Source organism: Arabidopsis lyrata (genome assembly GCF_000004255.2).
Source record: "Arabidopsis lyrata subsp. lyrata unplaced genomic scaffold ARALYscaffold_4, whole genome shotgun sequence".
Taxonomy (NCBI): Eukaryota; Viridiplantae; Streptophyta; class Magnoliopsida; order Brassicales; family Brassicaceae; genus Arabidopsis; species Arabidopsis lyrata.
Window position 1 is genome coordinate 3,120,169 of NW_003302552.1, and position 67,967 is coordinate 3,188,135.

The window sequence follows — 67,967 nt, forward strand, 5'->3', positions numbered from 1 at the left end:
GCTTAAGGCAAAAGCGGCTCGGTATATTCTGATCGACGGAGAACTCTTTAAATGGCAATTTTCCGGTCCCCTCCTTATCTGTGTCGAAGGAAATGAAGCTCGGAGAGTCATGGAAGAAGTACACGGTGGATCTTGCGGAAACCATTCTAGCGGGAGAGCCCTAGCTATAAAGATCAAACGCCACAGATATTTTTGGCCGACAATGGTCAAAGACGGCGAGAAGTTTTCTCAACGGTGTGATAAATGCCAAAGGCACGCACCAACCATTCATCAACCCGCCGAGCTCTTCTCTTCCATCACTTCGCCTTATCCGTTCATGCGATGGTCCATGGACATCATTGGACCTCTACACAACTCCAAGCAGAAGAAACTCGTCCTTGTACTGACAGACTACTTCTCCAAATGGATCGAGGCGGACTCCTACGCCAGCATCAAAGACGCGCAGGTCGAGAGCTTTGTCTGGAAGAACATCATATGCCGCCACCGGATACCTTACGAGATCGTTACAGATAACGGATCGCAGTTTATTTCGGCTCGGTTCGAAGGATTCTGCGAGAAATGGGGAATTCGCCTCAGCAAGTCTACGCCTCGGTACCCTCAGGGAAATGGTCAAGCCGAAGCGGCAAATAAGACGATTCTCGACGGAATAAAAAAGCGCCTCGACGCGAAGAAAGGCCGCTGGGCCGACGAATTGGAAGGAGTACTATGGTCGCACAGAACCACGCCGCGGCGGGCCACGGGAGAAACGCCTTTTGCCCTTATCTACGGCATGGAGTGTGTGATTCCCACCGAAGCCGAGATCCCAGGACTAAGAAGACGTTTTCTCCCCGAGCAGGAAAATTCCAACACTCAGATGATGCTGGACGAGCTGGACTTAATTGACGAAAGAAGAGATTCGGCTTTGATCCGTATGCAGAACTATCAGAATGCAACGGCTCGGTACTACAATTCTCACGTTAAGCATCGCCGTTTCCACGAAGGAGATCTCGTACTGCGCAAAGTTTTCCAGAATACCGCCGAGCAGAACGCAGGTAAGCTCGGCGCGAATTGGGAGGGACCTTACACGATCGCAAAGGTAATCCGTCCCGGCGTCTACGAACTCATCAACATGAATGGCAAAACAGTACCTAGATCCTGGAACGAAATGCATCTAAGGAAATATTACCGCTAAAAACCTAAGGTACGCATGTACTCGAACTACGGGGTGGCTTGATCCCTGAAAAGGGTACGTAGGCAGCTCGTCCTCGGACGAGTTCAGCTACCCCCCTAATTAAAAAAGGGGGGAGTGGGTCCGTATACATATACTCCCACTAAATTTTTCAAATTTTCTAAGTTTTTACCCTTTGGATTTTCATTTTTATCCACCTCGACATCTATCCCAAAATTCATCTCGGGAACCTTTACGGTCTCCTTATCGACCCACAAAGCCAACAGTTCGTTCGGACGATGGCCACGCCCACGAACAGCGAGCTCATTTCACCGCTTCGGTTACAGCGCGCTATATAAGCATTCAAGACAATTTGGTCGGAGATATCTTGCCAAATAAATTGTCTTCAGAAAACCCAGTTAACTTCAACACTGGTACCCCAGTTCGCTTCTAAGCACTGGCATCGACTATATCAGCTCGGGTCGCAACCGATAAAGATTAGTCCCATATGACCAAAACCCAGTTACCTTAACACTGGTAAACGATCCATTTCACTTTCAGTTCGGAAGTTGAAACGGTTCAGGAGAATTTAACTTTTTCACGTCACACTTACAAAAACCCAGTTATCTTAACACTGGTTCGCTATTCCGAAAGTTAACTTCTACTGAACCGAAACTCATTTTTACCAAAACCCAATTACATTGACATTGGTGTATAATTCGGTTTGGAAGTTAAAACGACTCGGAAAGGATTAATTTATCGATGAACAATTATTAAACCCAGTTACTTAGCACTGGTATCGAATTTAGTTCAGAAATATTTCAAGATAAATAAGACTATTCAAGTACTTGAGAAAGAACATATATTATGTGGATAAAGCCATCCAGGCATAAGTCTTTACAAAAGAAACTCGAAACATGAAACAAAAGAAAGAAGAAACGCCTCGGACTTATTCGTCTCGCTCCTCGACATGCGCTACCACGGGCTGCAGAAATGTGCCCGCCTGATCCGTAATGCCAATCCCCGCGGCAACTCCCCGATTGATCTGTTTCTGAAATTATCTTCAACAGAATCTGGAGAAGCCGGAGGAAGCCTCAGATCCTCTCGCAGCTCGGTTCCAATCCGCACGAACTCTTCCTCGGCATCTCCGTACTCCGCTTTCCACTGGAGCACTTCCTCCTTCTCATCTTCGACGTTTTTGCCGCCTTCAAGATCGGCAATCAATTCGGCATTAGCCCTAGCCTGGACCAGGAACATGTAGTGCTCGGACGCCTTCCCGTACAGGTCCATCTTCGCCTCTATCGCCTCAATCTTCTTGGCGAACTCCTTCTTAGCCGCTTTCCTCTCCCGACCTACTTCCTTCTCCCGAAGAGACTTCTCCTCGGTGAATAGTCGGTTCAAGCGTTCGACTTCAGCCTCCAACTTCCGACGAAGGCGAAGACCATCCTCGGCCGTCTTTAATCGCTCGACCTCTTCTGCTTTGGCCAACGCTTCGGCTTTCCGCCTGGCCTCATCTGCCTCGGCAATCATGGTCGCCGCCTCGGCAATCTTGGCCTCAGCCTCGGTACTCTTGGCATCCGCCTTGACTATCCTGGCATCGGCCTCAGCAATCCTGACCTCCGCCTCGGCTCGGGAAGTCTCGTATTTCCGGTTCGAAGAGTCGTAGGCTCGAACCATGCTGTTCATCGAATGAAAAGCCTGGGACGCAAAAACTTAAGTTAGTACCAAGAATTCTAAATTTAAAAGACCGAGGATGCCTCGGAAATGAACCAATACCTTTAGGAATCCCGCAGCGGTTTCGCGGTAGTTTTGAGCCTCCAACAAGGCCTCGGGAGCAGGCAGTGGTGGACCCGAGCAAGAAGCGACAAAATTCGCCGACGCGATCTTTTCCTTGTACACTGGAGTTTCACTACGACTCCTCTTCTCCTTCCTGGAAACTCCCGAGCCGTCACCTCGGGGTCTTTTTCCCCTAGTTTTGGATTTCGCCTCGGCGGCTGGAGCAGCAATAACCAGAGCCCCTACCACCTCGGGGACATCGGTCGAAGGGGAGATATGCTCGGCCACCTCGGGCACGATTGAAGTCATATCCCGAGCTTCATCAGTCGCCTCGGCACCGACGACGACCTCAAGGCTGGCCTCGGGAGGAGTAGGAGGTCTGAAATTTGCCTCCAAAACAGCTCTTTCCTTAGCCGCCTTCTTTTCGGCAGCTTTCCTGGCTCTCGATAAGATGATCTAGGCGATGATCGGACGATTCGGAAGAGGATTGACAAGGAGCTCCGTGCAGTAGACGCAGGGCTCTCTCAATTCTTTCTTGGGAGAAGTGTTTCGTCCAATCGCACTTCCGAGCTATTAGTTCGTCGTGCAGATCTAAAAAGCCTTCGAGAACGTCTTCGAGAAATGACGGATTCCGATCTGCGAAAACAAGAAAACGTTCAGTGAAAAGTTTAAAGCAAAACAAAACAGCAAATACGGCTTCGGGCGTAGTACCGATTTTTCTCCACTTTCCAACAACTTTCCCTAAGAAGTCCTCGTGGACACTATACTCATTCAAGGCTACGTAGAAGAAATGGTCGGTGTACTTCTCATCCTTGCTCGAGAAACCACCGATAACCCTCCTATTTGGCCTCGGAGATATGTAAAATCTCTCAACAGGGCCTGGTATGCGCCGGATCTCTAGGAGATTCCTTAAGTGGCTAAGGTCGACAAGGTTGACCGTCTCAATACTCCGGACTAGAATCCCTATAAGATGGCGCAAGCCTCGGGTTGTGATCTGAGACAAAGCGATCTTGTACGACCATAGAAACGCCAATATAGGCCTCGGAATTGGAAGCCAGAGGTAGCAATGGTAGAAGAACCCCTCGTAAAGGGTGAAAAACCCCTCGGGTGGATCATCTGCTCGCTCATTCGGAGTTGGAAGTCTTAGTTCAATCCCCTCGCTAAAACCAAATCGAGCCTTGAGCTCCCGAAGGGAATCCTCCGTGCATAAAGTGGAACCCGGGGGATCAGGTTTCTTAGCTTTCTTGGCTCGTTTTCTCTTCTGTCGACCCTTGGCTGCTTGGACTTTAGCTTGGAGCAACCTAGCCGCCTCGTCAGAATCGTAGTGAACCTCCTCGGCCTTAATAGGAAGTAGAGGCGCCTCGGGGGCATTTCGCCAGCACGAGACTCCAGCTTCACCAGCTGCCGGTGGATGGATCCTCCTTCTACTCAAAATCGCCTCGGGGTCATCAGGCAAATCCTGATCCCGAGCCACATCCGCAATCGTGTCTTCCCGAGCAACGAAACGGCTCGGTCTTCCTCCCGTGAGGCCGACTCTGCATCACTACCGCGGTACAACTCGATCTGACGGCCCGTGGTTCCCGCCTCGGGGTCACTCGAAGAACTCCAGACCATCTTTCTCTTATAGACAGGGAGATGAGTGTCGCCTCGGGGCGAATCACTAGAATCAGAGAGAGACATTTTCCGGCTCGGGCAATTGAAGGAGTTGATCGGAAGAACAAAGCTTGACAGATCGGAGAAATCAACCTAGATCTAATAACGGTGGCGCTACGACGGAAGTATAACGGAAAAAGTATAAAATGCAAGAGCTCAAGATCAGAGAGAAGAGAACAAACCTTGAAAATTTTCCTTTGCAGTTGCGAAATGAAAAAATGAGTCGGAGACTTAACATTTATAGAGATTTAGGGCGCGTCGGGTACGAACGAGCCAAATAAAACACATCGTGTCCGCGTCTAAGGCGCGTCGGGCACGCACAAATTGAATAGGATTCTTCACATCCGCACAAATCTCGGGAATCAGTGAAAGGACCTTTCCACTTCTCGAGAAGGAATCCCAACCGTCACACGCCAAGAGAAGATGAAACGACAGAGGAATTAGAATCGCCAAAAACTTTGAAGGGACCGAACTGTCCGAAGTAAACGGCTCGACCCAATTATCATAAAGCTCGTCACGCTTGGTTCTCCAAACTAACAAGCTGGGGGGCTAACTGTTGGGGTCGGATTCCACCCGCGTTAAGACCGAGCCAAGACATGACACCTTGGGATCTACCACCAGAACGGCTCGGGGAACTATGACTAGGCCAGCTCGGGATCACTCGCCGAACTGGCTCGGTGAACGACGATCAAATCGGCTCGGGATCAATCACCGAATCGGCTCGGGTTAGGACATGATTAAACCGGTCCGGGTCATCCTGCGTCAGCTCGGAGACGAGACCCAGAACATCCTCACCCGAGCTGAATTCTCCCTTCGTCCCGAGCCGATTTGGCAAAATCACCCGAGACAAAGAACCAAGTCACCCGAGGCAAAAAGGACTTCGTTCACCGAGCAGAAATTCATAGAGTATCCCGAGGCAAAGACCTAGTAAAAGTACCATTTCCAAGCAAGGCTTCATTTCCGAACAAGAAGGATCATTTCCGGTAAACCCGGAAATGATAAAGAAGAATCACGAAGGATCAACTTAAATCAGGAAATCTTCCAAAAACTCCGAAGAATAAGGAAATTATCCTGATCCGCGATATTCTACACCGACTTCAAGATAAATGGAAATCTTCCGAGAATATCGCTGGAGAGGCGGTTTATCACCCCTATATAAAGAGACTCAAGGCTCTCGCAGAAGGCAAGCAATATCGCTCTAGAATTTACACTACGCAAAGCTCTCACAGCACAAACATCTTTTCTTTTACGATCAAACTCTTGTACGATCAAAACTACTCTTTTCATCAATAAGATCAAGAACACCATCTTTGGTTACAATTGTTTCTGTTGTTCTTTGAGAATTCACATTTATCATATCCCTAAATTAAAACCCTAGACAAATCTCGATTGTGTTAGTTTCGACTTCCACAAATACCTTAAAAATTTTAATTTAAAATTTTAATTTAAAATTTTTTAGATATCGAAGAATGCTTTTTCTTAAATAAGTATATAAAGAGAACAATCATACACCAATGGTGGAAAAGGGAGATAGATCATTTCAATTCGATTCACTTGTTATGTAAATATTAAAATAGTGAGCTTTTGAACTTCCATAGATTAATTGGAAAATAGATTAATATTATAGTAATTAAAGATGAAAGAAATTCATTCTTGTAATGCGGTAGGAACAAAATAAAATTGAATACAATATAAACTACATATGTACTATATAACCTCTAAAAATAAAATAAACAAAATAAAAAATCGAATACAATATAACTACATATCATATAATCTCTAAAATAAATTTTGAAATCAAACTCTTACCATCACTATGCCACAATTGTTTTTTAACTCATGCAAGAACATAAAAATAAAGTAAATTTACAGATATGAAAATATGGTGGAAGATGATAAGAGAATGAATATTTATAGATGAGAAGTAGTGAAACTCTTATAATTATTGAGTAAGAGTTACAAATTAGTATTGATTGGTAGGAGTTACAATTGAGTTTAAATGTAGAGTTTAAATTGTGGTCAATACAATTTTCAAAAAGTTAATGTATATTAGGTGGAGGAGTTATAAATGAATTTAAATGTGGAGTTATACATGAGTTTTAAAGTGACTTAATTAGATATTAGTATATTATAGATTTTTAGAAAGAAATGCCAAGTGGCCCAATAAAGAGAGAGTGAAACCCTACTTTTATATGTATGATTATGGCTAATAATATTGTTGTTTTATATAATTGTTTTTAATGTTTATTGTTTGTTAAGTAGTTGTATACTTTTAATGAACTAATTGAATGACATAAATGACCTTTGAATTAATCATCTCATGTAGGTACTCATTTTTGGAATTTGGTTGAAACTCTCATTTACTGTCGCAAAACTTATGCAAAAGCCATAAAACATAAAGCTTAGCAAATATGCCAAATCTCAGTTCTATGGACGACTTAAGAAGACTAATTTGTCCTTGCGCATTAGACACATGAGTTCACAAAATTTTGGAGCACGTGGATGTGATATAACGTGGACTCGACGCATAGGGGACTGGCATTTAATGATGTCATATATGCATGCACATGACATCTTTGTTTGTTATAAGGGAGAGATGAAGATTCGATATTTTTATTGGGTCTATAGACAAGTAGTTTTGTTGTAGACAACTTGTCTAAGTAGCTTTGTTAGCTGTTGTGGGTCTGTAGAAAAATAGCTTTGTTAGATCTGTAAATTAGATTTATGTTGCTTTTGTTAGTTCTGTAGACACATAATTTTGTAAATTCAGTATGTTTAAACTTGTCAACCATTTATCATTACATTTGTCCACCATTATCATTTATCGTTAAACTTGTCTACCATTTATTACTATTTTATGTCTGTAGACAAGTTGATTTATATTGTTTTTGTTGGTTATGTAAACAAGTAGTTTTGTAAACTCAATATATTTAAACTTTTCAACCATTTATTATTACACTTATCCACCATTCATAAACTTGTCCACCATTTAACTTTGATCATAAAATGTTGTCCACTCATATGAGTGTGCGAACTTGTCCATGTGTGAAATGGTCAAACATGTGGATGTATGAATCTTGTCTACGTCCATTATATTAGCGAAGCTCAAACTTGTCTATGTCGTCGTCTTCCATTGTCTATATCATTTATAGTTATGATCTAGCGAACTCTAATTACAAAGCTTGTGGAAGATGACGGGAAAAGACCATGAAGGGTTCTCTTAGTTTTTAAAATAAATGTGTAAAAAAAATGGTTGTGTAAAACGATGGTGATTATGTCCAGTGTCAGACTTTATATCAACTCATTTGACTCTATTTTCTAATTTGTCGTTTCAGATTGTATTATATTGGCAAGGTTACATTGGTTTTTTTGTCTTAGCTTTGTGGCACCCGCGGAAAGTTTTTACGAAATATAACATTTTTGCTAAGTTTTGTATGACATGTGGCCTAAATGTTAGATTTCTCATTTTATATATTTATGTAATAATTGATCTATGATATGTTTATTAATTTCATATATGAACGTAGAGTGTTTTTGAAGAATAGTAATTGTATAAACTCTCTTATACACCAACACTAATGGTGATGATAAAAAAAGATTATTAGTTAAGTGGATTTTAGAAGAAATAAAATAAAAATGATAATAAATAATTTATCAAAAACAATTTATGAAAATATATATGTAAATTTGTGGAGAGTTTTTAACTACTATGAGAAGAAGAAAAAAGAAAGTTTCTAATAAAGTAATAGTTTTTAAAGCTTGAACATCTATTACGTATGACTTAAAAATTTAGAGTCATAAATTATTGTGTTAAAAAAATGTAAGAAACTAGAAAACTAACAAATCGGACAACAATGATGATTAAATCCCAAATGCGGAAGGTTGGGATATTTCTGTTGAAAACGTCTGAATATTCTTTGTAGACCGAGATATGATTAAGATAAATATCTTGACTTTGTAAACGTTAGTAGGCACAAATCATGACTACTAGTCTACTACCATGTGATGGTTGATCAAATAAGAATCAAGTGCCTTAAAGATGTTTTTTAATGACTAAAAAGTTCTGAGCCCAGGTCCGTACATCTATTTAGACAATAGACCACAATATTTTATATGGTTCCCTCTCCAAGTACAACTCGAACCAACGACTTTTAAATTTTTGCTTGAGAGTCTTTACCCAATTGAGCTATTGACACTTAATGTCTTAGTTAAAAATGTTTAGCTTTAATTTGATCACATCATTTAGAATTTTGGATCATCTAAAGAAATTTCTATAGTCGATACAATATTTTTAGTTACCTACATAAGATTTCCTCAACCGTTCTCGACAAATAAACAAAAAATGATTTTACAAACAAAAATTTATTTTAAATCATTATATATTTCTAATTAGAAAATAAAATTGAAATAAATAATATACAAATTACAATTATTAACACGATGATGTATGATAAATCTTGTATAATTTAAAAATGAAAGTAGAAATCTAAACATGATGATATATAAATCTTCGATAGTTCGCAAAAAAAAAAAAAAATCTTCGATGGTTCGATACATGTCACCATCATGTGAAATACTAACATTGAAACGTCAATAACTATATAACTAGATTAGGACCCGTCCAATGGACGAATTTTTAAATTTTAAATAAATATTGTATATAGATGATTTTAAGTTATATATATATATTGTATATGTTTATTTTATGTTAATACACTAATTTGCAATTATATATTTTAAGTTTATTATAACATTTGTTAAAATAATCTAGTAAAATTAAATTTTCAAGCACCAAAACATTTGCCAAATATTCATCATTATTAGTAATGCCAATTCACAAAAAATGTGGTTTCAGAATCTTGGCTAAAATATAAATCTAAAACTTCTTTGAAAATTTGTTTACATGCAAACGACTGGTCAAACCTTCATCTTATTTATATCTTTTTAAAAATCTACTATCTACGTCAAAATAAAATTATTAAATTACTTAGGATATTGTGACCTAAGTAAAATATTTATATACTTAATTTCGACCATTAAACATAAGTAGTATTTATCGTCGTAATATATTGTTTTTATTTGTTAAATGAAAACATTAAATTTTTGAAAAAGTGACGTCTGTTATCCACCCAGATTTCCCTACCATTAATATACTAGTAAATATATATTTACACAAACATTAATAATTTAAATTAGTTAACTTTTTTATTATTAACTATTAGTTAATCAAAAATGCACCACGAGTTTTAAGTTATTTACCTTTATGAATAATCTTATTTATTGTTATATATTAATATATATATATATATATATATATATATATATTTAGTTAACAAATTCATTGTTTAAAGATTATATGGTGGTTGTATTTCGTTTTATAATATGTTATAAATACAACTTAGAAATTAGATCGGATTATTTTCCGGGTCACCAGATTTCCAGGTTGAATTGGTCCGATCATGTGATTGTGGGTGAATAGCTTAATAGGATTTTCTTAAAATTTATATATATATACACATATATGTATGCAAAATATAAGAAAAATATAAGCAAAATATAAGCATATATATATATATATATCCATAATGTAAACATAATTTAAACATGCATATATATGTTATATACAATGTAAAAAATTGAATATTTTATGCAAGATAAATGTATGTGTAAAACATTATGATATTATGGGAAAAATGGGTAAAAAAACTCTCACCTTTCCTAAAAACACGTAAAAACCCTCAACTTTTTTTTTTGGGTTTTTAAACCCTCACCTTTTTATAAATGGTGAAATAAACCCTAATATTAATAAACTCAACTTAATTTTTTTTAAAATCGTTATATTTAAACAGTAAGAAACAAAAACAATTAAATTTTTGATTTTTTTTTTAAATTCGAGTTTACGATTTTTCTTTCTAAAATTAGGATTTTTGCGCTATGAAAATTCATTCACCATTCAGTTGAGATTAGGCAAATCATTTTGTTACCATTAAAGTTATGTTATATAGTTAAACTACAAAAATTTATAGGATATCACATTTGATTTTTTTTGTTTGAGTGTTCAGGTTTTGGATAAAAAATATAGTTAAATAACGATTAATTAAATGTAATTTATAATATATTTTAATCTATACTATATAAAAGTCAAGGCTATAAGCTCCTCAGGCCGTCCACGTGGGATTTAGAACGACCAATCGTGGTTTGCCATCTCGCTAATTAGCTTTTATTTAGGTTTTATTAATTTTGTATATTTTAGATTTTTGTAAAATGAAAAAAGCAACATATGGAAATAAAAATAAATATTTGAAAATATAAAATTTTCTAAATATTTTATCATGGAAATACATAAAATAGAAATAATCAATATGTAACATTTTTAAAAATTATTAAATTTATAAACGAAATATTTAAAAATATGGAAAAATATCAAAATATAAATTTTTTTAATGAGAACACAAGAAAAAATGTTGAATATTTTGTTTAAATAAAAATATTTATTAATTGGAGAAAATATGACAATATAATGAAGCAAGATGTATATAAAAGTCGAAGCTATAAGTTTTTGGAATTGTTTACGTAGGATTTTAACCGACCAATCGCGGTTAGCCATCTCACTACTTAACTTTTTTTAAGATTCTATTAATTTTCTGTATTTTAGATTTTTGTAACAAGGAAAAAAAGCAACATATAAAAATAAAAGTAAATATTTGAAAATATGGAAAATGTTCTAAATATCAAAATCTAAAGTTTTTCTTTTATAAAAGCTTATTAAGTTTATAAAAAAAATATATTTAAAAATATAGAAAAAATATTGAAATATAAATTTTGCAATCGAAATACACACACAAAAAATAAGTATTTAGTTTAAAATTTATTAATTAAAAATATTTATATATATATATATATATATATATATATATTTATTAAAAATAATCAGGCGTTATTAGTCTCACTAAATTCATTAGTACTTCATCTTAGACATTTAATCATAATAGCTATCTCAGTTATTGATATTTTAAAGATTTATGAATTTTTTATTAAAAATATTTATAGATACGAAAAATATAACTATATATTGAAGCAAGATGTATCTAAATTTTTTTTATTGGAATACATAAAATAATTCATATTAGTCTCACGAATTTGTTTATATTCTATTTATACATTCATTAAAATCTATCTATCCACACATAAAATTATTAGCATCCAATCACAATTATCTATCTTATTAATTAAAAATTAAAGCTAAATAAAAGCCGAACCTATAAGCTTTTGAGGTCATGCATATAGGATTTAAAACGACAAATAGGGTTTGCCCAAAAAAAAAAAAAAAAAAAAAACGACAAATAGGGATTGTTCATTTTACTAATTAACATTTTTGAGATTTTAATAATTTTTCTATTAAGATTTTTGTAAAAAAAAAAGAAAAAACTTTATATGGAAATAAGAGAATTTTTTGGAAATATTGAAAATTTTATAAATATAATTTTTGATGAAAATATAAATAATCAAAAATGTAAAGTTTTCTTTTTAAAAGTTTATTAAATTTACAAACAAGATCTTTAAAATATGGAGAAATTTCTAAATATAAGTTTTTACTTAATCATAAACAAATATAAGCCTTCCCATCAATTTATTAATTTAATATTACTATTATTTGGATAAAACAAATATTTGTGAAAAAAAGGAAAGAGAAAAAATATATGGAAGAAAAGAGAAATAAAAATTATTGTTGTTGGAATAAATACGATAATTCAATATTGTCTCAGTAAATTTTTAAGTTTGTTCACATCTATGTTGTCAAGCAAGATATACATATATTTGTAAAGATATAAGCCCATTTGATTATTGTTTTCCATGTAAGAAAAAATTTCAATTGGATATATATTATTGTTTAAAGAGTTTTAGATAAAACTTCTATTGTCGATCGATTATTTTCATGTTTATGGTTTTGTATTAGTATACTAAATGAGTTTAGTCACTAAAATCTTTAGAATAAATTTACATAATTTAGTGAAAAAAGTATATATAATAAATTGTATTAGAATATTGAATGAATTTAATCACGAAAATCTTTGAGACAAATTTACATACTTGGATAAAAAAAATTAGATATCGTAAAGATGAGTAGGATAATAAATTGGTAAAATATGAAACAAAATCAATGATAAAATGGCATACATATAGTCAAAAAAATTGTTTTAGGCAAAAAAAAACTCGCCAACATATTTGTTCTTAGTTATTATGAATATTTTGAAAAAGGTTAGGTGAATTATGTGTATGAAAAAGAAGAACCAATTACATTTCAGTATCTATATCTATAAATATTGTGCTGACTAATTAAAATATTTTCTTTAAGAGATATAAAAGCACTATGATGTGATTGCAAATCACGAAAAAATTGTTGAGATGATAATGAACATTTATGTATATGAATACCATCTAAAAATTGAACTGAAAAGAGAAGAAAAATACAAAAAGAGATGTTATCGGTTAAGATTTTTGGAAGAAAGTCATAAAAAAATATAGATAAATGGAACGGAGATGACAATATAGTTCTCTGTGTGTGTGGGTGTGGGTGTATTAATATTTTTATTATGATACCCCTATTTGCCAATCAAAAGAAGTACATAAGACTTTTGTAAGAAAACAGAGTGAATACTTTAATTTTGTATTGTGAGATAATTTGCTAAAAAAAAGTAAAGGGTTTTGGTAATTTTAATATGTTTGGACTTTTAAGTTTTAGTTTTATCAATTAAGAGTCTCTAAAATTCTACTGGAAGCACCAATTTGATTGAGAACCATATATCATGGCACAAAAGTAGACAATGAAACCATTTTACTTTATGCGATGAGTCTTCAAATGTCAAGTAAATACCAACTAATGTTTTAGTTAATATTTTCTACATTTTATACTTGAAATAAAAAATTTCGTTTCAATAGAAATTTTAAAACTTAAAAATCTGTAAGTTCTTTTATATATTGGATGTAAATTATTAACAACATCAATATATAAAAATAAAATTTTGACAACTATCATTAATCGATATATTTCACCAAAATATTAGAACAAATCCATGTGTAGCGTGGATATCATTATTTATTATATTTCACCAAAATATATAGAACAAACCCACGCGTAGCGTGGGTTCAAAACCTAGTCTATACTATATAAAAGTCGAGGCCATAAGCTCCTAAAGGCGTCCACATAGGATTTTAAACGACCAATCGCGGTTAGACACTTCATCGGTTAACATTTTTACACAGCACGTTAGTTAACATTTTTAAATTCTAATATTTTCTATACTTAAATTAATAAAAAGGAAAATAAAAACAATATACAGAAAGAAGAAAAATGTGAATTTTTTAAATAACAAAATATAGAAATAAGAAAAATGTAAAGTATATATTTCAATATTATTATGCAGCGAATATATTTTTATTTGAAAAATTTCTAATTAAAAAATATAAAATTACATAAGGTAACTATGACGGTTCACCCTAGACATTAAACTATAAATATTGAACCTTGACAACACAATTAGTATTCAGTTTCAGAAGAATTTACTATTATGCGGCTTTGATTTTTTTTTCGTGCTACATACTTTTTGATTTATTTCTCTATTCTATACTATATAAATGTCGAGGCCATAAGCTCTTTAGGCCGTCCATCTATGATTTTAAACGACCAATCGCAGTTAGACACTTCATCGGTTAACATTTTTACACAACACGTTAATTAACATTTTTAAATTCTAATATTTTCTATACTTAAATTAATAAAAAGGAAAAGAAAAACAATATATAGAAAGAAAAAAATGCATTTTTGAAATAACAAAATATAGAAATAAGAAAAATGTAAAGTATATATTTCAATATTATTATGCAGTGAATATATTTTTATTTGAAAATTTCTAATTAAAAATTATAAAATTACATAAGGTAATACATAAAAGTCGAAGTTATAAGCTTCTCAAACTGTCCACAAAATTTTAAAAGACTAATCACGATTAGCCATCTCGGTAATTAGCAATTTTAGATTCTAATAATTTTCTATATTAAGATACTTATAAAAAGTAAAAAACAATATATATATATAGATATATATATATATATATATATATATATATATATATATATATATATGAAACAAGAAATATTTAAACTTAACAAAAAACATATGGGCAAACAAAAAATGTAAAAGTTTGTTATTAGAATATATAAAATAATATCAATAGAAAATTAAGATACTTCTAAAAAAGTAAAAAAAAAAAAAAAAAAAAAAAACTATCTATGGAAACGAGAAAAATATAAGCTTAAAAAATATATGCAAAAAAGATAAATGTAAAATTTTGTTATTAGAATATATAAAATAATATCATTTTTAGTCTCACCAAATTTGCCAATATCCCTTCTTAATCACAATTAAGGGTCGGCATTTTAGTTTGATGTCGAGTTAAATTTGATTCGGTTATTTCGATTTTAATAAAACATCAAGTCTCTAATCAAACTCATTTTGGTTCATTTTAATTCGGATTGGATTAATTTGGTTTGGCTTGATTCGGTTTTTTATTTAAAATATATTATTTATAAAATTGAAAGTATGACAATAAATTGAAGCAAGAAAAATAGAAAATATATAGTTGGGATAAATAAATAAAAATTTTGAATAGAATAATCAATCAAGAGGTATGTGAAAAAAGGTATACAATATATATATATATATATATATATATATATATATATATATATATATATGTAACATGTGTAAGTTTATTCATTTGTTTATTTTTATTTAAATGTAGATTGGTAATTTTTCATGTTTCAAGTTTGATGTCCGGATATTAGATAATTTTTATCACGAAAATTTTGAAGTTTTTTTATATACTTGAGTAAAATATGACACATCATATTTGTAATATGTTTTATACCAACTTTGATCCTATAAGCTTTTCTTTTATTAAAATTTTTTTTTAACCAACATAATGATACTAAAAATATAAATAAAGCAACATTTATGCTATAAAGAGTTTTAAAAATGAAACATTGTTGTAATTAACTGATTACTAAGCCCAAAAATATATTTAAACAATCAATAAAAGTAAACCCCCGCGTAGCGGGGGTTATAACCTAGTATGTTGAAATATTAACTGTTAGTAAATCTTATTTAGTTTGTCCAATGAAAATATTTTGATGTGAAAATTCATGTACTTTTCGTAGTATTATAAAATTTGGTTTGGTTTCACGTTAGTAAATTTGTGTGATCGAACCGAATAAACCTTTATTAATATATACTCATATCCGGTTCGATATAAGAATTTACGTATAATTCGCAACAAAATCTGTTTGGTTTCACGTTGATAAATTTTTGTAACACAACCGAATAAAACTTCACTAATTAACTTTTTTACATCATGACTTAAAAATTGTAAACTAAAATCTTAGAAGAAAAACCTTAAATCAAATTGTTTATATTTATTTATGTTTTAATATAACGATTTTTTTGAATTTAAATTAAGTTTATTAATACTGGGGTTTATTTTACCATTTATGAAAATGTGAGGGTTTAAAAACCCACAAAAAAGTTGAGGGTTTTTTATATGTTTTTAAGAAAGGCGAGGGTTTTTCTACTCATTTTTCCGATATTATGCTTTTTATTTTTGAACACCATTATGATATTATGCGTATAATAGTTATTATTATGTTCTAGAAGTATTGTGTTATTTCTAAATATTTTATGTAGAACAAAAAGTAATTTAGTACAAAAGAGAGATGTAAGGGAGGATAGAGGAGAATGTATAATTATTTAATGAGGTTTGAAATGTTATTGGTGAATTTTAATGAATTAGGAAATTTTTTATTAAAATTCTCATATATTTCACCTAAAACCGATTTGATTTGGATCTTTGTATTTTTGATGGTGATGATGATGAGGATGACGACAACATTGTCGTCAACGCTTATTCAGATTACTTCAGCCAAGAAGAAGATAAATTGGTTTCCATTTCTCTCCAAGAATTTCAGTTTCAGTTCAACACAGAATGCAGAATATGTCTCCTTGAATTCAACTCGGACGGTGAACCGTTGACTGATATTTCATACCAGCACGCATTCCACCTTGATTCTCTGATTAGATGGGTTAGGGAATGCTCTATTTCCAAAATTAATTTCTAAATTAGAGAACAAAATTGGAATAGTTGGTTATTAATGTAACTTTCAAGAAATTTTTAAGCCAACTATATGTTTATTTACTTTCACTTTTTAATAGTTTTTTAACCACAAAAATGGTTGACTCAAAAAATATATTGAATTAAAATAAATAACTAGCAATAATTGATAAGGTATTTATAAGAAAAGTTTAAAGAAAAACTTTATTCGATTGCAATGAGTCTATGACCAACAAATAAAGTTGAGAAATTAAACGAAAATTAACTTGACATAATTTAAAATAAAGCTTATATAAGAAAACATATATAATTTAAAACTAAAAGTATAAATTAAAATAAATCTAAAAATAAAATTATTAATGTAATGATACATAAATCTTTAATAATTCAACGATGAAAAGAGAAATAAAAATACTACAATTATAATTGACAATAAATTAGAATGATTTTTTCTTTTTTTAATTCAAGGATATCCTTTTAATTATATACTTTAATTAGTTGACACATATCACGATCATATTAAAATTACTAACTCTTAAAAATCAAACAATATAATAAGATTTTATATTCTAGTTATATTATTTTTCAGTAGAATTAGGTTCATAGTTCACTATACTAACCAAAACATTTTTGATAAAAAAAAGAAACTTTGACTTCTTTTAAGAAAAAAATATTAACAATTTAATTTTCTTTTTACTATAGAAACAATTTTTTTTTTGTAGGCACTATAGAAACAAATTTTTTTACTTATGATTTAAATTTTCTTTTTAATATATATTCCAAAGAATAGTGAATGTAAATTTTTTTGTCGATTAGTATTTTAATTTATTATTTTATTTTATATTCATTAAAAAAAATATTAGTTATAATCCTTTTTTGGTAAGTGAATATTAATTGTAATCCTTTTATTATTGAATTTGTAATTTAGTGTCTAATTTTGTTTTTATTTATATAATTTGTTTTTTACACATGTCAAAATCTGATCTATAGATTTTAAAGCGTGTCAAAATCATATGGGTTAATAATTTTGAAAACCAAGCTTTCTATAATAAAATATATAAATAATCGAATAAAAAATATGTAAATTTGTTAAATTTTGACCAAATATGCTTAGGTTGTCGTCTTGTCGACAATTGATTAAAATAATAAATTTTCTTAAAAATTTAATCAGGTGAAAATGTATAAGTTCTCAACATTTTATACTAAGGAAAATTATTTTTACCGAAGCAAAGCAAACTTAATCCACATGACAAATTTTGTAGGATGATCATATTTAAAGGAAGCTAAAAGAAGGCAACTTGAGTAATGAAGATCAAAGAGGGATCAAGAGGAGAAAGGAGATGTCTCTAAGAGGAAAAACAAAAACATTCTACAATAGTAATGTAATGTAACCTTTCTAAAGCCAAACTAACATTCACAACTTCCACACCATAAGGCCAATGATCTCAGTCGGATCATACAACATACTTAGAAAAACATACTATAATTGGATGGACCTCAAGAGTTAAGCCAACCATTAGTTAAATCTTACCAAAGAAAAGAGTCAAACATTGATTCATTTCAATATTAAACTCATATACGGTTTCATTTGGTTCATAGCTTCACCTTGGAGCAGAATTTCAGGATACAACTTGTGTCTTCTTCCCAAATCAGCTCTAACATGATGGATTCGTTTGCCTTCACACAGTTAGCTTGGATGAATCCTTGCCAGCCTCCTGCCATTCTTAATCTTTTACTTTTGTAGTCCACCAACCGCAGAGTGGTTAACCACTTCGTACCATGTTTATCCAACAGAGTCATTTTAGTGTCTTCGTTGATGCCATTCATCCTCGTGAAAGGAATCGGAAGACGCTGAAACAAAGATTCACACAAAAGATTCACATTTGATAAACTGTTAAAAAGAAAATGGCCTGGAGTGATGAAACTAACCAGTACAGAACGTAGGATGTTGTAAGGTGTAAGAGTTAATGTCACAAATCGGTTTTCGGATGGTGAAGATGAAGCTTTCCACATCAAGTTACCCTTCTTTTCCTTTCTTCTTGAGATTTTCTCGTCGTGGCTCTCTTCATTGCTTTCTTGATCTGTCGAAAGAGACTCTACTTCATTAGCTTCTGAGCACTCATCTTCTTCTTTTGGCTCGTTGGTGAGCAAACGTAGAACAAGATTTCCTCCTTTTTTTATCAGTTTGAAAGTTATGATACTTCCAGCTCTAAGTCCATTGGCACGACAGAAACTACTCCATCCTCGTTTGATTAAAGAAGTTCCGCATGATTTCTTTTGTTTCAAATCTAAAGTCCATGATTTGCCCTTTTCGTTCATCAAAATCATCTTTCCACATCTTTTGTCTAGACCATTTTCCCTCATAAAACGCCTTGGAAGATACTGGAACAATAATACAACATAAGTTTAATCTATTTCAGACACTAGAATGATAGCTTCTTTTGGGGTTCAAATGAAGAGTAAAATACCAGTGTGTCATAGCGTAGAGACGAAGGCGCGACATTAGCCACAAAACAAGAGGGATCTAGTGAAGAAGACTCTGCCTCTCTTGTTACATTCTTCTTCACTGTCTCCTTCCTTTGAATCATCTCTGAAAAAGAAAAAAATAAATCCATATGAGCACATTTCTTGAATGTCAAGTTTCATGGGCAAAGTAAGAGAAAGAAAGAACATAGCTCACCAAGATTGCTTCCTGCATCGCTTTCCGGTTCTGCGGAAAGAGACGCATCATGAGCTTCTTCTTCTGACTCATTGGGTAACAAACGTAGAACAAGAGTTCCTCCTCTTTGGATCAGTTTGAAAGTGTAGATATCTCCAGCTCTAAGTCCATTGGCATCACAAAAACTCACCCACCCTCCTTTAACATAAACCGTTCCGCATGATGGCTTTTGTCTCAATTTTAACTTCCATGATCTGCCCTTTTCATTCATCAGAACAATCTCTCCAGATCCAGTGACTACACCATTTTCTCTCACAAAAGGCCTTGGAAGATGCTGAAAAATTCATTACAATAACAACATGAAATTCAGACCCTATAATGATAGTTTCTTTTAGGGTTCAAATTTAAGAGTAGAATACCATTGAGTCATAACTTAGACTCGAAGGCGCGACTTTAGCCACAAAACAAGAGCGACCTAGTGAAGAAGTCTCTGCTTCTCCATTTGGATTCTTCTTCTTCTCTGAAATGAAGTGAATCTACTTATATGAACACATTTCTTGAATATCAATCACAGAGACAGAGTTAGCGAGAGAGAGAGAGACAGAACACAACTCACCGAGATTGGTCTCTTCGTCTAAACACGAACCATATTGAATCTCACAACAACTAGGTCCTAATAGTGTCACATGGAAAGACAAGTCACTCTCTTGTCTGAAAATGACAATGTCACCGATTCGAAGATCATGTGCTAAAGCAAACTCTTTCCAACCGTCAGTGAGTCTCTGTCCATCTATCTTCACTTTCCAAGTTATCTTCGACGCATCTGATCTTAGCTCTGCCATCTTCTGGTCATCTCTTCCTTCTATATGCTTCAAGAAGAAGACTACAGGAATTGTCTGAAGCAAGGCAACAAACAAACACAAAACCAGACCAATTTTTCTCAATTAGCTTCTCAGAGGGACAGTGACAGAGAAAGAAGAAGGGAAAGAGAGAGAGAGAGAGAGAGAGAGAGAGAGAGAGAGAGAGAGAGAGAGTACCAAGTGGCTGTGAAAGCCAGGAAGAAGAGGCTTGAAGAAATGTTGATTCGCCATTCTCAAAATCTTGAGAAGTCCTAAATCTCACAGAGTCTACTTTAGAGTTTCTTGGAGTATATTGGTGTTCTTGGAACTCGGAGAGCCTTTAAAACCATTGATACTCAAGAAGATGACTATTTTTAGGTGAAAGTCATTAATTAAACGGTCTGGTTCGGTTCAGGAGTTTCAGAATTTCTATGTTTTGGTTCGGAATTTTTTTTTTTACTAAATTAGACCGAAAGTAAAGTTCTGCTCGGTTTAGTTTTAATAGGATAATTTCGGTTTGGTTCAAGATAAAATATTGGTGTCAAATTGGAACCAAAAACCAAATTCGGACACATTTCATGGAAACAACAACAGATGATATATATAGCCTAAGAATTTAAGGAACTAATGGACAAATCTAAACGTTTCTCACAATTCTATTCTTTTTTACATAAGCCAACTATACTTATACGCCTAGGCCTAATTTTTACATGTCATCTATTCCTAATTAACATGTTTGTATATAGTCTCCGGAGAAGAGAACTTAAGTACCGGTGTTGTATCTTGTTCATTAACAAACTCCAAAGTAAAAGAATGTCCTAACTTCACGCCATTAGCCTCACAAAAGCCTTCCCAACCATTTCCCAAAGCGACAGTTCCATCTCTCGACAACAGATATCCCGGCCATTCGACTTTGTTTTCACCCAAAAGCGTTATCTTCCCAAGTTTGTTACTGATGCCATTAGCCTTCATGAATTGACTTGGAAGAATCTGCAAAAGATTTCAACAAACACATCTCTCATTACTAATATAATTCAAGACAAAAACTAACTCAAATCGGAAACAAGCATAGTTTGATGAAGTTACCAGTTTACAGGCTTTGACATCTTCAGGTGTAAGTGCTAATGTCACGAATCGGTTTTCGATTGTTTGGGATGAATCTCTACTTTTAGGTTCTGAGGAAATGGACTCTTCCTTGTTAGATTTTGAACTGCTAAACTTTGTACGTAACAAACTGAGTATTGGAGTTGTGTCTTCCCATATCAACTCCATCCTAAAGGAATCGCCTAGCTTTAAGTCATTTGTTTCAGCGAACTCTTTCCAACCATTTCCCAAACTCATTGTTCCCTTGTTGTCACGTTTAACCGTTGTCAGCCACTTTGTACCATCTCTATCCAACAGATATAAAGTTCCAGGCTTGTTAATATTGTTCTCCCTTGCAAATTGCGCTGTAAGGATCTGGAAAACAAATTGATACACTCTTGTTATGTGATAGAAATAGTAAGAGGAAAAGAGTCCTCTGAATCAAGAGTTGTTTTATAAACTTACCAGCCTATTTTTTCCGACACATGAAGGTGTAATTGTAAATGTTACAAATTGTTTTTGGCTCGATGGAGTTAAATCTTTCCCTCTCAGACGATTCCTCTTTCTAACCACTGACATGCTCTCCTCTTTGTTGTTTTCCTTCATGAATTGAGTAGGAGGAATCTGCAAAAGATTTAAACCAACACATCTCTCATTCAGTTATAATTTCAAGACAAAAACTATCTCACCTCTTAAAAGCAAGAGTAGTTTGATGAAGTTACCAGTTTACAGGATTTAACATCTTCAGGTGTGAGTGCTGGTGTCACGAATCGGTTTTTGATTATTGGGGATGAATCTCTGCTTTTAGGTTCTGAAGAAATTGACTCTTTCTTGTTAGCTTTTGAACTGCTAAACTCAGTACGTAACAAACTGAGCATAGGAATTGTGCCTTCCCATACTAACTTCATCATAAAGGATTCACCTAACTTAATGTCATTTGCTTCAGCAAATTCTTTCCAACCTTTTCCCAAACTCATTGTTCCTCTCTTATCTTGTTGAAGGTTTATCAGCGACTTTGTACCATCTCTATCCAACAGATATATCGTTCCAGGCTTGTTAATATTGTTCTCCCTTGCAAATTGTGCTGAAAGAATCTGGAAAAAAAAATATGAAACGAGAATAAAATTAATAACCTCTTGTTGTGATAAAACCCGTAAGTTGTTTGATAAACTTACAAGTCTATCTCTTTTGACAGAGGAAGGTGTAATTGTTAATGTCACAACGTGTTTTTGGCTTGATGGAGTTACATCTGTCTCTCTCAGATGATTTCTTTCTCTATCCACTGATCTGCTCTCCTCTTTGTTGTTTTTCTCTTTGATGTTCACGTCTTTGCTGACTTTTGTACAGATGCTAGGTTCTATGGGAAGAGACTTTTTCTGGTTTGTTCCTCCTGCTTCTCTGTCAATGCTACATTCTGCAGGACACAAGCTGAGCACAGGAGTTTGGTCTTCCCAAATCAACTTTAGCGTGAAGGAGTCACCTGTCTTTAAGCCATTGTCTTTAACAAAATCTTTCCAGCCGCTTCCCAAAGACATGGATCCATTTGTTTTGTCAAATAACAAATTCGTCTGCTGCTTTATACCGTCTTTTCCCAACAGAGTAATCTTCCCAGGCTTGTTGATGTCATTCTCCCTCGTGAATATTTTTGAAAGACGCTGTCGAAGATTTCAGTGTTAAGCAAAAAACTTAGTCAAAACCAATTGAAATACAATAAACTAAGCACCCCTGAAACAAGAGTCATTTGATAAACTTACCAATATATTCTTTTTGACACTGAAAGGTGTAATTGTCAGTGTCACATATTGTTTTTGGGTTGATGGAGTTGAATCTCTCCATTTCGGATGATTTTTCTTTCTCTCCCATGACCTGCTCTCATCTTTGTTATTCTCATTGTTGTTAATCTTGTCTCTGTTGCTAGTATCTATGAAATGAGATTGTTTCTCGATAGCTTTTGAAAAATCTTCTTGCTCTGTGTCACTGTTCGATGCTACACAGCACAAACTAAGCACAGGAGTTGTTTCTTCCCATATCAACTTGAGCATGAAGACCGTCTCTAAGCTGTTAGCTTTAACAAAATCTTTCCAACCCTTTCCCAAAAACATTGTTCCTTTACTGTCCAGTAGAAGATTTGTCAACCACCTTCTACCATATTTATCCAAAAGAAATATCTCACCAGGCTTGTTAATGCCATTCTCCCTAACGAACGGTGCCGGAAGACTCTGTAGATATTTGAACAGAAGCCGAATAAACATGCGTCAAAACTAATAGAATCAAGAGTTGTTTCTGATAAACTTACCAATCTTCCAATCCTAGCATAATCCGGTGGAAGTGTAAATGTTACAAATCGCTTATGACATGGCGAATATGATGAATGAGGTGAACCTCTTGGTTTCAGACTATACTTCTTTTTTTCTTTCTCCATCAATGACTCTAATGTGCTGCACTCGTCTTTACTGCCCTCCCATGTTATGTTCTCTTCCTCACTGCTAAGTTTTGTGGCAACAGATTCTCTCCTGCTAGCTTCTGAACAGTATCTTTGCCTTCCATCATTGATCGATTTTGTAGGACGGAAACTGAGCACCAGCGTTTCCCCGTTTCCCACTAGTTTAAACATAAAGAAACCTCCTGCTTTTTGTCCGTTTTCATCACAGAAATTTCTCCAACCTTGGCTTATATAAAAAGTATCAGATGATTCGTTGAACTTTAGATCCAATTCCCAAGATCTTTCCCCTCCATCTCTTAAAACAATCTTGTGGCATTTTCTTGTAAGACCATTTGAGCTTGTAAAATGTGGTGGAAGATACTGCAAGCACCAGATTAACACAAGACTCAGATTAGTTTACTTAGGGGACACTTTGTATATCGCTTGGACAAAAAAAGGTTAAGGCACTTTCAGCATTTCCTCATGACTCTTTGTTTAGTTTCATGACTAACCAACTTAACAATAATATAGCAAACGTGAACATACACTTTCGTTAGTTACATGATTCTATATGCATGAAAGTAGGGGTAGTAGGCAATTAGAGAATATCGAACCTGAATTCCGGCAAGGTTTCTCCTACGAAAGTAAACAACAATGAACCAAATCCAACTTGAAGCTAAAATACATACAGTTACGTAAGATATTTTATCAAACTGAACCAAAACAAAATTGAAGGTAACTTTTGATTTTGCTTCAACAATTTTTCTGCCAAACCAAACTAGACTACACTAAAATGCTCAACCCTATAAACAACCATTCATTTAGTAATATTAGTATGAGGTTTTGGTCAATGCAAGAATAAAGTACCAGTGTATCTGTGCGTAGATTCGAAGCAGTGACAAGAGCCACAAAACATGATTTGTCTGATAAAGAAGAACCTGCTTCTTCTTCTAAACTGTTCATCTTTGCTTTCTTCTCTCTTGGATGCTCTGTATCAGAGAAACATCCCACAGGTTAAAACCGTGGATACTTTTATAATAATACAATTGAATACAAGAGAATTGAAAGTTACCTATGTCATCCTCATCATCATGATCAACATCACCATTGTTTGATGAAAAGTCTACTTTAGTATCCATGAAAAGAGACCGTTTCTCGATAGCTTTTGAAAATTCTTCTTGCTCTCTGTCACTGTTAGATTCTGCATAGCACAAACTAAGTACAGGAGTTGTTTCCTCCCATTTCAACTTGAGGGTGAAGCCTGTCTCTAAGCTGTTTGCTTTAACAAAATCTTTCCAACCCTTTCCCAAAGACATTGTCCCTTTACTGTCCAGTAGAAGATTTGTCAACCACTTTCTACCATGTTTATCCAAAAGACATATCTCCCCAGGCTTGTTGATGCCATTCTCCCTAACGAACGGCGCTGAAAGACTCTGTAGATATTTGAACAGAAGCCGATTAAATATGCGTCAAAACTAATAAGCACAGAATCACGATTTGTTTTTGATAAACTTACCAATCTTCCAATTCTAGCATAATCCGGTGGAAGTGTAAATGTTACGAATTGTTTATGACTTGGCGAATATGATGAATATGGTGAACCTCTTCGTTTTGCACTATACTTCTTTTTTTCTATATCCATCAATGAGTCCAACGAGCTGCATTCGTCTTTACTGTCCTCCCTTGCAATGTTCTCTTCCTCACTGTTAAGTTTTGTGGCAACAGATTCTTTCCTGCTAGCTTCTGAACAGTATATTTGCCTTCCATCATTGATAGATTCTGTAGGACGGAAACTGAGCACAAGCTTTTCCCCGTTTCCCACTAGTTTAAACATAAAGAAATCTCCTGCTTTTTGTCCGTTTTCATCACAGAAATTTCTCCAACCTCGGCTTATATAAAAAGTATGAGACGATTCATCGAACCTCAGATCCAATACCCATGATCTTTCCCCTCCATCTGTTAAAACAATCTCGCTGTTTTTTCTTGTAAGACCATTTGAGCTTGTGAAATGTAGTGGAAGATACTGCAGGCACCAGATTAACACAAGACTCAGATTAATTTACTTAGGGACCGCTTTCTATATCACAGGCAATTTCAGAATTTCAAAACTGAAGTTAACTTTTGATTTTGCTTCAACAGTTTTTCTTCCAAACCAAAGTAGACTACAATATGCAAAATCAATTAGTATGATATTGAAGTCAATGCAGGAGTAAAGTAAATACCAGTGTATCTATCGTTAGATTCAAAGCTGTGATAAGGGCCACAAAACAAGAGTTGTCTGCTGATGAAGAAGAAGAAACTGCTTCTGCTTCTCCACTGTTCGTCTTCGCTTTCTTCTCTCTGGGAACCTCTGTATCAAAAACATCACATATGTAAAAACTCAGATACTGTTACTTGGACTCAGCATTCGAGAGAAGTGACACTTACCTTCATTATCACAAACATCTCCATTGTTTGATGAAAAGTCTACTTGATGCAAACGCTTTCTCAACAAATGTTTACCTAATTTAGCAAATTAACACTTCTTTGAAACATTGATCTCCAAACACAGAATCAGAATTCAGAACAAGACTTACTTACTTACCCTCATTGTCTTGAATCTCAGAGTAATTAGGTCCTAAATTAGAAACATGGAACACCAAATCTCCAACATATCTAAAAACGACAACATCGCCGATACGAAAATCATTAGCCACCACAAAATCTTCCCAGCCGTCAGTGATTCTCCGATCAGACATCTTCACTTTCCAGGTTCTGTCCGAAACGTCCGATTTCAGCTCCGCGAAACTTGTTCCTTCAATATACTTTAAGAAGAAGTCTTCAGGAATCATCTACATCAACAACAACACAAAAACAAAGATGAAACAAAAGAAAATCTCTGAATAAAAAACAAAAAGAGAAGAAGAAGAGATAGTTACGAAGTGCGTGAGGAAGCTAGGAACAAGTGTGTGGAAGAATTGCGGATAAAATGTCGCCATTGTTCAAGAAGCTCACTTCAAGAGAAGAAAGAAACAAACAAACAAACCCTAGAAATTTTCCTTTTTAAGTAACAATTTTTTTTCTGTTTTCTGTTTTTGAGCACAAATTGGTAAATAAATGCATGTTTGTCGAAACTAACACAGAGACGCTTTATGATTGTTGTGTGGAAGAATTGGAATCTCCGATAATTTCTGTCTCGCTCCGTTGTCGTTTCCCGGCCAAATCGTAGAAGCTTCCCCCCATCTCTCAGAAGATAGAATGGGCCTGAGTAAATAACAGATGGGCTTGATTTGGGGCTATACTTGTGGAGACAACAGAAGGTAGCAACTAGGCCTGCGGTTTTTGTTCAAACCGATCGATTGGTCCGAACCGAACCGGTTTTTTGGTTTTGGTTTGAAGATTGGTTTAGCAATCGGTTCAATTCAGCATGTTTTTGAATCATATTTGGTTTAAGGTCGGTTCATAAACAATGATATACCAAAATTAAACCAAAATACATATAAATCCAAACAGACTTTACCCCATTTAACCGGTTTTTCCGATTTTAACCAAGAAAACCCAAAAAAATTCGTTCAATTTGGTAGAAACTCATTAACCGAAAACCGACCTGATTATCTATTCGGCCACTTTCAATAGTATTCCTGATAACTAGTTCGGTTCGGTTTTGGTTAACCGAACTCGCAGGACTAAGAGCAACAATATATTACAGAAAGCAAAAAAAGAGTAACTTTCACATAATAATTTCCAAAATATATTTCAGAACTTTTTTAAAATACAAAATTATTAGTAAATATGTTTTCTCTATTACAACTAACTAAATTATGGCTCCCAAATCCTAATCAATCAAGAAAACACTCTAGTTACAAATTAAAAGAACAAGATAACTTTGAAAACAACTCCATACACTAAATCCTAATAGAAGAAAGACGACGAGTAATCTCTCTATCTCCGTATATATACACATAATCTATCTTTTTCAGTTTTTCTATTAGAACAAAAAAAAAAGAAAAAAAAGAAATATAGAACAATGATGTTCAAAGAGAGGTGTCTAAAGACGATGTCGAGTGTGCAGGCACATTAGTGATTATGAGTAGCTCAAAGCCAACGTCGGAGGAGTATAACAGACTTAATACTTCGAAGAAACAAAAGCTCGACGATTACTACTCCTTCTTCTACCGTCATGGAGAGCCCATATTCACGACCGCGCATTAAGAGAATCTCCATCCAAACGCACTAGAAACAGACGTGATGTCCCTCCTATGTCTCCTCCCATGAAACAACCAAAATCTAAGAAGGCAAAACGCAGTTCGGAAGCTTCTTCTTCCAAGACAAGAGAACCGACGCTAGGGTGGCTTATCAGGTTGATGAGAAGAAAGAACGGTAGAGAGCACGAAGACAATTCGAAGAAGATCATAGATAAAGAATTAACCGCAACCGATGTCCATCCAAACAACAATCGTCTCTCAATACCTCTCAGCAACATTGTGGAATTGGAATTCTTGAACCACGAGGAAAAAAGGGCCATAGAAGAAGATGCCAATAAGGTTAACAAAGAAGGAGTAGACGCGATACTCGTGACTTCTGATCTAAGAGAATTTCAGGTGAATTTGAGGTTGTGGGACATGAGAGGCAGTCTTCAATACAATTTGGTTACAGGGTGGAATCAAGTGGTTGAAGATTGCCGTCTAAAGAAAAATAGAAATAATCGCCTCTGGTCTTTCCACTCCAATGATAAACTCTATTTCGATCTCGTTCCTCTCTCCGTTAGTGATCAATGATAAAACTATTGATGACTTGCCTGACAAGTAAGCTTGGGTGTTTTTTATTTTAAAGGTAGTTTCTAGGATTTTTTTTTCAATTGTTGATGAAATTTTTAGTTTTTTTTTTTAATGTGTGGTGTCTTTGTTTTGGATTTTTTTGTTAAGAATCTTTTGCATTGTATGCTTATTTAGATTTTCAATTTTTCAATCAACTCTGTTAACTTTATTTCAGTTCATAATTAGGTGTCATTCTAGGAGAAACTCATTATAGATAGTTTATAGAATAACAAAATCACAAGCTCATAATCATATTTAAACTTAACAAACAAAAAGGCCTTTACTTTTAAAGGAAGGCTTGTGAACTTTACATGCTTATAGTTAAAAACTTTTTTTTTGTTACTCTACGGAGTTGGACCAGAACTTAAACACAGGAGTTGTGTCTTGTTCATCAATATATTCCAAAGTGAATGACTCCCCTGTCTTAACGCCATTAGCTTCACAGAAACCCTTCCAACCAGATCCCAGAGCCACAATTCCATTTTTTGACAGTAGATATGCAAACCACTTCGTTCTGTTTTGACCCACCAAAGTTATCTTCCCGAGCTTGTTAATGCCATTAGCTTTCATGAATTGACTTGGAAGAATCTGCAAAAGATTTGAATAAACACACTTCGTAACAAATTAGAATCAAGACAGAAACTGACCCCTCTTTGAAACAAGAGTGGTATGATGGAACTTACTAGTTTACAGGCGCTGACATCTTCTGGTGTGAGTGTTAATGTCACATATCGATTTTGGATTGCTGAAGAAGAGTCTCTCCTCTCCTCTCTGTTGCTAGTGGCTTTCTTCTTCTTGTTTTCTTTGCTAGGTTCTGCAGAAATCGACTCTTTCTCGCTATCTTTAGAACACTCTCCTTGCTGGCTTCTATCACTTGTGGACTCTGTACTGAGCAAACTGAGCATAGGAGTTCCCTTCTCCAAAATTGCCTCCAACGTGAACAATTCGCCGGTTTTTAAGCCGTTTTCTATGGCGAACTCTTTCCAGCCCTTTCCGAGACACATTATTCCTTTGTTTTCCCGTAGAAGACTTGCCTCCAACTTTGTACCATCTTTGCTAACCAGAGTTATTATCCCAGGTTCGTCCAAGCCATTTTCTCTTGTGAATGACAATGGAAGATACTGGAACATAAATGAACGGATAACATACTTAATAGGAGTGCAAGAGATGAAACTAAAGTATCCTGTGAAATAAGGGTTGATTGATGAACTCACCTGTCTACCTTTTCTGAGGCTGTCATGTGAAAGTGATAATGTCACAAACTGGTTTTGGCTTGCTGGAAATGAATCTCTCCTCACGTCTCTGTTGTTCATGGCTTTCCTGGTTTTGTTTCCTCTGCTAGGTACTGCAGAAATTAACTCTTTCTTGCTATCTTTTGAGCACTCTCCTTGCTGGCTTCTATCACTTGTGGACTGTATACTGACCAAACTGAGCATATGAGTTCCGTTCTCCAAAACTGCCTCCAATGTGAAAGATTTGCTGCTCTTTAAGCCGTTTGCTATAACGAAATCTTTCCATCCCTTTCCGAGAAACATCTTTCCTGTTTTTTCCCGTCGAAGATTTGCCTTCCTTTTTGTACCATCTTTGTCAACCAGAGTTATTATCCCAGGTTTGTCCAAGCCATTATCTCTTGCAAATGACAGTGGAAGATGCTGAAACATAATTGAAAAGATAACATGCTTAATAAGAAGAGTGCAAGACATTAAACTAATGTACCCTCTAAAACAAGATTTGTTGATGAACTCACCCGTGTACCTGTTCTGAGGTTGTCATGTGAAAGTGATAATGTTACAAACCGGTTTTGGCTTGGTGAAGTTGAATCTATACATTTCAGATGCTTCTTCTTTCTCTCCAGCTCCATACAGTTTTCTTTGTTGTTCTTGATAGATTCAGTGGAACAGAAACTGAGCACTGGAGTTTCCCTGTTTCCAACTAATCTGAAAACAAAGACGCCGCCAGCTTTCTTATCGTTTTCATCACAGAAACTTCTCCAACCTCGGCTTATGTAGAAAGTATCAGATGATTTGTTGAACTTCAGCTCCAATGCCCATGATCTTTCCCTTTCATCTGTTACAACAATCTCACGGCATTTCCTTTCAAGACCAATTAAAGCTGTTAAATCTTGTGGAAGATACTGCAACAAAAGGGTTCAGGCATATTCAGCACAAAACTAAACAAACGTGAGAAAACACTTTCTCTAGTCTCAGGATTATACATGAAATAAGCAAAATCAAACCAGACCAAACAGAACCGAAATGAAATTTTGTTTCTACTTCAGTATACACACCAATGTAAACCAAACTAGAGTTAAAATATAAATTTGAGAAAATACATACATACAGTTACCTAAGTAGATGTTTGATCAAACTGAACCAGAACCATATTGAAGTTAACCTTTTGATTTTATTTCAACAAGTTCTCTCCCAAACTAAACCACAATAGGATCTAAACCATGTACACAACTTTAGAAACAGCATTTCATTGAGTTAGAGATTAGAGCACAATTTGCAACAATTGTTAGCATATATTTTGGTATAGTGAGTGATTAAACCACAGTATGCAATAAAAAGTTTAAGCACCAGAGCATCTTTGTGTAGATTCGAAGCCGTGACAAGGGCCACAAAACAAGAGTTGTCTGACAAAGAAGCATCAGCTTCTGTTTCTGTATTGCTCCTTTTCACTTTCTTCTTTCTCCCAAGTTCTGTATCAGTAAAAAAGAACAAATATGTTAAACCTCTGATTACAAACTCACAAAACCAAGTAATCTTGGACACTACATCAAAAACAGAACAGAACTGAAGTTACCATGATCATCACCACCATCTTCTTCTGTTCTTGGGTGGTGCTGATGCTTCTTCCTCGAAATGTAACCTACTTTTAAACATGTAGGACTAAGACAGGTATTTGTATAGACTATAGATATACACAAGCAAGACAAAACACTATCTTTTTTCTTGCAAGTTCTGTATCAATAAAAAAACCAAATTTTTCTGATACTTTTAGTCGAAAGTGTTCTCAAAACAACTTCACAAAACCAAGAAATCTTGGACAATACAACAAAAGAAAAATTCACTCATTTCCGAAACCCTAACCAGAGAAATCCCTTAAATTGCTTTCCAATCACACTCTCCACTAACATAAAAACTTCATTTTTGCAGTTTGGTCATCGACAAAAACAGAACCAAACTCACCGGTCTTGTCCTGATCATTGTTGCTGCCTCGAGCTGGTAAGTCTCGAATCTCACAGCGGCTAGGTCCTAAATCTGACGAATTTAAAACCATCTCTCAAACCCACTTTCCACAGTGCGTCATCTTCGAGAACAAATCGGCAACCCAAGAAAACAGAAACCCTAGAAATTGCTGTCTTAGGTGAAAAAGACTTTTCCTTTTTTTGAGGGCAGAGAGAAAAAAACACAACTTTTTGTTCTTCTTCTCAGAAATTGAGTTTTAGTGTTAGCAATTTTAAGAAAATTCGAAAACTCGGCGCGTATCCTTAGTAATGAACAGTTCAATTTGATTGATGATTGGGGAATTTGATCGAGCAAATTAAATATTTTTATATCCGGATGTGAAGTTGAACCGTATAAAGAATTTGGGTTTTCGGTTTATTTGGTTTGGCCTGGTTTAGTTCCTTAAAACAGATCATTCAACTTCTGACAGATTTGCCTCCATTGAAACGAACTTGTGCACGTCCCAGAGCTTATAGAATAACAAAATCACAAGTTCATAAAAAATAAAAATAAAAAATAAAATAAAAAAAATCACAAGTTCATAATCATATAGCCATTATAACATACATACTGTTTTTAACTTAACAAACAAAAAAGGGTTTTAATTAAAACTTTTTGGTCTTTACTCTACGGAGTTGGAACAGAATTTAAGCACAGGAGTTGTGTCTTGTTCATCAATGTATTCCAAAGTGGATGACTCTCCTGTCTTAACGCCATTAGCCTCACAGAAGCCCTTCCAACCAGATCCCAAAGCCAAAATTCCATCTTTTGACATTAGATATGCAAACCACTTCATTTTGTTTTGACCCAACAAAGTTATCATCCCTAGCTTGTTGATGCCATTAGCATTCATGAATTGACCTGGAAGAATCTGTAAAATATTTGAGTAAACATATCTTTGAAACAAGAGTCGTTTGATGAACTTACTAGTATACAGTCTCTGATATCTTCAGGTGTGAATGTCACAAATCGATTTTGGCTTGCTGAAGACGAGTCTCTCTTCTCCTCTCTCTTGCTCGTGGCTTTCCTCTTCTTGTTTCCTTTGCTAGGTACTGTAGAAATCGACTCTTTCTCGCTATCTTTTGCGCACTCTCCTTCCTGGCTTCTATATCTTGTGGACTGTGTACTGACCAAACTGAGCATAGGAATTCCATTCTCCAAAATTGCCTCCAGCGTGAACAATTCGCCACTCCTCAAGCCGTTAGACATAGCGAACTCTTTCCAGCCCTTTCCGAGACACATTATTCCTGTGTTTTCCCGTAGAAGATTTGCCTCCAACTTTGTACCATCATTGCCAACCAGAGTTATTATCCCAGGTTCGTCCAAGCCATTTTCTCTTGTGAACGACAATGGAAGATTCTGGAACATAAATGAACGGATAACATACTTAATATGAGTGCAAGAGATGAAACTAACATACCCTCTGAATCAAGGGGTTGATTGATGAACTCACCCGTCTACTATTTCTGAGGTTGTCATATGTAAGTCTTAATGTCACGAATGGGTTCCGGCTTGCTGGATACGAGTCTCTCCTCACGTCTCTGTTGATTATGGCTTTCCTGGTCTCTTTTCCACTGCTATGTTCAACAAAAATCGACTCTTTCTCGCTATGTTTTGAGTACTCTCCTTGCTGGCTTCTATCACTTCTGGACTGTGTACTGAACAAACCGAGCATAGGAGTTCCGTTCTCCAAAATTGCCTCCAACGTGAACGATTCACCACTCTTCAAGCCGTTGGACATAGCAAACTCTTTCCAGCCCTTTCCGAGACACATTCCTCCTGTGTTTCTCCGTAGAAGACTTGCCTCCATCTTTGTACCATCATTGCCAACCAGAGTTATAATCCTAAGTTCGTCCAAGCCATTTTCTCTTGTGAACGACAATGGAAGATTCTGGAAAACATAAATGAACGAATAACATACTTAATATGAGTGCAAGAGAAGAAACTAACGTACCGTCTGAAACAAGGGTTGATTGATGAACTCACTCGTCTACTATTTCTGAGGTTGTCATATGTAAGTCTTAATGTCACGAATGGGTTCTGGCTTGCTGGAAATGAGTCTCTCTGATGCGGTCATCTTATATCACTCTCCTCACGTCTCTGTTGTTCATTGATTTCCTGGTCTCTTTTCCACTGCTATGTTCTGCAGAGATTGTCGCTTTCTCGCTATGTTTTGAGCACTCTCCTTGCTTGCTTCTATCACTTGTGGACTGTGTACTGACCAAACTGAACATAGGAGTTCCGTTCTCCAAAATTGCTTCCAACATGAACGATTCGCCGCTTTTTAAGCCGTTTGCGATAGCGAAATCTTTCCAGCCTTTTCTGATACACATCATTCCTCTTTTTTCCCGTAGAAGATTTGCCTCCCACTTTGTACCATCTTTGCCAATCAAAGTTATCATCCCAGGTTTGTCCAAGCCATTATCTCTTGCAAATGACAATGGAAGATGCTGAAATATAATTGAACAGATAACATACTTAATATGAGGGTAAGAGATAAAACTAAGAAACACTCTAAAACAAGGGTTGATTGATGAACTCACCCGTCTAAAAAATCTTAGGTTGCCATGAGTAAGTGTTAATGTCACAAACCGGTTTTGGCTTGGTGAAGTTGAATCTCTACATCTCATACGCTTCTTCTTGCTCTTCAGCTCCATACAATTGTCTTTGTTGTTCTTGTCTCCGTGTATTCCCTCGTTGATAGCTTCAGCGGAACAGAAACTGAGCACCGGAGTTTCCCAGTTTCCAACTAATTCAAAAACAAAAACGCTTCCTGCTTTTTTACCGATTTCATCACAGAAACTTGTCCAACCTTGGCTTATGTAGAAAGTATTAAATGATTTGTTGAAACGTAGATCCAATGCCCATGATCTTTCCCTTTCATCTGTTACAACAATCTCACGACAGTTTCTTTTAAGACCAATTACTCTTGTTAAATCTTGTGGAAGATACTGCAACAAAAGGGTTCAGGCATTTTCAGCACAAAACTTTGTTCAGCAAATGTGAGAGAACACTTTCTTCAGTCTCGTGATATATACACAGCAGGCAAATAGGCCAAAACAAACCAATCCAAATGAAATCAAACTAGACTAAACAGAATCAAAATGTGTTTTACTTTGATTCATAGTAACTTTGAGAAGCCACATTGAAGTTAACATTAGAAACAAAGTGCCCAACTTTAGTTCATTGATTAAAGCACAATATGCAAAAAAAAACAAGCACCAGAGCATCGTTGTGTAGATTCGAAGCTGTGACAAGGGCAACAAAACAAGAGTGGTCTGATGAAGAAGCCTCAGATTCTGTTTCAGTATTGCTCCTCTTCATTTTCTTCTTTCTCACATGTTCTGAATCAGTAAAAAAACCAAACTTTTAAACCCTCTAATACTTTTATTTCAAACTGTTCTTGAAACCAAGTACTAATGGACACTACAACAAGATAGTTTAAAATCTAACTCACCGGTGTATTCCTCATAATCACCTTCTTCTGTACTTAGACGCTGATGCTTCTTCCTCGAAATATCACCTGCGATTAAACATGTAGGACTAAGATTAGACACACACAAGACAAAAATTTCATCAACGGTGCTAAATTTCACTCATTTCCATACCCAGAATCATACAAATCCCTTAAATTGCTTTCCAATCAGAGTTTCCTCTAACATAAAAACTTCATTTTTGCAGTTTAGATCGTCTAAACAAAACTCACCGGTCTTGTTCTGATCATTGTTGCTGCTTGGAGCTGGTAAGTCTCGATTCTCACAGCAATTAGGTCCTAACTCTGAAAAATTTAAGACCATCTCTCAAACCCACTTTCCACAGTGCGTAAGCTTCGAGAAGAATCGGAAACCCTAGAAATTGCTGTCTCAGGTGAAAAAGACTCTTCGTTTTTTTTTGAGGGCAGAGAAAAAAACACAACTTTTGTTCTTCTTCTCAGGGATTTGAGTCTTAGTGATAGCAATTTACAAGTTTTGGAAAATTCGAAAACTCGGCGCGTTTGTCTTTGTCAATTGTTTATCGGATGAGAAGTTGAACCGGTTAAAGCTTTTGGGTTGTCGGTTTATTCGGTTTGGCCTGGGTTTAGTTTTTTTTTTTTTTTTTTAAATAAAACATTTCATTAATTAAATCATCCCAAATAGACATTTTTTAAAAAAGATATGTATAAGATCATTCAAATGGATTAAAACTTTTTAGCGGTACGAAATACTGAAAAAATGTAAAAGAGTATGGTAAACGAAAAGGGTACTAGACTAGTGAGAACGATAAATATTACTACAATTTATAAGATTATTAGTATGATTAGTGTGAATGTCAATTAGGATCACAGTCATGCCCGATATGACCTTTAAAAATATTGGGATCAAGTATAGATATATAAATTCGAAAAAATCGGATTTTTTGAACTTAGTCTGCTTAGACTATATTGATTTTCAAGTTTAGTTCGGCTAGATTCGGGATAGTCCAAAAAAAAGAAAAATGGGAATTTTGATTATATAGATATTTATGGTGTCGTGGCAGATTTAACTAGCCGCACTTTACTAGGAGCACACAATGGTTGGTTCCTCTCAGAATATATAATTGCTAGTTTAAGATAGATAATATCTTATTAGAGAAAGAAATGTTGTACATTGCGACGATAGCTACTATTTTATGCTTGATTTCGACCATTATTATATTTGTATGATCGACTTACTCACAGAACCAACCATGTTCACTGTTATAATCATATATGGTGAATTCACTATCATAAATCTCTAATTTTTAGTTTATTTATATTTAGTTTTGGTGTTTTTAATGGTTTAATTGAAACAAATAAAAAACAAAAAAAATTGTACAAAACTCGTAGAAATATGTTGGATAGTCTTTGATTGATTGATTGTTTCCCCTCCTTGTAAATGTTAATGATAATGAAAACTTGTTATTTTCAAAATTATGGTGGAAACTATATTAATCAATTTTTACTACACCTAATAATGATTCACAAAAATTGTGAAAATAGGTAAATATAGTTGGTCAACGTTAAATTATGACTTATGTGCATTTAACCATGTCATTTTTTTTTTTTTTGAATTTTGTTACATATTATTACCTTTCTAAAATACAATATGGATATACGTGTAACCGACGTTTAGGCGTTGTTGGGTGACTTATGATACATGTATTTTTAATGGTAGAAAAAATACATTTGTATAAGACGATTAAATGACTTATGCTTATGTGCTATACATTTTTTAAGTTTTCTAAATAAAAAATGTTTTTTGATTCTTCTTTTGTAAAAAGTAATATTAAAACTACATCGTTTGTGAAATTTCTACACAAAAAAAAAATGAGAAATACAAATGTTTGACCATTATGTTTAATAAGTGATATAGTTTTCTTTTGAACTTTGAAAAAAAAAAAATCATCCATGCCATTTTGCTATTTATTTGGGTTAATTCATAATAGTAAATTTTCAACATTCCACTAATTTTTTTTTATCATTGTCTACTACAAAAATTATGATTATATATACTCTGCATAGATAGCCGTATATACTTTCAGACATAGTCCGTCGTCTAGTTAACGCCTAGCATAATTTAAAACATTAGTTATGATTGAAGAGATTATATTTAGCCGAGAAGATTCTAGTAAATTTGTATTTAGAAAGTTTACTTATATAAAAAAAAAAAAAATTGGGTTAGTTTTTAAATGACAAAAACTTAATCACTTTCTAATATTTTACCCATCCTTCGGGAAGTGGGTTCCATTGAGTGCTATTGTCTCTCCGTCGGTTATGTGTTTGCTGATTTTGATTGATAGTGTTATTGCTGATTTCGGTCCATAGTGTTTTGTATTCCATGCATTGAGCCGTATACCTTGAATCAAGGAGCTTCTGCGTGAGGCTTCGCCAAATATTAGCCGAGTATGGACATTTCAAAAAGAGATGGTTCCGTGTTTCCACTGGTTACGGACAAAAGGAACAAGCCACAGAAGCACCAGTGTTCCAACAACAAATTCGGTCTCCCGTCGATAATCTGTTATGAATTGTGAGCCATGCAATGAATGAGTATTTGGGTGTGCGTGAGTGAACCATATACCCTTATACCATTCCTTTATTGGCTGCGCTTCTTGAGTTAATAATTGCCATGTAGCTTGCGAACTGAATTTGGGCTTGAATTTGTCTTCTTTATGTCTCCATAAAACCACATCCTCCCCGATCAATGAACCTCTTTGACGTTGTAAAACGATCACTTCTTCCATATCATTCAAATAATCCACTCTATGATTTTGGCGTCTTTGTGTTGCCAACACACTTTCCACTTTCAAATGGATGTGTACCATAAGCCTCGGCTGCCCTGTGATCCTGTGATGTCAAGTAGTCTACCCAGCGGTGACCATCTATCAAACCAGAATGATGTGGATGCTCCACTATAGACTTCTACTTTATTCAGTGAAGCCGCTAGCTCTCTGTATTTCAATAATTTTTTCAATGTCCATGAGCCAAGAGATGAAATTTCTTTAATCGACCACACAGATCCTTAGCGTATTAAATACATCCGAACCCAGTTGACCCATAATGAAGAGTGGGCAGATAAAATTTGCCAAAGTAGTTTCACACTACTCACCTTATTCGCCTCAGATATTGATCTTAACCCCAAACCTCCCTCTTCCTTTGCTTTGCAAACATCTTTCTTTTATGAGATTTACGATACGTGAAAATCGTAAATTCTTCCACTTCTCTCGTGGTTAATATCAGATACATATCGATAATGCATTATCGTAGTATCCATCGTCCAAAGGTGATCCACAATGTTGCAGCTTCCTACTGATAAACCCAAAACAGTGACTCCAGCTCGATCCAAATGGAAATTAAGGACCCTCATAGTCACCACCATTTAGAATCAAGACATAAACCAACCCATCTTTGAAACAAGAGTTGTTTTATGACTGAGCTTTACCAGATGATAATCTCTAGCATCATCAAGTGTAGTCTCCTTCCTACCTGATATCATTAGTGGACTTCAACGTAAAGAATTCGTCAGTCGTTAAGCCATTTGCTTTAACTGTTTTAGCAAATGCTTTGCAGCCCATCATTCCAATGATATAAGCAGAATCTGTCATGTGATATCCTGAGAAAACATTTGAGAAACCTTGAAAAAGTACTAATTAACATTTATCTATTTGGTCTCCGTAGCTGGAGTAGAACTTAAATACATGATTTGTATCTTCTATGGAAATGAATTCCAAAATAAAAGACTCTCCTAACATCACGCCATTCGCCTCGCAGAAACCTTTCCAACCATTTCCCAAAACGACAGTTCCATCTCTTGACAATAAATATGCAAACCACTTCAAACCGCCTCTACCCAACAAAGTTATCTTTCCAGGCTTGTTGATGCCATTAATTCTCATGAATTGAATTGGAAGATGCTGCGAGATATTTGAGCAAGCACATCTCATTACCAAATGAAATTCAAAACAAAACCTCTAAGAGCAGGAGTTGTGTGATAAGCTTACCAAATTACCATCCTTGACATCTTCAGGTGCAAGTGTTAATGTAAGGAATCGGTTTTCGATCTCTGAAGATGAATCTCTGTTTTTCTCTGCTTCCCTTGTCTTGTGTCCACTGCTAGCATCTATGAAAGGAGACTCTTTTGAAAACTCACTTTGCCCTGACTCTATATGGAGCAATTTGAGCACAGGAGATGCGTCTTCCCAGATTGACTCCAACGTGATGGAATCGCCCGTCTTTAAGCCGTGTTTTTTAGCAAAATCTTTCCAGCCCTTACCCAAACTCATTCTTCCTCTTCTTTCCAGTAGAAGACTTACCAGCCACTTTGCACCATCTTTACCTAACACAGTTATCTCTCCGGGCTTATTCATGCTATTCTCCGTCATGAATTGCAGTGGAAGACGCTAGAAAAGATATGAACAGAGAATACGATATGAAACCCATTCGATATGCGATAAAAAAGAACAATAGTTGATAGATTAACTTACCAGTCTACCATGTTTGAGACTGTCAGGTGTGATTGTTAATGTCAGAAATCGGTTGTGGCTCGATGAAATCGAATCTATACATATCCGATGATTCTTCTCTCTCTCAAATGAGCTGCTCTCCTCTATGTTGTTTTTGTTGTTGCTTTTTTCCTCTATGTCGTTTTCCTCTTTGCTACTTTCATCTTTGTTGTTGTCATCTATGCTAGGCTCTATGGTTATAGACTCTTTTACTGCTAGGCTCTGGGATGATAATATAGCCAACGTGAAAGAATATTTTGGTTAGGTTCATGAATCAATATGAAAGAGTAATAAACCAAATCGAGCCAAACAAAATCAAAAAGAAATTTGGTTTTCCTTAGCAAATTCTTCTCTTAAACCAAAGTTAACCAAACTGAAGTAAAGCTCATATAGTTAAACAAGCTGTTACAATCAATGGATACCAGAATCTAAGTTATCATTGATATGATTTTACTTCAACGGAAATTGACATAACTATACCAACACCAAAATGCTCATCCCTAGAAAACTGTTCACTCAGTCCCAAGCATTTTAACCAAGCTGAAGAACCTAAAAGATTATCAAAACCAAAATTTCTACCCCGAGAAACAATAGTCAATTAGCTAATGAATATGCAAAACCTTTAGCATGAGATATCAGTTAATGCAGGAGTAAAATAAACTGAATTTTAAAAACACACCAATGCATTTGCGTGTAGACTCGAAGTTGTGACATGGGCTACAGAACAAGAGTGGTCTGATAAATAATCTGCTTCTGTTTCTGGATTGTTCTTCTTCACTTTCTTCTTACTCGGATGCTCTGTATCAAAAACACCCTACATGTTAAAACCTCAGATGCTTTTATATTAAAAGGGTATGTCTTTTCAATTTGTAGCTGTTCGTGACAATTTCACCAAAGTAAGAAATCATCCATATATGGTACTAAAATAGAAGAAAACTGAATATACCAAAGTTTTCATGAGCATAACCATCATATGATGAAAAGCCTGCTTCTTTTCTTAAGTGTGGATGCATTTCCATCGAAATGGTACCTGTATCAGGAAATAATCATCAGATTGCATTTAACAAACTTGTCTACGTTACAGTGTAATTGAAACATATCTCCAGATTAACTCCAGTTCGTAGAATAAATATTATCAAATTTACCGATGTTGTCATGATCATTGTTGCTGCTTGGAGCCGGTACATCTAGAATACCACAACAATTGGGTCCCAAATCTGAGACTTGTAACATATTATCTCCTTCATGTCTGAAAATGATGACCTCGCCAATTCGAAGATCATGAGCGACCTGGCTAATTATATCACATGAAGGTGTTAATGCCATGAATTGGTTTTCGATTGCTGAAGATGATTCTCTACTTCTAGGAGGATACTTTCTGCTTGCTTCTCTGTTTTTTTCTGCTTTCTCAGTCATGTTTCCACTACTAGGTTCTACGGAAAGAGATTCTTTAGAAAACTGACCACTGCTAGATTCTATACTAATTAACTTGAGCACAGGAGTTGTGTCTTCCCATATTGACTCCAAAGTGATGGAATCGCCCGTCTTTACGCCATTTGCTTTAGCAAAATCTTTCCAGCCCTTCCCCAAACTCATTCTTCCTCTTCTTTCTAGTAGAAGACTTGCCATCCACTTTGCACCATCTTTACCTAATAGAGTTATCTCTCCGGGCTTGTTCATGTTATTCTCCGTCATGAATTGCAACGGAAGCCGCTAGAAAATATATGAACAAAGAATTTGTTTTTATAAACATTTTATGATAAGACGAAATTGAACAAGAGTTGATTGTTGAACTCACTAGTCTACCATGTTCGAGACTATCAGGCGTGATTGTTAATGTCAGGCTCCGGTTCTCGCTTGGTGAAGTTGAATCTATGCATCTCAGATGATTATCCTCTCTCTTCCATAAGCTGCTTTCATCTTTGTTGGATTCATGTTTGTTGTTGTCATCTTTAACGACCTTTTCTTGGCTACTAGGCTCTGTGGGAAGAGACTCTTTCGAACACTCTTCTCCTACTCTTGTGTCAGTGTTGTACTCTTCAGAGCACAAACTAAGCACAGGAATTGTGTCATCCCAAAATAACTTGAATGTATAAGTATCACCCGTCTTTAAACCGTTTGCTTTAACAAAACTTTTCCAGCCATCTCCCAAAGTCATTCTTCCTCTGTTGTTTTCCGAAAGAAGATTTGCAAGCCACTTTGAACCATCTTTACCCAACAAATATATCTTCCCAGGCTTGTTAATCCCATTCTCCCTCGTGAATTGCATCGGAAGACGCTGTAGAAAAATCGAACAAGAGTCACAACAGAAAAAAAGTAGAATAGAGGAAACTAACAGGTACAAGTTCTATGATGATCTCACCAGTCTACAATGTCTGCCATCAACAGATGCAAGTGTAAATGTTACGAACGGTTTCTCGCTTGACGAATACGATGCTATAATCTGTCTCGGACTCCTGCTACATTTTCTGTTAAGAGCATTTGAGCTAGTGAAATCTTGTGGAAGATACTGCAAATTAACACCAGATTATCACAAGAGTCAGATTAAATCAGTTAAGACCAATCAACAAAAGTGTCATAACTATAAGCTAAACGTATCAAATTCAAAAGCACCAGTGCATCTGTTTGTTGACTTGAAGCTGTGACAAAACAAGAGTAATCTGCTTCTGTTTCAGAACTGTTCTTCTGTCTTTGAAACTCTGTGTATCAGAACACACCCAAAATGTTAAACCTTAAATGCTTTAATTTCAATATGTAACTGTTTCTTGAAACTCATTTCTATATACCAATGTTTAAAAAGCCATGTAATTGCTTTAAAATTGCAGATTGGAATCGAATTAACAAACTGGTCTCAAAGGTTAATTAACATCGATTAAGTTCGTAGAATAAAGAAAATTGATACTTACCGATGTTGTTGTCATGGTGATCTGAGACCTGGATCATCATTTCTCCTTCTGGATTAATCGGTAAGCCCAGAACGAGTGAATTCGCCTTAAAAAAAAAATCACAAATCACTCGAATTTTGAGACGGTCGCAGTTTTTTTTTTTAATTTATTATTCTTTCTTTTTTTGTAATTTTTGACAAACAAAAATAAATTAGGGAAATTTGCAAATATACCCAACAAAAAACAATAATTAAGAAAATAACCCAAACAAAAAAAAAAATTCAAATGAATTAAAGACAAAATTACCCTAAAGATTTTAAGAGCTTCAACTTTTACCCTAAATGAACCATGAGGAAATTCCAGTGTTGAATCAGCTTATATCAATCATTGGATGATTACTTGATTAGCGTGCTTAGTCGTGGTGGTGTCTTGAATCTTGGTCTGGATACACTCAATAAAGATGTGATTACACTGCCATTAGAGGAATTGATATTGATATGGTCCCTGATAATGCTTCTCTTCCAGCTCTGAAGCCTTTGTATCTCTTTTTAGTTCGGTTCTCTGTTTGTCATGAAGATAATATATCTCGACTAGCTTTTATTTGCTTTGATTATTGTTTTACTTCTTCTTTGGTAATTTGATTATTGTTTTACTTGTAAATGTGACTTATATTTTTTTTTTGTATGAAAATGTGACTTATATTTTAGGTAACATTAAATTTTTAATTAAATGTAACTAATTAGGGTATACGGCTTTTATAAAAATAGTTTCATACTATTTAGATAGATAATATAACCAATACATTGATAAATAAAAAAGATAACATACTGTAGTATATTTTTATATTAGAAAAATTGCATTCTAGACCCTAAGACCAACAAATGTAATAATGTAGTTTTGGTTTTCAAAATGTAACAATAGATATATGTCAGGCTAATATTATAAATGAAAATTTAATTTGAAACAAATATGGCCATTCCAATAACATATAAACTCCATTAAAAGATATATGATGAATCATATTTATTACTTGGCTTCTTAAATTTAAGGGATTATTGTCTAAAATGCCATTTTTTTGGAAAACTTACGCAAAATACCATTTTTTGAATAGTTTACGGATTTTGCCATTTTTTAACACTTAAAAATGTATGTATTTATTATTTTTTTTGCAAAAATACGTACTTTATACCAAATACTAAACCCTAAGAACAAATAGAACCGACTAAACCCAAACATAACGAGTGAAACACATGTTAAATCATATTTTTGGAACCTGAAAAATGGCAAAATCCACAAACTATTCAAAAAATGGCAAAATCCACAAATGCCATTATGAAAAATGGCAAAATCCGTAATTAATTCTAAATTTAATAAACAAAATGAGTACTTCTTTAGAGTTCTAGCACTTTACATGCTTTTAGTTAAAAAAATCTTTTTTTAGTCTCCGGAGTTGGGACATATCCTAAACATCGGACTTGTGTCTACTTCTTCAGATACCAATTCTAGAGTAAACAAATTTCCTGTCTCGATGCCATTAGCCTTACAAAAGTTTGCCCAACCAATACCTACAGCTATAGTTCCATCTCTTGACGATGGATATCCCCACCACTTCATATTAGCTTTACCCAAAATAGTTATTGTCATATGCTTGTCGATGCCATAAGCTCTCATGAATTCACTTGGAAGAATCTACAAAATATTTGAACAACACCACTAGTTATTCATTATAATTCAAGATAGAAACTAACCTTGTTTGATGAACTTACTAGATTACAGTCTTTGACATCTTTAGGTTTGAGTGTCAATGTCAAGACTCGGTTTAGTGTTTCTAAAGATGAATACTTTTTGTCCTCAATGTTGTTCTTTTCTTTCTTGTCTCTGTTACCACTTGGCTCAATGCAAATAGGCTCTTCCTCGCAAGCTTGCGAACAATACTCTCCTTGCCTTTGATCACATTCAGAATCTGTACCAGTACTGGAAAATCTAAACATAGGATTTGAATCTCTCCAAATCAACTCCAGCGTGATGGATTCACCAATTTGAAAGCCATTTACTAAAGCAAAGTCTCTCCATCCTCTTCCCAAACTCATTCTTCCATTTACATCTTTTAGAAGATTTACCATCAGCTTTTTACCATCTTTTGCCAACATACCAATCTCCCCAGGTTTGTTCAAGCCATTTGCCCTCATGAAGGGCAGTGGAAGACCCTAGAAATTATTTAAATGGAGATTATATTTATAACAAATAAATAAGAGTGACATTTTATTGATAAAACTAACTAACAATCTAAAACAAATTAAAGCTGATTAACGAACTCACCACTCTACTTTTTTTGTGGCCATCATTTGTAAGTTTTAGAGTAATGAAGCTTTTCTTGTCTCCAAGCTGTACAAAACTTATATTAGTTTCTTGACTAACAAATTTTACAATAATATATCAATCATGATTGTGTTGTGAAAATGTTGTTTCCAGAAGACACTCATTAATATACATACACATATATTAATGTATAAAAAATATGTAACATACGACTGAACGTTCCCAATTATCACTAACAGAAAGAACACTCTCTTTAAGACATTAAGAAAAAAAAAAAAAAACATTTTCTTTAGTTTCATGATTCCATATGAATGGAATCGAGCCTATCAAAAGTAAACCATATGATAGGAAACAAAGGAAATACAAGAGATGTGACTGTCATTTGGATACCCATGACTAACAAATATGGGAAAATACCATCCATCCCTTAATACTCATAATATATGAATTTAATCCACCAACCCCAAATCTCTTAATTTCCTTGATTTCTATTTAGAAGAATCCAAACAAAGTTTGGTATGACTTCAGTAAAATTAACACCAATGTAAATCAAAATTGAAGGTAAAACAAATTGAAAAAGTACTTAATAAAGATTTACCTAAGATAGTGTGTAAAACAAAACAAAAACCATATTGAACTTATTATGGTAGAGTTACAAGTTTTCTCCTAAACCAAACTGGACTAACAAGAGACAGTAATCTAGAAACAGCAGTTCATATGTGACTTTAAGTAAACTCACCACATCTTCGTTCAGATTTGATTTGTTGGATGAAGACGAACTAGCTTCGGATTGTGAATTGTTCTTTCGAATTCTTTTCCCTCTCCCAAGTACTACTGTGTCAAACAAAAATCCAACATGTTAAAAACCAGCTTTTAATCTTAAACTCATCAAACTAAGATAGAACGGAAGTGATCATGATACCGGTCTTGTCTTGATCATCACCTTCTTCTGTCCTTAAACGCTGATGCTGCTTCCTCGAGATGTTACCTGTGTAGAACATGTAAACACTCTCCCGTCACATAGATCCATGCACACGGATAATAACAAAATCTTTCTTTAAAGGATTGTTCTCTCAACTCAGATCTGACTATAGGTCGTCGTAGATTAAAAACCAAAATTGGAACCAAACTCACCGATCTTGTTGTTGCTGGGCGTAGGTAATTCTCCAAGGCCGCACGCACTGACGTTAAACATCATCTTTGTCGGAGAGAAGAGAGATGGAAATGAATTTTTTTTTATGTCCGAATGATTTTAAACCCAACAAATTAACCCTAATGCTAAGATATAAGAGCAATCATCTTTTACTTTTTAGAAAGCATGCAATTTAAGGAAATTTTAACGCACCCTTTAGAATTAAGAGGTAAATTTAATGGAAGCTTTTGTTAAAATAATTTGACCAAACCTGGTTTTTTTTTTTTTTTTTTTTAATTTGGGATCGATGGGGCTTCTAAAAGTTCAGTTTCCTCTACTAGATAATCTCCCGCGCAATTTGGTATGATTTGCTAACGGTAATGTTTTTGTGTTTCAAACAAATTGATGGATTTTTTTTTTAAATGGATAAGTTCCCGCCCAAAATTAATATATTTTTAAATCGGTTGAAAGCTGAATCGCATAAGTTATTGGGTTTGTAGTTCATTTTCTTGTTTGGTTTAATTTCTAAGATTTTTTTTAGAAAAGTTGATTTTTCTTGATTAGATGAAAATCCACGACGTATCAATTTGTCACCTCTCAAATTGACACGTGTCATTTTTTCAAACACAAAATTTACCCTAATACATATCCATATTAGCTAAACATGTAATATTAGCTAAACATGGACCTAATTTACTATCCATATCTACTGGAAACTATCATTGGTAAGACAATCATTAATATTAGCTAAACATGAACCTAATTTAGCTTAAAAAATCAAAATTTTTATTTAGTTAAATAAAGTAAATTAGTAAAATACTCATAGTAAATGAAACCAATTTTTCACATTAACTAAATAACCAAATGATAAAGTAGTATTAAAAGATAGTCAACTTTTTTACTAAAATATTTATTACATATCATTAATCATATCAATTTATTAAATAACTTGTTGTGACTGATTTGCTTGTTATTTTTATAATGCATGTAGTTTTAAGAACAAATACCACAATATTTTGTAAATGACGGTACATAACCTTGAGTCACTAAAGGTTCTTTTGTGGTTTAATCCATCAAACCTTAGGAATACGGGTTCGCATAAAAGTCTCTGCTTTGGTTGGATCCAACTCATGAAGCTCATGTCATTGTTATCAAGTGAGCACATTTTAAAGAAAACAAAGAATTACACAGACGAATTTTCAGCATTTCTCTCACACAATGTTGGACAAAACATCGGAAAATTAAAAAAGAATTGTCTAATATAAATTAAATCCAACTCCAATAAATACGAGACCTTCTGGAAAAGAGCCCAACAAAAAAATCCGTGCGGGTTTGGCTACTTGGCCCAAAAGGGAGTTGGCTTGGGTTTGGAAAGCCCAACAATTGGTATCAGAGTCTAGGTCAAAAAAGGTGGATCAAGAAGATGGGCTTGGGCTACATGCTCTGTGTGGAGGAGTTCTCAATATGACACGATTAAAAGGGAATCTCAAGGAGACCTCGCGAATAAGGGGTGTTTGTGCCTGGGTGCCAAAGTTTCGCTAGAGGGGAGGCAAAAATTTCATGGTCCTAGGTTTGAGAGGAGGATTGTTGGGAGACAAACCAACGTCCCATATAGGAAGGTTAGAAAAGAATTGTCTAATGTAAGTGAAGTCCAACTTCAATTAGTATGAGATTTTTTGGAAAAGTAACCAAAAATAAATCTATGCAAGCTTGGCTACTTAACCCAAAACAGACAATATCATACTAATAGAGGAGTTGCTTTGGACTATGCAATTTCCTTTCAATTTCTGTTCCTCTGAAAGAAAATTGTTGTTTGTTGTCGTGTTCGTTTTTTTATTTTTTGTCCCCTCAATACAACTATGCTCGCTCGTTCACTCCCTCTGAGTATTGGGCCTATGCCTGGGCATTGTCCTCTTTTGGGCCCTTTGTACAAGTATGTCCGTAAGAACACAAAAGAAAAAGCTTCTTGTCCTGTTTGGTCAAGTAAAACTAGTTTGTATGTCCGAAACTTGTTAAATATCAGTGGAAACTTTTCTTTTGTGTTCTCCTAGTATGTTAGTTTCTTTGTGATCGTGAGATTCTAATTTAGCAAGCAAGATAGGATTTAACCTAATTCAAGTTTGTCCTAATATTTTATCTGAATCGAATTATAAGTTAATATACTTTTTATTTGAAATATAAATAAACTGATTATATATTAGAATAAGTAATTTAATTATTTACATTACAAGAAGAAAATAGTTGCGAACTAGCATGTTCGTGATATGAGATCATCTTTAAACAAACGCACCATAAACACTCCAAGATCATTGTTTTAGTCTTTTAATTCACAATGTCTTTGCTGATTACTTGTTGAAATTCTTATACACAAATAATACAAATGAATATCACCTTTTTATTTTTCTTTACTGTTTACTTGTACGGAAGTTGTAACAATAAATATATAAGGGTATTAGGGAGAACGGAATAGCCTTCTTTATTAACGATGAATGAGAAAACAATAAATTAAACGGAAAACCGAAGTACAGAACGGAAAACCGAAATACAGAATAGAAAACCAGAAAGTAAGAGATAAATGAGCTAGGCAACAATTCTCTCTTAAATTCTCTGAGTAATGACTTTAGGTCCGGATCCCCTTCTCAACGGTTTCTTCTACTATTTATAGGCTAGGAGGTGACCTAGGATTCCTTTGATCTCTCTTGTGATTTCCCTCTTCTGCCTTTTTGATTCCGTTGGGCCGGGCCGAGCTGATACGTTACTGAGCCGAGCCGACGTTTTGATGGGCCGTTGTTCTGATGGGCCGTTGTTCTGATGGGCCATTGTTATGATGGGCCGTTATTCTGATAGACTGTTTTTTTTCTGTTAGTAGACTGTTTGACTTAGTCAATCTTTGATTGGGCCGAATCAGGGATACAATCAGGCATACAGGGCAAAGCCTGTTGTAAAATAAAAGAAAAACGATTTTTAAGTCTTTGATCTAACAATCATAGTTATCTAGATCTAGATGCATGCACGCTTCAAAGATGTTGGGAACATGCTCGGTCTAAAGAGGTGGGCAAAAGTGCCACGGCCCAAGATCTATAACCATTTAAAAAATAATTTTTTTAACAAAAAGACCCATTTTGTAGAAGAAGTAAATAAATAGACCTAAAAATTTAATTATATTGAAAATTTGGGCTAAAATTTAAAAGTTTTAATGTGAATCTATCAAGGATTGGCAAAAAAGTTTTTTTTTTCTTTTTTCTAAATAAGTGGTCTAATTATAATGTTTTAAGGGTCTGATTTCTTTTTGCTTAACTAGATGCAGCTGAATATAGCCATACCGTTAATTTTTTTTTTTTTTTTTATCAATTCAAATTTGCTCAATGGCTTGGTGAATAAGAATTAATGATCGTGTAGTTAAGCTTATCAAAATAATAGACTTCAATGTGCACATAAGAATGGGAACGTGGAGGCTTACCTGGATTGCAATTTCAGCAGGTGTAAAGTCTGAGACACTTCTATAGCCGAGCTTCACTGTATATTTGAACAACGAGAGATATTAGACGTACTAGTCACAAAACAAAGTTATTTACTTGCAATAAAAAAATATCTTAAGAGCAATGGTGTTTTGGTTTGTAACAAAAGCATTACCACAATACCACTGTGTATGCATCTCAAACTCATCATCTTGTAACAATTTTGTTTTTAATCAGTTCCTACAGTGAACAATTTTATGTGATAAGGCTTCTAGATTCACAACAATCCAAATGGTAATCCCTTATACACTTATACATATTCTCCATTATTCATAACTAAAATTAAACCAAACAATATCACCAAATGATGTGAGTTTCACATTCTATTCTTGGTGAAAAGAAAACATACCAATTGGTGGATCTTATAACTACACTTCCTCCGATTGAAACAACAACTTGGATAGTATATCAAAGAGAGTTTCTTTGGTGCATCTGTTAAGCAAGAAAGCATGTGAAAAAGCTTTAACATACAACATAAATACATTAGAAGATAAGAAGCCCAACCTCTAGCTCTGGGCATAAGGGTTTTTTTGCTTAGTTTGTTTCAGATTTTTGGAGTTTGGAAAAATTCACACTAAATATATAAATGAATTTTAGTTCAGTGTGGTACTGTTCATTTTGGTTGTCTGATAAAACATTATAACAAAAAATAATTAATGAATAATTTTAGTTAAATTTTAGTATGTCGAATTGGAAATCCTATATAATTTTAATTATTTAATAAATTTCGGTTAGTTCAGTTTTGGAATTCAATATACAACCTTTATACCGTTCGAATTATAAGAAACTGCTTTTCAGATTTAGATTGATCGATTTCTGTTCGATTCGATTTTTGTTAAACCGTTAGATTGTTAGCATGAGTCAAGACCTTTTGTGGTGAAGCACCTGATAGACGAAACTATGGATTGGTGGTTATCATGTACTGTTTTCTTGTTGCATGATAGATAACGTGTTCTGGTGTTATAGAAACGGACAGTTCAAATGGTATGAGACTAAGTTAACTAGGTCTTGTGATGTGCGGATTAAAATATCATAATTATAATACATTATGATTTATTTTGATTTGATAACACAAACAATATGTATTCAACTGATCCCTTAAAACAATGTATATACATTCGGGAAGTTTCAAATACATATCAATAGTTGGATTGTTAAAAACACTTATTGTATTATTTATTGATATTTTAAAAAATAATTTTTATGTTCGAATAAAAACAAACCATTTAAATGTAAGAGATACTTTTCCATCTATTGTCCTTTAATAAATAGAATGATATAAGAAATAATAAAAATTGTTGACCAAAATTATTGTAAACTTTTCAGTTATGGAAAACACAAGATGGAATATATATATACATACACACTCAAGACAACCACAATAAGTTCTTAGTAGTAAGTAACAAAATATAAGAAAATCAAAAGGTAAATATATTTGTTCAATTATCGTAGCAAATGTTAGAAGTTTTATGTTGAAGAAGAAGACTATTTTTATTAAACAGTGAAAAGAAGTCTTTGATTATTTCGATAAATACTTTTTAATATACATATATATATATATATATATATATATATTGTTTTGTTTTTTATGTGTATATATGACTCTTATACAAACATTTCTTCATATAATAGCTTTGAACCTTACTTTTTTATATATTGCTGGTTTTGAAGGATATTCTGATTGCATCATCTAGAAACATTTCTAATGGCAACCAAGAAAACTTCATCTCTTTTAATACCTGTGTTGATGGTTTTCGCACTAATCCTTATACCCATGGTTGCAGGTAACATTTTATTTTTTTAGTATTATATTGTCCGAATACCAAATATATATTGTTCGTTCTATAATTCTTTTAGATCTTTCAGATACCCTATATACAAAATTTTTTATTTCCCTTTGCAATTTAAATGTTAAAATCTTATATTAATATTTTTGTATTTAAAACATTATTAATGTTTATGATCCTAATAGGCCAACTTAAGGCTACATGTCGTATTGCGGAGTTATGTAAAGGTGCAAAGGAATGCAATGCAAAATGTGCAGCACTAGGTACCAAGAGAGGGGGTGTTTGTACAAAATTCCTAGGTGATGTTTACTGTTGCTGCTGGGATTAATTCCTAATCAAAATGTACTCTCAATTTACAATGAACAATATGTACTCGCATGAATAAAAGTACGTTTCTGCCCATATATATATATATATATTTATATTATCTCATCCTAATTCTATGATACAATTATTTACTCGCGATCTAATAAATACAACAAAAAGTATAAAAGAACGTCCAAGCCAAAGCTTATAAAATCATCCTTACAATATGTACAAATCTTCATGATATATTACACTAAATACTCTATTAAAAGTATGCAAGTATAAATGTAGTTGCAATTATCAAAAATTTCCATGGCCAAAGAAAAAAGGTCTAAAAGATGGTTTTCAAACCTTCAAAACCACATAAAGTTAGGCATGTCAATCGGCCTAGCTCGGTCCGGCCCAGCCCGAAGCCCGCAAAACCTGCATATGTTTGAGTCCGGCCCGGTCCGGCCCGTAAAAATTCTGAGCCTAGATTTTGAAGTCCGGCCCAGCCCTAACAGGGTTATAGAGCTTTACGGGTTTTTCTTTCGAGAAAAATAAACCCTTCTAATGTATAATATCTCTTGAAAAAAAAGAATCTATGTATAAAACGAGTCAAACGAAACTTAAATAACCTACTAAAGCCAATTTAGTTTTAAAAAAGTTTAAAATCAAATAAATAATCCAAATAAATTGTTTAAACCCACACTAAATAAAATATAAAATCATAACACTTATTGTAAGACACAATTAGAAATCTAGGTTTAGGATTTTTAACTCTATTAAAAAAAATCTTTAAACAAATCTCTTAATTAAACAATAATATTAACAAAGAAGCCCTCTATAGAGGGTATCAAATGGGTGTGATTGGGGAAGAGCTCACGGTGGTAGAGTTATACATATTTTATCTGATTTCAATGGGTACAGCTCAAAGGAGTAGAAGAATTCTACGATATCAGTTTCTATGGACAGGAGTGGAGAGTCGGGTGTTAAGACCAGAGATGTTTTTTCATCTTATTTGGGAGATTGATATCTCTCGGAGATCTCAGGTGAGTCACTTGGTTTTAAATGAGCTCAATCTTTCATATCTGGAAAGGTTTATATCGGTAGCGATCGTGGTGCAAAAGGGCAAAGGTTTACGGCTGGAGAAATTATTTCCGGTTGTAATTTCATTGGGTGAGTTTTGGTCAATTGATGAGGGAAATTCAGAGGAAGTACAAAGAGTAAGCGAGCGGAGAGAGATTCTAGAAGCCTTATCAAGGTTTCTTTACTATCTGATAAAGGCTAGAAGAGCTAAGATTTCACGGTGGGGTTTAATGGTCATAATAGTGATTGATTTTTGCGGTTCCATGATTTACTTTGAAGGAGATATAGATTTGAAGATGGGTGTATATAAATCAGTGTCACAGCCTGGTGGTATTGCTCACCTCATCTCATTTTCAGCAATTCAAAGCATCAACGATTTATTTTTAGCCTTGGACTTCATAATTCTTGGGTTTTATTGGTTGTATCTTTTTCTTGGGTTTATATTATTCTGGTTTCTTATTGTTTTGGTGGAAGTGATGCCTCAAAGCTCCATGGTTAGTCAAGGATCCCATGGAAACATCATGAGCAACATGGTTAATAATTCTCTCTCGGTCTTTATTTTAGCCTTTTATGTTGGTTTCAATTCTCAGATCCTATATGTAAGCTATATTATCTGTGTTATTGAAATATTAATAAAAGGAATGTATCGTTTGGACATGATGGTTATTGATGGTGGTCGGAATTTGCTTCGATTATGGTTTTTTTTCCGGTTGTATTTGGGGTTTGAGTTTTTGGGTTTGAGCTTTGGTGGAATATATATTGTGGATTGGGAGGTGTTGTTATTGGAATTTGAGATTGTTTCAGTTGCAGGTTGGTCTTGGACTACGGATCAAAGAGGTTTTCGGTTGAAAACGATTGAGGAGAGAAGGTCAGGTGAAGGAGTTTTTAACAGATGGTTTTCCGGTGATAGGAGAAGGAGGGCGTTGAGTACTCTTCCATGGGCTATTGTGGGTGGTCGGAATATTTCTAAAAGTTATGATGTGGGTAGGTTGATTTTGGATTTTGAGTGTATGGAGTGGAGTTTCATTGGTTGTAACAAACGTTTTTACAATAGTTTGATTTCGGGTTTTTCATGGTTGGATGTGGATACTTTAAGGGTAAGAATATCAATGGTCAATTGTAATTTGGTTTCTCTAAGAAATAATCAAGGGAATGAAGGGCATAACCCGACGCACCATGGCACGGTGAAGAGATTAACAGGTGGACGCAACCCACTTAATCGAAAGGTTGATAATAAATGAAAGTTTTAAGTTGGAATTGTCAAGGGTTAGGAAATAAGGCAACAATTGGGTATCTTCGGGATTTGTGGAAGCAACATAGGCCGGATTTTTTATTTCTGTCGGAAACTAAACAATCTTCTTCTTTTATGGAAAAATTTGTAGGTCACTTTGGTTATAAAAATTTAAAAACGGTGGATCCTATTGGTTGTAGTGGCGGTTTAGCCCTTTTTTTTAATAATGATTATCATGTTTCGGTTTTATTTGCAAGTAATCGTGTGATCGATATTGAAGCAAACTTTAAGGGCAAAGTAATTTATCTCACTTTTGTTTATGGAGACCCGGTTCCTAGTAAGCGGGAACAAGTGTGGGAGCGGTTAACTAGAACCGGTTTATCTTGGGATTCTCCGTGGTTTTTAATTGGTGATTTTAACGAATTAACTGGAAATCATGAAAAGCGAGGGGGTAAATTAAGACACGTGTCTTCTTTTATCCCGTTTAATCTAATGATTCAAAATTGTGGTCTTCTGGAATTTCCTTATATCGGCGATTGGTTGTCTTGGCGGGGGTGGCGGGATAAAAAACCAATACGATGTCGTCTAGATCGGGCTCTAGCGAATGAAGATTGGCATGAATTATTCTGCAACACATTTGTAGAATATTTACAAATGGTAGCTTCTGACCATTCACCGGTCTTAGCTACGATTGCGGATAAGATGCCACGCGGGAAACATAGTTTCAGGTTTGACAAAAGGTGGATAGGGAAAGAAGGTTTACTGGAGACAATTGCAGATGGTTGGAATTTTGATTCTGAACCAGGCGACGGGAAATTTGTGGAAAAGTTGACTAATTGTCGGCGAGCTATTTCGCAATGGCGACGAGAGTTGACTCCCTATGGTCGGCAAACGATTGAAGATTTAAAATCGGAACTATATGCAGCGCAAAGAGACGATAGGCGATCACGGGAAGAAATTACGGATTTAACATTACGGCTGAAAGAGGCCTATCGGGACGAGGAATTGTACTGGCACCAGAAAAGCAGAAGCTCTTTGATGCAATTAGGGGACAATAACTCAAAATATTTTCACGCTTTAACGAAGCAGAGACGGGCGAGGAATCGAATCACGGGTTTACATGATGAGAATGGGACATGGTTAACGGAAGATAAAGAGGTTCAAAATATAGCGGTTTCCTACTTTAAGACTTTATTCACTACAACAAAACCTGAGGTTTTTGAGGATGCATTGGAAGAAGTACAAAGTCTGATCACGGATCAGAATAATGATTTTTTAATAGCCCCGGCAACAGAGGGTGAAGTGAGAGCAGCACTTTTTATGATGCACCCGGAGAAGGCACCGGGGCCAGATGGTATGACGGCATTGTTTTTTCAGAAAGCATGGGCTACCATTAAAGTAGATCTTTTATGTTTGGTTAATTCTTTTTTAGAGGATGGGAATTTTGACAAACGGTTAAATACGACAAATATTTGTCTTATTCCAAAAACGGAAAGACCGACTCGGATGACGGAACTACGACCTATTAGTCTCTGCAATGTTGGTTACAAGATTATATCAAAGATTCTTTGCCAAAGACTAAAGACAGTACTACCAAAACTGATCTCGGAAACACAATCAGCTTTTGTAGAAGGACGGTTAATTTCGGATAACATTCTTATTGCACAAGAGATGTTCCATGGGTTACGAACTAACCCATCATGTAAAGGAAAATTCATGGCAATTAAAACTGACATGAGTAAGGCTTATGATAGAGTGGAATGGATTTTCGTTGAAAAAGTTTTAACCAAACTGGGGTTTTGTGGAAAATGGATTAGTTGGATAATGTGGTGTATCACTACTGTCCAATATAGGGTTCTTCTTAATGGACAACCTCGAGGACTAATAGTACCAGAGAGGGGTTTACGGCAAGGAGATCCGCTGTCTCCTTATCTATTTATTCTTTGTACTGAAGTATTAATTGCGAACATACGGAAAGCAGAACGGGATAAATTAATTACGGGTATCAAGGTGGCAACTGCAAGCCCATCGATTTCTCACCTGCTTTTTGCGGATGATAGTCTATTTTTTTGTAAGGCTAACAAGGATCAGTGTGGGGTAATCTTGGGGATCTTAAAGCAATATGAAGCGGTCTCGGGACAACAAATAAATTATTCCAAATCTTCGATCCAGTTTGGGCATAAGGTAGATGACGGTGTGAAGGAAGATATCAAATCTACCTTAGGTATCTCTAATATTGGTGGTATGGGTTCATATCTTGGGTTGCCAGAAAGTCTCGGTGGTTCAAAAACAAAAATTTTCTCTTTTGTTAGAGACAGGTTACAGACAAGGATTAACGGATGGTCGGCAAAATTTTTATCAAAAGGTGGGAAAGAAGTGATGATTAAATCGGTAGCTGCGGCATTACCAACTTATGTTATGTCGTGCTTCAGACTACCGAAAACAATCACTTCTAAACTCACTAGTGCGGTTGCTAATTTCTGGTGGAGCTCGAATGGTGCCTCCAGAGGTATGCATTGGATGGCTTGGGATAAATTATGTATTAATAAATCGGAAGGAGGGATAGGATTTCGAAACGTCGATGATTTTAATTCGGCCTTACTTGCAAAACAGTTGTGGCGGTTGATCACGGTTCCGGATTCTCTCTTTGCGAGGGTTTTTAAAGGGCGGTATTATAGGAAATCCAATCCTTTGGAAAATATAAAGTCATATTCCCCATCGTATGGGTGGCGGAGTATATGCTCAGCTAGATCTCTGGTTAGTAAAGGACTTATTAAAAGAGTCGGATCTGGGAATTCCATCTCAGTTTGGGAGGATCCGTGGATTCCAGCTCAATTCCCGAGACCAGCAAAAAGTAATGGATCTATTAATGACCCATCTTTAAAAGTTAACATGCTTATAGATAGTCGATCTAATTTTTGGGACATTGATCTCCTTAAAGCGGTCTTTGACCAGGAAGATGTCGAGTTAATAAGTGCCCTACCGGTGGGTGCGCCAACCAAGGAGGACACCTTGGGTTGGCATTTTACAAAATCCGGCAAATATTCAGTTAAGTCGGGGTATCATACCGCACGGTTGGATAAGTTGGAAACCAACTCATCTTTCATTGGGCCAGATTTCAATAAGCTAAAGGCTCATACTTGGAAAGTGCAGTGTCCACCTAGGATACGTCATTTTTTATGGCAAATCTTAACGGGTTGTGTACCGGTTACAGAGAACTTACGAAAAAGAGGAATTGATTGTGACACTGGTTGTGCCAGATGTGGTGCACTGGAGGAAACAGTCAATCACACACTCTTTCAGTGCCATCCTGCAAGACAGGTTTGGGCACTTTCTCAGATTCCTACGGTTATGGGGACTTTTCCCACAGATTCTATTTTTGCAAACTTGGATCATTTATTTTGGAGAATACCATCGGAGTTTGATTCTATAGCTTTTCCTTGGATTATTTGGTATATTTGGAAAGCACGGAATGAAAAATTGTTTGAAAATGTGGATAACGATCCGTTAGAGGTTTTACGGTTAGCGGAAAGAGAGGCACAATTGTGGCACTCAGCTCAAGTGGAGCTTCATACTGAAACTCAGGCTTCAGTGGAATTTCCAAATCGGCCTCAAACGAGGGGGGTGTCCCTAGATTCGGATTTTACAGGATACCGTTGTTTTGTGGATGGATCCTGGAAAGACAGCGACAAGTTTTCCGGGATAGGGTGGTTTTGTACACCATCAAACGGTGAGCCATCAACAATGGGAGCTGCCAACCTCCGTAGAAGCCTATCTCCGCTACATGCCGAATTCGAGGCCCTCCTTTGGGCGATGAAGTGTATGATTGGTGCAGATAATCAAGAGGTAGCATTCCTTACAGACTGTTCTGACCTGGTGAAGATGGTGTCTTCCCCAACCGAATGGCCGGCCTTCTCAGTGTATCTGGAGGAATTTCAGAGCGACAAGGAAGAGTTCTCTACCTTCTCTTTATCTTTAATTTCTCGTTGTGCAAATGCAAAAGCGGATAATCTGGCACGAAAAATTCGTACGGAACCGCTTCATATCACTTATGTAAACAACATTCCACAAGAATGGCTCTTTTGAGCACTATTTAATTACAGATGACAAAAAAAAAAAAAAAAAAGCCCTCTTGGCCCATTGGTTGACCAAGGGTTGATTAATGCTTCTATACCAAGAGGTGTAGGGTTCGAGTCCCAGGTATTGCGATTTATTAACAAATTTGCAGATTAATGGAGGCAAGTGTGCAAGAGATCTCCAACGATGTACAATTATAGCCGTTCGCCAGGATTCTACGCAGGGAAGGAAGTGTCGCCAGGTCGTGGATCATTGAAGGTATTCATCAAGATTACGAAGAAGAAAGTGTAGTCTGTCGTGAATCTAGTAAGGGTTGGAAGGAATTGTCAGTTGTAGAATCGTCTATGTAACAGTTCTCATAATTTGCAATTAATAATAAATCTAGACGACAAAAAAAAAAATAATATTTAAAAAAAGGTAAAAATCTCTTTTTAAGGGCTTTTCGGGCCGGCTCGAACCCGGCCGGGCTAAACCCTAAAAACCCTTTAGCCCAACAGGCTTAGCGCAAAAGACCCAATTTTTTTCTGGACATATATTTTTAAATCCGAACCCGCTGTTTTTCAGGGCTGGGCCGGGTTTTGGCCCTAATTAACATGCCTACATAAAGTAGGTTTCTATTTCTAATAAAGTACATACATTTGGGAAGTCTGGAATACATCAGTGGTTTGATTGTTTCGGACACTTGTTGTATTATTTATTAATGTTTTAAAATATAATTTTTATGTTTAAGTAAAAATATATCATTTATTTGAGCAAGATATTTTTCCATCTATGGTCGTTTATGATATACCAAAATATTTATTATAAAATAATAAATTATAGAACTTGTTGACCAAAACTATAGTAAAGATTTTATGTTATGGAAAATTCATTACATAATAGTCATTACTCAATATGGAATATATATACTCAAGACCAGCACAATAAGTTCTTAGTAAGTAACAAAAAAAAAATATATCTATGAATAAGACTTTAGTAATCCTTTGGCGAAGTAAGTGAAAGTTTGAATAATATTAACAGCTTATCATTAATTGTAGATCAATGCTAAAGGATGGATATTTGAGTGCATTTTCATTTTTTAAAAATATTTTTGGAATAAATGAGATTGAACAAAAATATATAGTGGAAGCCCCCTTGGTCCATTGGTTGACTAAGGGTTTATTAATGCTTCTACATCCAGAGATCTGGGGTTCGAGTCCTAGATACTGCGATTTATTAATAAATTTGCAGATTATTGGAGACAAGTGTGCAGGAGATCTCCAGCGATGTACAATTATATCCGTTCGCCAGAATTCTACACAGATAGGGAAGTGTCCATCAAGAGCATAAAGAAGGAGGTGAGCATGAAGAAGAAGGTGAAGGAGGTGTCGTTTGTCGTGAATCTAATAAGGGTCGGAAGGAATTGTCCGTTGTAGAATCGTCTATGTAACAGTTCTCATAATTTGTAATAAATAATAAATCCAGACAATAAAAAAAAAAAGAACAAAAATATATAATCATAATAAAATAGAATAAAAACTAATTTCGCGCATAAACTCATTTGCATGCTTGATAAAACAAATAATGGGGAGAAATGTTTTCTACACTGTTTCGTGTTTCCACAGTTGTGCACGAGATTTTCCTTTAGCGGCTAGACCCTCTCGACGAAAAAATACCTATACATTCATCATGTTAATAAAAAATTATGATTTTCTTAAATATCTCTTTATTATGAAAATTATAATATCAATATCTACACAGTTAAATCGATAGCTGCGGCATTACCAACTTATGTTATGTCTTGCTTTAGACTACCAAAAATAATTACTTCTAAACTTACAAGTATGGTCACCAAAATTTTGGTGGAGTTCAAATGGTGAATCAAGAGGTATGCACTAGATGACTTGGAATAAATTGTGCAGTAAGAAATCGGAAGGTGGGCTAGCATTTCGGAGTGTAGATGATTTTAATACCGCATTATTAGCAAAACAGTTATGGTGTTTGATTACGGTTCCAGACTCACTTTTTGTGAAAGTTTTCAAAAGACGATATTCTCGAAAATCCAATCTTCTGGATAAAATAAAATCATACTCTCCATCCTTTGGATAGAGAAATATAATGTCAGCTAGATCTCTGGTTAATTAAAGACTTATTAAACGAGTCGGTTCTGCGGCGTCCATCTCAGTTTCGGATGACTCGTGTATTCCAGCTCAATTCCCGAGACCAACAATAAGTAATTGTTTAATTATTGACTCATCTTTAAAAATCAAAAATCTTATAGACAGCCGGTCAAATTTTTAGAATATTGATCTCTTGAAAGAGCTCTTTGATCCGGAAGATGCCCGCTAATAAGTGACCTTTCTTTGGGTGCGCCAACTAAGGAGGATGCCCTAGGTTAGCATATCACAAAATCGGGAAAATATACAGTTAAATCTGGATATCATACAGCGCATTTAGAAAATTGGAATGGCAATTTGTCTTTTATTGGCTCAGATATCAAATCACTAAAAGCATATTTGGAAAGTGCTATGTCCGTTTAAGTTACGTCATTTTTTGTAGCAAATTTATCAGGTTGTGTGCCGGTCACAGAAAATCGGCGGAAAAGAGGTATAAATTGTGACACAGGATGCGGCAGATGCCACTCAGAGCGAAAAATTTGAGCACTTTCGCAGGTTCCTACGGTTCTAGAGAATTTTCCTTCGACTTCTATTTACGCGAATTCGGATTACTTATTTTGGAGATTACCTTCAGAGGTCGATTCATCTTCATACCCATGGATTATTTGGTATATTTGGAAAGCAAGAAATGAAAAAAATCTTTGAAAATGTGGATAAAGATTCATTAGATATATTATGTTTAGGAAAAAAAGAGGACAATCGTGGCAGTTAGCTCAAGCCGAGCTTCATACACGTAAATAGTATTAGAGACTTATTTATTCTGAAGATATGTCGTAATGAAAGTTTTGTATTTTTGTTCTCAAAAACTCAGTCGTTCAGTAGCTGATTTGTTGACTGAAAACATAATTACTAAACGAACGCATAGTGATAACAATTTGATCATAGGTGATAGCATAAATTAAACAACTAACAAATGAATGTTTTTTCCTTTCGTATCTCCTTCTTGACAAATGTTTCTCCTTCCTCATCAATAGAAGCATCCTTTATGGTCATCTTCATTTTATTCTGTATCTACTTTCGGTTTATTCTTTTTCAAAGACACTGCTTTTACTACTTCTGAAGCATTAAGTGGTAAAAGAGTAAGAATGATATGGTTAATCAAGTTTTCTAGCTCTGAACCCTTATATATTCTCCTCTACGTCACTCCATTTCGGTGTCGTACACGAACCGAAGAACCTAATAGTAGTCTTGCATTATCAATGTTGGTGTCGTGCACTCTTTGATCGATGTCATCATCATCTTGAAAGAATTTCTAATGTGTTAATATGTTGTCTGGCAGCAATCATATGACATAGTAGCTCGATATCTCCCATCTGCATATCAAATTAATACTTACACTTAGATCCAAAAATATAGATCACACATACTGTTGATATGTTTACCCGCTAAAGTGCTTGAATATAAACTAGGGAATCGATGTAACTGTGTGCTTAATTACCAAACAAATTAAAGAATCCCTAAAAGCTCTACGCAACTCTTTGACTAACCATTAGATCCTGAAAGCCATATCATTGGTAGATTGTTTAGTCGCTAACATGTATACAAGTTATCAGTAATATGCATAGATAATTTAAAATGTTTTATCTTTTTGAAACAAAAACTTTTTCTAGAAAATAGATTGACAAGGAACATATGGATAAAAAAAGTTTTATTTTATTTGTTTTTGAGAAACATTGTGTACCACTGTACCCTATGCCCTTACACTCTCTAACATAGGAATAAGTCAATAAGCAATAGTGGATATAAGAGAGAACTATAGTTTTCTATTCTTCTACAGTTAGTTTTTGATATTGCACAACAAAGAAATACACCATTATGCCTGTGATAGAAGACTACAAAAACAATATGGCCATTTTGATAATACCTCTTTAACTGAACAACAAAGACTCCATTAAATGAATGATACATGATGATACTTATTTATTTATTAGTTAGACCTTTAACTTAACAACCAAAAAGGACTGGCTTTAAAGTAGGACCTGAAGAATTAAACATAGCTTTTACTCCCCGGACTTGGGACAAATTTGAGTACCGGCCTTGTGTCATACTTATACATATATTCTAATTTGAAATATTGTCCAATCTTTACGCCATTAGATTTACAAAAGTATCTCCAACGACATCCTACAGATACGATTCCATCTCTTGTCAATAGATTTCCCCACCACCACTCCATTTCATTTGTACCCAACATATATATTTTTCCAATTTTGTCGATGCCATTAGCTTTCATGAAGTGACTTGGAAGATACTGCAAGATATTTGATAAACATTGCTTGTTATTGATTAGATTCAAGATAAAAACAAAATGAACTTGTTTTTAAAACGTACCAGCATTCCGGCTTTGGCATCCTCAGGTTCGAGTGCTAATATCACAAATCGGTTATCGATTAGTGATGATTGATTAATCATCTCCTCTGTGTTCATGTCTTTCTCGGGTTCGTTTCCATCGCTAGCCTCAGTGGAAACAAACTCTTTGTGGCTAGCTACTGGAAAGTTCTCTCTATGCTTCCTTTTATCACTTTTGGAATCATTTGTACTAGACAATTTGAGGATAGGACTATCATTTGCCCAAATGGACTCCAGTGTAAAGTACTGACCTATCTTCAAACCATTTGCTTTCACAAACTCAACCCAACCCCTACCCAAGCTCATTCGTCCACTGGTTTCCCGTACAAGATTTGCCAACCTCCTTGTACCATCTGTTCCCAGTAGTGTTACCATCTTTGTTTCCCCCAAACCATTATTTTTCAAGAACCGCCTTGAGAGATACTGAAAAATATTTTGAAAGGAGAATTAAATAAAAAGAACACTATATTGCAATAAAACCAACAAGAGTTATTGTTTGATGAAAAAAAAAACTCACCAGTCTACAACGTTTGAGACAATCAGGTACGACTCTTACAGTCACAAATCTCTTCTGGGTTGGTAGCTTTGTATAATTGATAGTAGATTCAGAGGGGGAGAAATAGAGCAAAGGTGTTCCCTCCTTTATCGTTAGTTCGAACACAAAGAAACTTCCTGCCTTTTTGCCGTTTTCGTCACAGAAATGTCTCCAACCTCTCGTTATGTAAAAACTACCCAAGTTTTTCTTGAATTTCAGTTCCATTTCCCATGATCTACTCCCTCCATCTGTTAAAACAATCTTGCGGCATTTTCGATTCAGACCATTAGATCTTGTGCAATCTTGTGGAAGATACTGCAAAACAAAACAAAAATAGGTTTCACAATTCCAACCTCTCTGGTTCACACATTCGGGCTAAACAATTTAAGTAAACGCACCAGAGTATCTTCCTCTAGATTTGAAGCCTTGACAAGGGCTACAAAAGAAGAGTTATCCGATGAAGAAGTACTAGCTTCGGATTGTGAATTGATCTTCCTCACTTTTTTTTCTCTTTCAAGCAGTACTGTGTCAAATAAACAAATCCCACAAGTTAAAACCATCTTCGGATACTATATGTTTTTAAAACTCATCAAACTATGATAGAACAGAAGTGATTATGTTACCGGTGTTGTCTTGATCATCACCTTCTTCGGTTCTTAGACGCTGAAAATTCTCCTTGAAGATGTCAGCTGTGACAGTTGTGTAGAGAACATGTAAACCGAAATCAGATCTTTCTTCAACAGATTGTTCTCTTAACTCAGATATGACTAGATTAAAAACCAAAATCATCATAACAAAACGTACCGAGCTTCTTGATTTCAATGTTGCTGGGGCTGGGTTTGTCACGGATGTCACAAGCGCTGACGTTAAACATCTTTGCCGGTGGAGAAGAAGTAATTTTCTGTATAATCTGTGGTCGGAGAGAAAATGAGATTGTGTGAATTGTGATGTCCGAAATGATTTCAAACCCTAATGTTCAGATAAGAAAGAATCTTCTTTTACCTTTTAGAGAGCAAGCACTTTTGGGAAATTTTTAAACATGGGCGCGTAGACTATATAATTAAGAGGTAAATTTAATGGAAGATTTGTTAAAGAAATTTGACCACAATTTTTAGTGTTTTTCATATATATATATATATATAATATTTTTAGTGATTTTCATAAAAATAATTAACCACAATTTATTATAAGTTTTCAAAATTTGAATATGCATAACTTTTGTTTTAATCGTAGTTTAGGTTTTCTAAATACAACAATAGATGTCATTATTTATAAATTTGATTTATGTATATCGTTTGTATATGTGAATTTTATAATCTCTGTTATTCATTGTCAAAATAAATTGAAATCTCTTTGAAATATTAAATGTTTAAGTCTAAGACTATAAAATTTATAACATCCAAAACATTAATTTTATATACATAAAAAGGTTTAAAAGCATCATTTTCTAAAAATGTTTTAACAATTAAAACAAATAAATAAATAATATTGGGAGTATAATATTTTATTAATTTATGGTGATAATAATTTATCTATTTTTTCCATTTTTGTTTCTGCAATATATGGGATAATATCTTACAATTTGTTTTTGCTTTTTCTCTCTTCAATTTAATATAAATGAGAGACATTTTCCCTATAATTTATCTTTATTTTCTTGACATTAAATAAAATACAAGTAAAGATCAAATCATTTGATAATAAAATAATAGATTTTTGTTCATTTTTGATTCTGCAATATATGGAATAAAATCTTACAATTTGTTTCTGTTTTTTCCTCTTCACTTTAATATACATGGACATTTTTCCTATATTTTATCTATGATTTTTACATCACTTAAAGTAAAATATAAAGATAAAAAAAAGTATATGATGATAAAAATATATATATACAGTATAAGACGTTAATTAGTTTTTGCTACCCCTTGAATTTATTTTTAATATCTTTCTCTACACTTCAATATATATATATATACACAACATTAGTATTTTATTATTTTGAAATATCATTTTAGTTAGAATAATCTGACTTACATTTGCTTCTAAGTGGTGGTCATATATATATATATATACACACATACACAAACACACACAAAGTTAGTTACTTCAAAAAGTAAAGTACTTCATAGACGGGAACACAACTTTGTGGTCTTCTTTATGATCTATTATCTGCAAGAACGTTACCGGTATGTCCTTTTCTCATTAAGTTGATCCAAGATGGAGAAGATCCGGTTCGATTGTGAGAACCGATGGAAACTCGACATTTGGTAATGAAGACAAATCTTCTTCCAAATGAGTTCATTGGAAAAAGGCTCTTGATCAATAGCTGTCCGGATTTGGAAACTCTCACGTTCCAAATGGTTGCTCCTAGGCCTGTTCCAACTTCCAACCACGGGCTTCTCGTATCGATCCTGATACTTATTGGAAGTTTAAAATAACCCATAGGTGTTTGAAGAAGACATTGAAGGTTGTGGAGCTACTTTAGGGCTTATGGGTCAATTCTACGGGGATTTAAGCATTTTACAATAGCCCTAGTAATTCGGTAAGTACACATGCTTTTGGATCCTTATCAATCTATTGGTGTGGTCATATCTGACATAAGCAGAGCTAGGAGTTTAATGATAAGAAAAAGACATGATATGTTCCTAGCCCGACCCGAGTATTAAGATTTTAATTAGATAAGTTTCATAGCTCACTAGCTTTTAAGGGAGTCGAAAATATATTTGAGATAATCAGTTCATTAATATAACTTAGAAACCGGACCGGACACTGACTAGTCGAATCGGGTTTCATTACTAGTACTATGGATCAGGAAATATTAATCTCTTCTTCTAGTATGTTAAAGTGAGATTCGATGTAAAACCTTCATTAATTAATATCAATAAAAGTACACTCATGATCGAAGAAAAAATAAATGTTCAATGAGACTCGAAAAAATAAATGATTTACCAATCCTCATCATCTGATGTCATAGGCATGTTTAAGAGCGCAATGGAGAAGTTGTTATGAGAAAGTGTTGGAACGACCAGCTCTTCAAACTTAAACCGAAGGTAACGCTCATTCAAAAGTATGACTATCTTGTCTAACTTCAATGTCTTTGTGTTTTTAAGCACAAGTTCCACAAATGAAGTCGCGTGCTTTGACTCTAAATCCCAACGTAAATTGTTGAAAACGACCCCATCTTTTGATCTCCAGCATTGATCTAGGTTTAAGCCTTGCAACTTCAAGTAGTTGTTTATATACTCCTTCTGCTCAACAGAAAGAAAATACAAAAGTGGTTCTTGGATATATTTTCGAACTTAGTGAAAGTTAGAAGAGAGGCCAGGGAAGATAAAAAGCAGTTAACTAATTAATGGTAAATATATATACCCGTATGGTGTTGGTATCCCTTGCGCGTATAGTTAGCTTCTTTAAATTAGGTGAGTTTTGTAACAGTCTTTCTATACCAGGAATAACATACTGAAAGATCACTGTCTCCAGAGTCAAATCTTTCACCTTGAACATCGGAAAACGAACACCACGAACCTCGGCAAGAGATATAATCTAACAAAAATCAAAGAAAATCAATTTCTAATGAAAACTAATCCATCCGAAAATGTTAGATTTTGCAATCAATTGAGAATATAGGTATTAGAGAATTAATCCAAGGAGGGCGGCAATACATACATGTAGAAAGTTTCCCCCAAAAGTAAGCTTCTCTACATTCTGCAACTTTTCTAACATCTTTAGTACCATGTCTTGAAGAAAATCAGCCTTGAAGGTTCGGGTTATTGGGACAATGCAAATGTCCAGTCTAGCTTCGGCTAAAGACGAGAGATCAACAAAAGTACATGGTAACTGAGAGTTTCTCAATCTGAGACGATAGATATGTGGTGCCACAATATGTGTTGGCCCCGGAACCCAAATTTTGCGGTTTATCTTCAACGTTCTCAAACGCAGTGATTTACTGAGATCCAGAACCCTTAGTTCATTGCAGAAATACAATGTTAAGCTTTCGAGAAGGGGAATACCAGATAGAATCTTAGCCATGGATTCATCAGAGAGATTACAATTACGTAAGTACAACTTCTTCAGGGATGTCCAAGATAGGGAGCATGCGGGAACCATAAGATCAGTAAAGCTTAACTTAATGGTGAGTTGCTTAACAGATGAATTGACGTAGAAGAAATCAGGAATCTCAAACTTGTAACTGGAACTAGGGTTCCAGAAATCCAGGGAAAGATTCTCCACGTTGCGGGATATGGCGAACTCGACCCACTTGTTGATATGGGGAATATTCTGCTTCATTGTGGTGTTGAGATGAAAATTCATTATCTTCAGAGAAGTGAAGCGATTTAGGGTTATTGAAGTATCCTTCAGTGTCTGGTCATCTAAGGAGAGAGAAGGTATATCGCACCATACATGTCTCCATCGTTTGGACAAGAGGGAGGCTCTGATGGCTAACTTGGTCGGAATAAAGGAGAGGATATGTTGGAGGATAGAATCAGGTAAAGAGCTTATTAAGTCTACTCCTTCGGTTTTCCGACAAGGATTGTTGCCGTTGCTAGGGACTCTTGTACCGTCGGTGAAGCTCTCGTCCGCCATCTCTAATTTTTTTTCTAAAGCTAATTTGCGATTTTCTTAGGGTTTTGTTATTATGAAACAGCTTATATATGTGAGTCTACGAAAAAAAAGGGAATGAATTAAACCAATATTATCTGAATTAATGATGCTTTAAACGGCATTGTTTAACATTGAAATGAAATCCATTGAATGAAAGAAAGTTTCTTTGAGCCATAAACTTCCTTGATATGGTTTTTAAACTTTGGAACAAAACTTAAGAAGAGGAACTGTGTCTTCCCAT

The 67,967-nt window shown here is 34.7% G+C and overlaps 12 protein-coding genes across 19 annotated transcripts in view; 3 read left to right on the plus strand and 9 right to left on the minus strand.

The window, feature by feature from the left end:
- Positions 1-18,067: 18,067 nt before the first annotated feature.
- Positions 18,068-20,602, minus strand: LOC110229556 (B3 domain-containing protein REM14). Of its 2 annotated transcripts, XM_021030101.1 has the most exons (7): positions 20,437-20,593; positions 20,016-20,295; positions 19,819-19,919; positions 19,421-19,733; positions 19,209-19,330; positions 18,670-19,122; positions 18,068-18,591 (listed from the first exon to the last, which is right to left on the minus strand). In XM_021030101.1, exons 1-7 carry the CDS (start codon positions 20,488-20,490, stop codon positions 18,334-18,336), a joined length of 1,581 nt encoding a protein of 526 aa, XP_020885760.1. In that variant the 5' UTR covers positions 20,491-20,593; the 3' UTR covers positions 18,068-18,333. The 2 variants fall into 2 exon arrangements, with proteins under 2 accessions (XP_020885760.1, XP_020885759.1); XM_021030100.1 differs by having other exon boundaries at positions 18,068-19,122; positions 20,437-20,602.
- A 160-nt stretch (positions 20,603-20,762) lies between these two features.
- Positions 20,763-27,389, minus strand: LOC9316671 (B3 domain-containing protein REM13). Of its 3 annotated transcripts, XM_021030094.1 has the most exons (14): positions 26,662-27,389; positions 26,328-26,574; positions 26,171-26,245; positions 25,966-26,093; positions 25,260-25,766; positions 24,816-25,176; positions 24,611-24,732; positions 23,618-24,124; positions 23,076-23,540; positions 22,497-22,976; positions 22,044-22,415; positions 21,787-21,945; positions 21,325-21,696; positions 20,763-21,228 (listed from the first exon to the last, which is right to left on the minus strand). In XM_021030094.1, exons 1-14 carry the CDS (start codon positions 26,719-26,721, stop codon positions 20,962-20,964), a joined length of 4,122 nt encoding a protein of 1,373 aa, XP_020885753.1. In that variant the 5' UTR covers positions 26,722-27,389; the 3' UTR covers positions 20,763-20,961. The 3 variants fall into 3 exon arrangements, with proteins under 3 accessions (XP_020885753.1, XP_020885755.1, XP_020885756.1); XM_021030096.1 differs by lacking the exon at positions 26,662-27,389 and having other exon boundaries at positions 26,324-26,415; XM_021030097.1 differs by lacking the exons at positions 25,260-25,766; positions 25,966-26,093; positions 26,171-26,245; positions 26,328-26,574; positions 26,662-27,389 and adding an exon at positions 24,358-24,419 and having other exon boundaries at positions 24,816-24,907.
- Positions 26,840-28,615, plus strand: LOC9316672 (B3 domain-containing protein At2g24670). Its single transcript, XM_021027858.1, is given in 4 exon segments — positions 26,840-26,845; positions 27,746-27,849; positions 27,851-27,910; positions 27,912-28,615. Coding segments are annotated over 4 exon segments (759 nt in total). The 3' UTR covers positions 28,501-28,615.
- A 119-nt stretch (positions 28,616-28,734) lies between these two features.
- LOC9314843 (B3 domain-containing protein REM12) lies at positions 28,735-32,244 on the minus strand. 2 transcript variants are annotated; one of them, XM_021030099.1, is made up of 7 exons: positions 31,731-32,241; positions 31,345-31,410; positions 31,119-31,240; positions 30,287-30,673; positions 29,754-30,191; positions 29,223-29,660; positions 28,735-29,127 (listed from the first exon to the last, which is right to left on the minus strand). In XM_021030099.1, exons 1-7 carry the CDS (start codon positions 31,819-31,821, stop codon positions 28,879-28,881), a joined length of 1,791 nt encoding a protein of 596 aa, XP_020885758.1. In that variant the 5' UTR covers positions 31,822-32,241; the 3' UTR covers positions 28,735-28,878. The 2 variants fall into 2 exon arrangements, with proteins under 2 accessions (XP_020885758.1, XP_020885757.1); XM_021030098.1 differs by having other exon boundaries at positions 29,223-30,191; positions 31,731-32,244.
- A 49-nt stretch (positions 32,245-32,293) lies between these two features.
- On the minus strand, positions 32,294-36,300 carry LOC110229557 (B3 domain-containing protein REM12-like). 2 transcript variants are annotated; one of them, XM_021030103.1, is made up of 8 exons: positions 35,476-36,300; positions 35,227-35,292; positions 34,992-35,113; positions 34,313-34,720; positions 33,940-34,219; positions 33,223-33,380; positions 32,697-33,128; positions 32,294-32,640 (listed from the first exon to the last, which is right to left on the minus strand). In XM_021030103.1, exons 1-8 carry the CDS (start codon positions 35,564-35,566, stop codon positions 32,392-32,394), a joined length of 1,806 nt encoding a protein of 601 aa, XP_020885762.1. In that variant the 5' UTR covers positions 35,567-36,300; the 3' UTR covers positions 32,294-32,391. The 2 variants fall into 2 exon arrangements, with proteins under 2 accessions (XP_020885762.1, XP_020885761.1); XM_021030102.1 differs by lacking the exons at positions 33,940-34,219; positions 34,313-34,720; positions 34,992-35,113; positions 35,227-35,292; positions 35,476-36,300 and adding an exon at positions 33,756-33,830 and having other exon boundaries at positions 33,223-33,660.
- Positions 36,301-38,852: 2,552 nt separating this feature from the next.
- On the minus strand, positions 38,853-42,815 carry LOC9316673 (B3 domain-containing protein REM-like 1; the record flags this gene model as incomplete). The annotated part of the gene is made up of 10 exons (XM_021027859.1): positions 38,853-39,176; positions 39,264-39,662; positions 39,747-39,986; positions 40,444-40,562; positions 40,711-40,794; positions 40,910-41,477; positions 41,563-42,042; positions 42,127-42,273; positions 42,378-42,463; positions 42,671-42,815. Coding segments are annotated over 10 exons (2,532 nt in total), but the record flags the coding sequence as incomplete, so codon positions are not given.
- Positions 42,816-45,620: 2,805 nt separating this feature from the next.
- LOC9316674 (B3 domain-containing protein REM-like 2) lies at positions 45,621-46,381 on the minus strand. The gene is made up of 3 exons (XM_021027860.1): positions 46,103-46,381; positions 45,891-45,956; positions 45,621-45,799 (listed from the first exon to the last, which is right to left on the minus strand). The coding sequence occupies exons 1-3, from the start codon at positions 46,164-46,166 to the stop codon at positions 45,621-45,623; spliced, it is 309 nt and encodes a 102-aa protein (XP_020883519.1). The 5' UTR covers positions 46,167-46,381.
- Positions 46,382-51,226: 4,845 nt separating this feature from the next.
- Positions 51,227-52,107, plus strand: LOC9316675 (defensin-like protein 87). The gene is made up of 2 exons (XM_002878730.2): positions 51,227-51,402; positions 51,591-52,107. Exons 1-2 carry the CDS (start codon positions 51,324-51,326, stop codon positions 51,731-51,733), a joined length of 222 nt encoding a protein of 73 aa, XP_002878776.1. The 5' UTR covers positions 51,227-51,323; the 3' UTR covers positions 51,734-52,107.
- A 439-nt stretch (positions 52,108-52,546) lies between these two features.
- On the plus strand, positions 52,547-54,259 carry LOC9314844. Its single transcript, XM_021029281.1, has 2 exons — positions 52,547-53,312; positions 53,590-54,259. Exons 1-2 carry the CDS (start codon positions 52,551-52,553, stop codon positions 53,626-53,628), a joined length of 801 nt encoding a protein of 266 aa, XP_020884940.1. The 5' UTR covers positions 52,547-52,550; the 3' UTR covers positions 53,629-54,259.
- A 7,728-nt stretch (positions 54,260-61,987) lies between these two features.
- Positions 61,988-64,299, minus strand: LOC9314845 (B3 domain-containing protein REM-like 2). Its single transcript, XM_002880562.2, has 5 exons — positions 63,932-64,299; positions 63,526-63,650; positions 63,110-63,442; positions 62,575-63,015; positions 61,988-62,494 (listed from the first exon to the last, which is right to left on the minus strand). The coding sequence occupies exons 1-5, from the start codon at positions 63,999-64,001 to the stop codon at positions 62,231-62,233; spliced, it is 1,233 nt and encodes a 410-aa protein (XP_002880608.1). The 5' UTR covers positions 64,002-64,299; the 3' UTR covers positions 61,988-62,230.
- Positions 64,300-65,318: 1,019 nt separating this feature from the next.
- Positions 65,319-67,782, minus strand: LOC9316676 (putative F-box/LRR-repeat protein At3g18150). Its single transcript, XM_002880563.2, has 3 exons — positions 66,791-67,782; positions 66,494-66,667; positions 65,319-66,372 (listed from the first exon to the last, which is right to left on the minus strand). Exons 1-3 carry the CDS (start codon positions 67,706-67,708, stop codon positions 66,070-66,072), a joined length of 1,395 nt encoding a protein of 464 aa, XP_002880609.1. The 5' UTR covers positions 67,709-67,782; the 3' UTR covers positions 65,319-66,069.
- A 24-nt stretch (positions 67,783-67,806) lies between these two features.
- The window catches only part of LOC9316677 (B3 domain-containing protein REM10), a 2,424-nt gene continuing 2,263 nt past the window's right edge, over positions 67,807-67,967 (minus strand). For all 3 annotated transcript variants that reach the window (XM_021030059.1, XM_021030058.1, XM_002880564.2), the window contains one exon: positions 67,807-67,967. This exon is cut by the window's right edge and continues 197 nt beyond it. In XM_021030059.1, the coding sequence (XP_020885718.1) occupies positions 67,922-67,967 (46 nt within the window). In that variant the 3' untranslated portion in view covers positions 67,807-67,921.

What these genes read in the sequence shown, in the direction of transcription:
- LOC110229556 (XM_021030100.1), bottom strand. Translation starts at nt 20,490, where the DNA reads ATGGCGAATCAACATTTCTTCAAGCCTCTTCTTCCTGGCTTTCACAGC. An exon ending in CTGGCTTTCACAGCCACTTG is followed by an intron (nt 20,296 to 20,436) that starts GTACTCTCTCTC and finishes GCCTTGCTTCAG; the next exon opens with ACAATTCCTGTAGTCTTCTT. An exon ending in AGACGAAGAGACCAATCTCG is followed by an intron (nt 19,920 to 20,015) that starts GTGAGTTGTGTT and finishes ACTTCATTTCAG; the next exon opens with AGAAGAAGAAGAATCCAAAT.
- LOC9316671 (XM_021030094.1), bottom strand. Translation starts at nt 26,721, where the DNA reads ATGGCGACATTTTATCCGCAATTCTTCCACACACTTGTTCCTAGCTTC. An exon ending in CTAGCTTCCTCACGCACTTC is followed by an intron (nt 26,575 to 26,661) that starts GTAACTATCTCT and finishes TTGTTGATGTAG; the next exon opens with ATGATTCCTGAAGACTTCTT. An exon ending in ATCTAACGATAGATACACTG is followed by an intron (nt 25,767 to 25,965) that starts GTATTTACTTTA and finishes TGGTGCCTGCAG; the next exon opens with TATCTTCCACTACATTTCAC.
- LOC9314843 (XM_021030098.1), bottom strand. Translation starts at nt 31,821, where the DNA reads ATGGTTTTAAATTCGTCAGATTTAGGACCTAGCCGCTGTGAGATTCGA. An exon ending in ACCTCAGAACAGGTACACGG is followed by an intron (nt 30,192 to 30,286) that starts GTGAGTTCATCA and finishes ATTATGTTTCAG; the next exon opens with CATCTTCCACTGTCATTTGC. An exon ending in ATGTCAGCGCCTGTAAACTA is followed by an intron (nt 29,128 to 29,222) that starts GTAAGTTCCATC and finishes AATCTTTTGCAG; the next exon opens with ATTCTTCCAAGTCAATTCAT.
- LOC110229557 (XM_021030103.1), bottom strand. Translation starts at nt 35,566, where the DNA reads ATGGTCTTAAATTTTTCAGAGTTAGGACCTAATTGCTGTGAGAATCGA. An exon ending in CAATGATCAGAACAAGACCG is followed by an intron (nt 35,293 to 35,475) that starts GTGAGTTTTGTT and finishes GTTTAATCGCAG; the next exon opens with GTGATATTTCGAGGAAGAAG. An exon ending in ATATCAGAGACTGTATACTA is followed by an intron (nt 32,641 to 32,696) that starts GTAAGTTCATCA and finishes AATATTTTACAG; the next exon opens with ATTCTTCCAGGTCAATTCAT.
- LOC9316674 (XM_021027860.1), bottom strand. Translation starts at nt 46,166, where the DNA reads ATGATGTTTAACGTCAGTGCGTGCGGCCTTGGAGAATTACCTACGCCC. An exon ending in GCCCAGCAACAACAAGATCG is followed by an intron (nt 45,957 to 46,102) that starts GTGAGTTTGGTT and finishes TGTTCTACACAG; the next exon opens with GTAACATCTCGAGGAAGCAG. An exon ending in TGATGATCAAGACAAGACCG is followed by an intron (nt 45,800 to 45,890) that starts GTATCATGATCA and finishes TTGACACAGTAG; the next exon opens with TACTTGGGAGAGGGAAAAGA.
- LOC9316675 (XM_002878730.2), top strand. Translation starts at nt 51,324, where the DNA reads ATGGCAACCAAGAAAACTTCATCTCTTTTAATACCTGTGTTGATGGTT. An exon ending in CCTTATACCCATGGTTGCAG is followed by an intron (nt 51,403 to 51,590) that starts GTAACATTTTAT and finishes TGATCCTAATAG; the next exon opens with GCCAACTTAAGGCTACATGT.
- LOC9314844 (XM_021029281.1), top strand. Translation starts at nt 52,551, where the DNA reads ATGGGTGTGATTGGGGAAGAGCTCACGGTGGTAGAGTTATACATATTT. An exon ending in GAAACATCATGAGCAACATG is followed by an intron (nt 53,313 to 53,589) that starts GTTAATAATTCT and finishes TTTCAGTTGCAG; the next exon opens with GTTGGTCTTGGACTACGGAT.
- LOC9314845 (XM_002880562.2), bottom strand. Translation starts at nt 64,001, where the DNA reads ATGTTTAACGTCAGCGCTTGTGACATCCGTGACAAACCCAGCCCCAGC. An exon ending in CATTGAAATCAAGAAGCTCG is followed by an intron (nt 63,651 to 63,931) that starts GTACGTTTTGTT and finishes TATTTGACACAG; the next exon opens with TACTGCTTGAAAGAGAAAAA. An exon ending in ATCTAGAGGAAGATACTCTG is followed by an intron (nt 63,443 to 63,525) that starts GTGCGTTTACTT and finishes TTTGTTTTGCAG; the next exon opens with TATCTTCCACAAGATTGCAC.
- LOC9316676 (XM_002880563.2), bottom strand. Translation starts at nt 67,708, where the DNA reads ATGGCGGACGAGAGCTTCACCGACGGTACAAGAGTCCCTAGCAACGGC. An exon ending in TTGGGGGAAACTTTCTACAT is followed by an intron (nt 66,668 to 66,790) that starts GTATGTATTGCC and finishes GATTTTTGTTAG; the next exon opens with ATTATATCTCTTGCCGAGGT. An exon ending in GGGATACCAACACCATACGG is followed by an intron (nt 66,373 to 66,493) that starts GTATATATATTT and finishes TCTGTTGAGCAG; the next exon opens with AAGGAGTATATAAACAACTA.